Genomic DNA, 72,089 nt, shown 5'->3' with positions numbered 1-72,089 from the left:
TTCCACATTCTTAGCTCCCCAGTAATCCCAAAGAAGCTGTTTTGAGACTTAGAATTTGCTTTCTGGAAGCAATGACAGATACCTAGGTTTTTCCAAATGGAACTGGCATCTCCAGGCTCCTGTCTGCATGGCTGTATTTTACACACACACACACACACACACACACACACACACACACACACACACACGCCCTTCAGTGTTTTCTTGGTTAGGCTGGGTGCCCTTTGGCCTTGCCTGAGTTTTGCCACATTCTTTCACACAAAGAGTGATGACTAAAGACATCATGTTTTCCTAATGACTCCTGGCTGCCCAGCAGCTTTCAGCAGGTGTGGTTTCAATTTATATGTAGTCTCTTCAACACTCTGGGCGGCTCATTCTCACCACGAGGTGAATACTGCATGCTGCAATTCCCCTTCCTGAACTTGATCTCAAGGAGTTACTTTGAATGGGGGCAGGTTCATGGCTACCTGTGTTGTACTTTCTCCTAACAGGTCCAAAGCTGCTGTAGACAAAGCACCATTGCACTTGATAGGCTTTTCCTTTGGTGGAAGGTAGGGTATCCTATTTTAGGGAAGGAGAGAGAGACACAGAGGGGAAGGTACTCTGTTGAGGTCCGGGGCACTTGTACAGACAGGAACAGAAGCCTCTGGCGGGCTCTCCTCTCTTGTTCAACCTCCTGCCCTCAGCGTGGGGACACCAAGGCTGATTTTGACTTGGAGTGGGTTCCCCTGAAGGAAGGTTACCCAACAATGATAGTGAACTCTCCTATACAAGCTGCTTCCCTTGGAGTCCAGAAAGAACCATTGTGTTTTGGGCTTTTGCATAACCCAATATGGGGGTTTTAGTTCTTCCTGGTTTAGTCTTGGAAGGCTATATACATCTAGAAATGTATCTGTTTCTTTCAGAGTGTTGAATTTGTTGGCATGTAATTGTTTATAGTATTCTTGAGTGAATCTTTGCATTTCTGTGGTGTCAGTTGTAACTTCTTTCTCATTTATGATTTTATTTATATGGGCTCTCTTTATTTTCTTGATGAATTTGGCTAAAGGCTTGTCCATTTTATTTATCATTTCAAAGAATCAGTTTAGATTTATTGATCTTTTCTACTTTTTAAAATTTCTATTTTATTTATTTTCACTCTGATCCTCTTTCTTTCCTTCTGTTTACTTTGGGCTCTGTTTATTCTGATTTTTATAGTTCCTTTTGGTGTAGAGTTAGATTATGTATTTGAAATTTTACTTGTTTCTTGGGGTTTGCCTGTAAGCTTTGAACTTCCCCCTTAGAACTATTTTTGCTATACCTCATATATATTTTGTAAAGTGGTGTTTTCATTTGTTTCAAGACAGTTTGTGAGTTCTTGCTTGATTTCCTCTTTGACCTATTGGTTGTTTAGTAGCATGTTATTTAATCTCCACAAATTTGTGTTTTTTCTCTTGGTTAATTTCTAGTTTTATGCCATTGTGATCAGAAAAAAAATGCTTGATGTGGTATCAGTCTTCTTGAATTTTCTGAGGCTTGTTTTGTGACCCAAGATGTGATCTATCCTGGAGAGTGTTCCACTTGAAAATATGTGTATTATAAAGTTTATGGATGAAAAGTTCTATAAATGTTAATTAAGTCAGTCTCATCTAGTGTGATATTAAGGCCATTATTTACTTTCTGTCTGGATGATCTATCCATTGATGTGACAGGGGTATCAAAACACCCTATTATTATTGTCTTACCATGGACTTCTCCTTTTTTGTCCATTAAGAATTTATAATTTAGGTGCCCCTATGTTGGGTGGGCAGATAGCTATGGTTGTTGTATCCTCTTTTCAAAGTGCCCCCTTTGTAATTATGTAATGTCCTTCTTTGTCTTTTTAAAAATATATATATATATTTGTTTTAAAGTCTGTTTTGCTTGATATGAGTATTGCTACTCCAGCTTTCTTTTTGTTTCTACTTGCATGACCTATCTTTTTAAAAGTCCCTTCACTTTCAGTCTCTGTGTGTCTTTTTGATTTGGAGTGAGTCTCCTATTAGTAGCATATAGGTAGGTCGTGTTTTTTAATCCAGTTGTCCACCCTCTGTCTTTTTATTGGAGCATTTAATCCACTTACATTTAACATGATTATTGATAAGTATGTATGTACTCATTGCCCTTTTGTTCATTATTTTCCCGTTGTTTTTATAGTTGTCTTCTGTTCCTTTCTTCTCTCGATCTCTGCCCCTGTGGTTTGCCGGGGTTTGGTGATGTCTTGTGTAGGTTACTTTCTTTGTTCTCTGTAGATCTTCTGGTTTTTGGTTTGTGTATGTCATTCTTTATCTATACCAGTCAATTTTAAGCTGATAAGCATTTAAGTTCAAATATATTCATTTGTTTATTTTTTTACAGAGACAGAGAATGAGTCAGAGAGAGGGATAGACAGGGACAGACAGACAGGAATGGAGAGAGATGAGAAGCATCAATCATTAGTTTTTCGTTGCACATTGAGACACCTTAGTTGTTCATTGATTGCTTTCTCATATGTGCCTTGACTGCGGGCCTTCAGCAGACCGAGTAACCCCTTGCTGGAGCCAGCGACCTTGGGTCCAAGCTGCTGAGCTTTTTGCTCTAACCAGATGAGCCTGCACTCAAGCTGGTGACCTCGGGGTCTTGAACCTGGGTCCTCTGCATCCCAGTCCAATGCTCTATCCACTGCGCTACCACCTGGTCAGGCTAAGTTCAAATATATTCAGTAAAGACTACATTCTTCCTCCGCCTCCACACTTTGTGGTATCCATGTCGTCTTTTAGATCTTTGTCTCTCGTGTATCTCCTAACTACTTATTGTAGTATGAGTTGCATTTGATACTATTTTCTTTTAACCTTCATGGTAGTTTTTAAATATATGATTGGCTGTATTTACTGACGGTTTGGTTTTACCTGTAAGGTTTTTCTCTTTCTCATATTTTCTTATTTCTGGTTATGGCCTTTCCTTTTCTGCTTAAAGACCGTTTACTATTTCCTGTGAAGCTGGCTTAATGGTCATGAAGTCCTTTAGTTTTTGCTGGTCTGGGATGCTCTTTATCTCTTCTTGGATTCCTTGCTGGGTAAATTGTTCTAGGTTGTAGGGTCCTTTCCTTCAGCACTTAAAGAGATCCTGCCACTCCCTTCTGGCCTGTAAAGTTGCTGCTGAGAAGTCAGCTGACAGCCTTATAGGGTCTCCTTTGAATGTAACTTATTTTTCTCTTGGTCCCTTCAAGACTGTCTCTTTAACTTTTGACATTTCAACTGCAATATGTCCGGTGTGGGTCTCTTTGGGGGCATCTTGTTTGGAATTCTGTGCTTCTTACACCTGAACTTCCGTTTGCTCTTCCAGGTTAGGAAAGTTTTCAGCCATTTGCTTTAAATAAAGTCTTTTTTTTTTTCCGCTTTCTTCTTCTTTGGGATCCCTACAATGCAAACATTACCATGCTTGATGTTGTCCCAGCGGTCTCTTAAACTATCTTGTAGTTTTATAATTCTTTTTCTTTTTTCCTGTTGTTCTGATTGGATGATTTCCACTAGTCTGTCTCCAGGTCACTGCTCTATTCTGTGTTAGCTACTCTACTGTTGATTCCTTCTAGAATATTTATTTCAGTTAGTGTATTCTTCAGGTCTGCTTGGTGCTTTCTTACACTTTTTAACTCATTGTTGAAGTCCTCCCTAAGTTCCTCTGTTCCACTCTCAAGTTTGGTGAGCCCCTCATGACCATTTCTTTCAATTCTTTATCAGGTAAGTTACTTATTTTCTTTTCCTTAAGATTCTCCCCTTCCGTCCCCCCTCCCCCTGGGGTTCTTCTTGTTTCTTCATTTGAAGGACAGTATTCTGTCTTTTCATTTTGTTTGACATCCTATGCTTGTTTATATGAATTACACAAAATAGCCGTCTCCTCTAGTCCTGGAGACATGGCCCTGTAGGAAGTGCCAGGTGCTTTGACAGGCCAGGGGGAGCCAGGCCGGTGTGTGAGGCGTCTGGGCACCGGCCCATCCAATGAAGCAGCTTCAGGTGGGGAGGCCAGCTGCGTGACCTCCTGCTCCCTGACCCTGCCTGCTCCCTTTGCTGGGGCTGGAATGTGCTCAGGTGATGTGTATGGGATCAGGCAGCAGTGACCTCACAGGCAGCCCCAACAGCTAGACAGAGCCCCCGCCTACCCCATGGAGGTAGCAGGGACATGAGCAATGGTGCTCACCTACAGGAGAGTTCCCAGTCCTTGGGGGCTCCGCGGCTCCTCACCTTCTCTCTTGAGCCCCTCTCTGGTTTGTTGTACTGAAGGTGATCCCTGTAGCAGCAACCCCTGTGTGGGACCTGCCAGCTAGTTGTGGGCAGGTGCTGGGCTGAGCACGAGCTCAAGGCACCGGCAGAGCCCGTGGGAGGAGCAGCTCTGGTGGGGAGGCTGGTGGTGTGCTGACACCTGTTCCTGCTTGCTCCCTTGGTCCAAAGGCACCGGAGCTGTGAATGCATCCTCAGGGCGACCACAGCTCCCGGTAGCGCTCCCGCTGTCCTATGGAGGTGGGGTCCCCACTGTCCCAGAGTTCCCACTGTGCCTGGAGGGCTCCCCGGTCTCTGTCAAGTCTGGCGCCTCTCCTCTCTAGGCCCAAAGGTTCCTCCTGGCTCGACTCTTATAACTTTATGAGGAAATACTCCCATTTTACAGGTGTGTAATTCCTCCCAGGTAGACACAGCATTTGGTGTGGTGTTAGGTAACTCTTGGGAGCATGAAGACACACCTCAAGGTGAAGGGACTTCAAGGTGAAGGGTGTGGGCATGGGGGTCCTGGGCAGGAGAGCTCATGGGCAGAATGAAGGTATGTGTGATGTTGGTCATCTGAGGAACAGGTGTGCTCTCTGGTACATGTGTGGGCATGAGGAAGGAGTGCCAAGTACAAAGACGTTCTTTAAGTTCGGTGTCCAGGTAGGTGCTCCATGTCACCTGTTTTCAAGATGGCTTACCACCTGGGACAGACTAGAAGGTGAGGGTCTCAGGCAAGTGGCGTGTAGGCATGCCAGCCGCCAGTGAGCACTGTGTTCAGAGGGGAGCGTAAAGCACAGGGCCGCTAGCTGTAACAGCATCAGAGACTTGTGTTTTATTGGTCAGATTAGTTTTCTGAGCGCTCTTCCTGTGTGTCCACTTTATTCTCTTTTATGACTTAGTAAAGACTTTTATGGGGCTTGGCTTAGGTCAGTGCCGCCAGGGGACAGAGCAGACCTCCCTGGAATCAGAGCGTGGTGGTGGAGGTGGAGGTGGAGGAGGCGGAGGTGAAGGTGGTGGAGGAGGGGCACAGTGGGAAGACACTGAGTCAGAGCAGCTCCAGAGCTTGGGAGGCGGTGCAGTGGAGCACGGACCTCCTGTCCTCTCACTTCTGGCTGCATAACTGCTAGGGGACACCTTTGCCTCTCGGATTCCTTATCCATAAAAAATAATAATGACATCTACTGAATATGCTGGGAAGATTAAATACAAGGCAGGGCAAAAGCAGGTTGACAGTTGTTCGTATTGGGAATAATTAATAAATAATGATAACACAAGAATAGCTGTTTCATATACTCACAACTATAAACCTACTTTTGCCCCACCCTATATATTAATAGACATCAAGTGCATAACACAGTGCTTGATATATAACATATATTGTATACCCTTTGCCTTTCACCTGGAAACTCCACTTTCGGTACTAAAAATGGAAGGTTCTGCCTTTTACTTGGTGACAAGAAATGACAATCGTATATTCTTCATGCCCTGAAAAATTTACTAACCTCTTTGCCTTTCTGACCAAGATTTTCTAGTTTCTAAACCACATATTGCATCTTATAGCCAGCATACTTTTCCTCATGACCTTGGATTCATTCTGTCTATGGCATGTCACCTTTTTCTCATCTCTGCTTTGCTCAGGGTAGTCTCGTCTACTTTCGTTGTTCCTATCTCTTTGAGTTCATTAAGAATATTCCCTTACCTGGCCCTGGCCGGTTGGCTCAGTGGTAGAGCATCGGCCTGGTGTGCAGAAGTCCCGGGTTTGATTCCCTGCCAGGGCACACAGGAGAAGCGCCCATCTGCTTCTCCACCCCCTCCCCCTCTCCTTCCTCTCTGTCTCTCTCTTCCCCTCCCTCAGCCGAGGCTCCACTGGAGCAAAGATGGCCCGGGCGCTGAGGATGGCTCCTCAGCCTCTGCCCCAGGCGCTAGAGTGGCTCTGGTCACAACAGAGTGACGCCCCGGAGGGGCAGAGCATCGCCCCCTGGTGGGCAGAGCGTCGCCCCTGGTGGGCGTGCCGGGTGGATCCCGGTCGGGCGCATGCGGGAGTCTGTCTGACTGTCTCTCCCCGTTTCCGGCTTCAGAAAAATACAGAAAAAAAAAAAAGAAAAAAAAGAATATTCCCTTACCTGAACTGTCCTCCGTTCCCAATATTTTCCTCCATGTTTACCTCTACCTCCACCACTGCCTCCACCCCACAAGTGTTACCTGTTCTAGATGAATGCAAATGTTTCCAGGAAGTAGGCTATGACAATCACTCTCAGCTCTCAACCATTTGTGGGCATCTGTCGCCTAAGGTGTTTCACATGTGCCTTGAATTCAGCATATCTATTTCTAAGCTCTTTATCTTCTACTCCTTGAATTCATTTTCTTATATTTTCTCTCCTATTGCTCCTGGGCAGGCATGAGTTGAGGACACCCAGTCATGACCTAATAGAAATTAAGAATACACAAATACAAAATAGAAACACATCATCATTGACACTTCTCATCCCTTATCTCCGGTATCAATTGGCTACCATGTTGTCTTGGTTCTACATCCTAGATATTCTGTATCTCATCTCTCTCATTAGCTTTTGTCTTAATTATTGAAATATAATCCTATTTCCTTTCCTCTAATCTTGTTCTAGTTCAAACTATCTGCCACACAGCAATTAAAATGAGTTAACTAACACACAGATGAAATTGCCCTAGTCTCCTCTTCATATTTTAATAGCTTTCTATTGTGTAAAGCTTAAGTCCTGGTTTGTTTGCCATTTAGTCTCTGCTTCTACTGTTCTCATCTCCCATCATTGCTCAATGTCTACTTTGAGCTTTAGCCATGAGTGAACCATGCCATTTCCTGACTCTGTGCCTTAGCACACTCAGTTCCTTCTGAAAGACTCTTCACTCATGAGTCTACTTGGAAAACACCTTCAAGATGCTTGCCACTGTCCTCTACCTTTCAGTGATGTTTCTTCTACTTCTCATGCTCATTTTAAGCATTATCTATCAATCTACAAATAGTTCAGTCTTCAAAGCAATAATATATATATATCGATTCCTATATGCAGACACTACATTGAAAGCAAACAATTTGTTTACATGTCTGCATCCCCTACCAGACTGAGTTTCTTGTGGGTTGGATTGTGGGTTATTCATTTCCCTCTTCTTTCGCATGATATTCCATATGTTCTAGGTGGTCCACTAATCTTCAGTGAATACCTTAATAAACAGAATAAATCATACTTTTTACAACAAGAGTGTCAAGTCTGCAAGGGCAAGCACAGGCTTTTATATACATATACCCTTGCCATCTCACTCATATTTGGAACATAGTGATCACCAAATACTTATTGACTCTGTAAAACTCTGCCACACAGAAGTAGAGTCTGTTTTACATTAGGGTCAACAAACATTTTATGACTATATGCCATGCTCTCATAATTAGATTTGAGTTTCTTTAGGGTAAGGACAATTATTTTATACATCGCTATCCCCACAGCAACTCCCGCAGTGCCGTTTAATGAATGCTCACTGTTGAATAACCAGGTAGCAAAGCCTGGGCTATTTCCTTCCCACATTTATGGCCTTTTCTTTCCTGGAACAGATCTGGGCTCTCCTGTTAATGGTTCCTAGTGAAGATGTTGCTGAGGGCCCCGGGAGCCACCTTCTTTATGTCGGTCCTGGTATGCTCTACCAGGAATGGCATCCCTAGGTGTCTCAAATAACACACTTTTGAAAGCACCTGGCCGTTGACTTCTGCCAGGAAGTGGCAGTGCCCTGGGGCTTGTTCGCTCTCTGGCAGAGAGTCGAGTGAATTCCGGGCAGCCTGTCAAACTCAGGAGGCCGCTTTCAGTTCTGTCCCAACGGGCAGAGCGCTCCTCCGTGCTTCCTTATCTGCCAGGCAAAGATGATAATTGCCTCTGTCTGTCTTCACACGTTATGAGGAGGTGGGACGGGACTATTCAGTGGGAAGGCGGCAGCGATTGAAGGCGCTTAAACAGCCACAGTGCTGAGTAGAAGCCGGAAAACACCCTCTTACCCCGTATTTGTACCTGCTGTGACCTGTAGCTGAGTGATGAAAATGATAAATGATTAGGAAGCTGAGATGTGTTCCGTTAGGTAAGGATAATTATAGAATTATGAATATGGAATACCTTTCTTCCGTTTTCATAACACTGTGATCCAATTACAGTATTTGTCACCATCCAGGGTAGTGCATTTAATTAGTAACATAAAAGGAATGCATAGAATTTTATGTGTAAGTCTTTTATTCCTTAACACATGGAGCAGACAGGAGGGTCTTTTGTGAAAAAACAATTGGGGGGGTCGGGGGGGGGGGGAGGGAAGTCAAAAGAGTGTTATCACGTGTGATCAGACACTGCCCCCTGGTGGTCTAAAAAGATGACTATAAAGTTTTTGGCTGTGCAATTGGGAGGATAAAAACGCAGGAGAGTTAGGGGGGGAGATTGGGAGGGAATAGTGGGAGTTGGTAGTAGACGTGTTAAATTGAGGTGCCTCTTACACAAATATACAAGTGTAGATGTTGAGCAATCAGTTGGCTCTCTGAGTCTGAAGTTAGGTGATGGGTCTAGGGATAAATGTTTGGGAGCTGTCAGCATATGTTTAGGTTTGGGGCAGTTCAAACCATGTGAAGAAAGATATCACGGAGGGGAGAGTCATCAAGTGGAGACAATGCTTTAGGAGTTTTGCTGCACAGTGGAGTGGAGAAATATGTTCGTAGCTGGTGGGGAGAAATGCAATAAAAACTTTCTAAGATAGAAGAAGTAATAGCACGTTTTTATGCTGATGTAGGAAGAAACAATGGAATAGGAGGGAAAGGAGAGAATTGCTGGAGCAATGTATCTGATTTGGCGAGAGAAGATGGGCCTAGTGTAGCCATGGAAGGACTGGCTTCTGATCGCTCGTCTGGGGTGGTTGACAGGAGGTGGAAGTGGTTGCTCGGAGTCTATGCGTATCGTATCCTAATTACTTCATTTGCTCAGCGAGCCAACAGGAGGATAGGGGAGGAGATATTAGAAGTTCGAGGAGGTTTAAGAGAGTCTAAGAAGGAAACTAGAGAAATAAAACATGGTTTCCGGGAAATGGGAAGGGTTCACTTGAAGTTCAGGTTCATGAATTTAAAGGAAGACCATCAGAATAGCTGAGTGATGTCTACAGCTGAATTCGTCTGTCTGGGAACAGGCATGGACTACATGGAGAACTACTGCAGCTTGGGTTATGGGTTTGGCTAACTGAGAACAGCAGACTAAGGGAGAGAGTTATAAGGACACAGAAGAGAGAGAAGGCAGTGATATTCATGCAAAATTAACTCGCGAGGAGGGAAATGACAATTGTGGGGTAATGACAATAAAAAGGGAGTCCCAGTGTGGTTGAAAGATATGCATCCAGGTACTGAAGTTGTTTGGCTAGAAAGACAGGAGGTGAAATGGGGGTCAAAGAGGTGGGGTTCATGGCATGGAGATGGCAGGGGTATTGTGATTATTGATGATGATAAGGTCTAGGGCAGGGGTCGGGAACCTATGGCTTGCAAGCCAGATGTGGCTCTTTTGATGGCTGCATCTGGCTTACAGACAAATCTTTAATAAAAAATAATGTTAAAAATATAAAACATTCTCATGTATTATAATCCATTCATTTCCTACTGTTCATGTTCATGGTTGCGGGTGGCTGGAGCCAATCACAGCTGTCCTCCGGACAACACCAAATTTTTATTGGATAATGTGTAATGTACACGGGTTGGGTCGTTGTATGGCTCTCACAGAATTACATTTTAAAATATGTAGCGTTCATGGCTCTCTTGGCCAAAAAGGTTCCCGACCCCTGGTCTAGGGGATCACCATGAGGTAGAGTGACTTAGAGAAAGCAGAGGAACAAGATCACTGGAAGAGGGAGGTAAAGGAACCCAGAGCAGAACGGGACCACCAGCAGTGTGGATACTGAAATGGCTGTCGTTAGGACAAGAATGGAGCTGAAGAGAGTAGCAGTGGTGGGGCACTAAGGGTCACAGGGAAGAGAGGGGACATGCCCTGAGGGCTGCTTGTGAACACCAACAATGAAGAGAAGAGGTTGAATAGTCTGCCTACCTGAGATCCAGAAAGAGGAGGTAGAATGATCTGGAAATGGCCGCCAAGAGCAAGGCGGAGACTTAGGCCACCTCCCTTTGAAGCCTGCAGGGGAAGAGCTGTCCTCAGGGATTTCCACTGGGAAAGACCTTGTTCAAGGCAGGAATTGAAGGCTTAAAGCAGACGATATACACATGGTGTTCAGGACAGAAAGGCCAGGGATTTCTTTGTCGCCACCCTAGGAACTGTGCTGGTGCCATACTGTCCCATTTTTAAAGGTAGTTCAGGAGGCTTTGTGACTTGGGCCCAGCAGTGGTTTGATAGTGTGCTGCCGAAAGTGTGGTCTTACACTTCTTTCTCATGAGCGAGTTGCCCCCAAGTGACTCGATTCTGTTTTTCTTTATGGTTAGATGTGAGCAAGTTTTCCAATTTCTGATCACCTAAAATGGTTATAAAGGTGAATTTCAAGCTCAAGTAATATAAAACCAAAAGACACTATCAGACTGCAAGAAGAAAAAACTATGATAGAAACTAATATTTATTAAGTGCCTGCATATGCCAAGCATTGCACTACGTATTTTTCTCGTTTGAACTCATTAATTCGTTTTGCTCATTTATTCAAGTGTATGTGTGTGTGTGTGTGTGTGTATTGAGCACTTGCTGAATACTAGGTATTCAACAATGAAGTACAGACTGCTGTAAAAGAGGTAATGGTTCAAGGAGAGAAACAGCCTGGGGGGACAGAAATGATTGTATCTAGTGAAATATGTTAATCGTTAATCATTATTGACTTTTTCCTGTGTGCCAGGTGCCTTGTGGAGATATTTTTTATCAGCTGCTCTTGTCTCAGCAGTCTTCTCCGATGTTACTTACATTAATCATCTCATCACGATGCTGGGTCTACGCCCTTCTAAGCCTTGGTGGCGTAGACCCAGTAAATATTTACTTTTTCTGCAGGCGTCTTTCTCTGTGTCAGGCCGTCAGTCAGCCGTGCGTGGCTCCAGGCTTTTGGGTGGGCTCAGGTCACTCGCATGCCTCTCTCTGCATTCGCCTGTTCCTGCGTGACACGTCCTCGTGACACGTCCTCACGACAGAGTAGGAGTGGCAGCTGGCACACCTCTGCACATTGACAGTCTTTACTTATGTCAAATCTGTTGTTGTCCCAAGGGTCAAAGAATTGAAGGCTTAAAGCAGACGATATACACATGGTGTTCAGGACAGAAAGGCCAGGGATTTCTTTGTCGCCACCCTAGGAACTGTGCTGGTAGCCAAACCCAGCATGTAGCCAAACCCAGCATCAACTAGCTCTTCTCTTGGGAGGTACTATAGGGTCACATGGCAAAGGACAAGGGGATAAGGAAAGAGTGAGAGCTGAGAACAATGAGTCCGTCAACCACTCCTAACTTACAGGTGAGGAAATTTAAGGAGGATAAACAAGGTGCCCAGGGTCTTAGAGCCAGGACCCTTAGCGCCTGAGTCCAAGCCCTTGACCACTACAGTATTTGGGCAGGGTGCTTTGTGAGCACATCAGAGAGGTGGGTGGCTCACCAGCTTAGTGGAGCGGGGAGGGTTCAAGGAGGGCGGTTGGGGTAGGTGGGACATGGAGCTGACCTGAGGAGCATTGCCGGACTAAGGGTTTCTATTTAGCTTGGCAGCCAAGAGGCCGTTGATGGTAGGAGTAGTTTCACTGGAGATGGGCAGCAGAAGATGGACAGTGGCAGGTGAAGGGGTGCATGGGAGGGGAAGGAGGAGAAACAGCTTCCAGAAGCTTGACTGAGATGGGTAGGAAGAATGTGGCAGTAGGGTTAGAATAGGACAGAGCAGGGGTCCCCAAACTTTTACACAGGGGGCCAGTTCACTGTCCCTCAGACTGCTGGAAAGCCGGACTATAAAAAAGCTATGAACAAATCCCTATGCACACTGCACATATCTTATTTTAAAATAAAAAAACAAAACGGGAACATACAATATTAAAAATAAAGAACAAGTAAATTTAAATAAAAAAACTGACCAGTATTTCAATGGGAACTATGGGCCTGCTTTTGGCTAATGAGATGGCCAATGTCCAGTTCCATATTTGTCACTGTTAGCCGTAACAAGTGATATGATGCGCTTCCGGAGCGGTGACGCATGCATCCCACATCACCAGAAGTAGTACTGTATGTGAGCAATGCCGGGCTTTGCGCAGATACGTCCCGTGCTCCTCTCACTGACCACCAATGAAAGAGATGTCCCTTCCAGAAGTGTGGCAGGGGCTGGATAAATGGCCTCAGGGGGCCGCATGCGGCCTACCGGCCGTAGTTTGGGGACCTCTGGGATAGAGCATCGCATTTATTTTTCTCTAAAGATCTGAGTGCTTTCTGCTAACCTGGAAGTCAGTAGAGACCCCTGTGGTTGGATTTAGAGGTAGTGTCTAAAATACCCATCACATCCTTGTCCCTTGGTACAGGATGGACCCCATTGGATTGTGGGAATGAGGGATAAGGAAGAGTTGCTTATGACTCAAAAAGAGGGAGAGGGGATCATTTCAGAGACTGTGTGTACCCTTGCCCACTGAGGTGGCCTGGCTTCCTATCACACAGCTCATTGAACTGAATTGATACATTTATTTAATTGGTATGTAGGGTGTGAGGTACCAAATTTGTTGCAACTAGATTTGAAGAAACTTTTGGGAGGGGGGGTCCCCGTGGATTTAGATGAAATGTTAGTAAACCCTGCTCCTACCTTTAATTCACAAAAGGGTCTGTTGAAGCCTCCGCCACAGCGCTTGGTGTGTTAGGAATTGTTACATTCAGAGGTGGTTGACAGAGTATGCATGAGAAGCATTTGTATGCTAGTTTTGTATTTTAGCTTCTTGTTCTCTTACCTTCTAAAATAATGCCTGTGACAATAGCTACCACCAAAGTAAGCAAAATGAAGAAACGCATTTTGCCTTTTAGTATCTGAGGTAAGTAGTTCTGTTGGTAAGATCAGGCCTCCCTCCCAATATTATGGCTTTAACTGGTTTCTTTGGCATTTGGGGCTTAAATGGATTGGAAATATGTAACTACCTGAAAGCTTAAAACATTCAATTTCAGGCTGGGGATGAGGTGACTGGCAGAGAGACCTGTGTGATGGTGAAAAGAGTTTCTATTCATTAATGTTTATTAAGGAATAACAAACAACTCCTAAATTCAGGGGCTTATCTGCAAAGAGCACGTCTTACGCAGGCTACGTGTCGCTCACAGATGGGGGCTGTGCTCTATTTTATCTTTATTCCAGGTCCCAGAAGGAACAAAGCCTGGTGAACAGTGAATTTACTCTTAAACGACCACTGAAGTGGCACATGTTACATCCGCTCACAGGTCCCTGACCAAAGCCCGGGGCTGTGTCCATGGTGACTCACGCTGGACATGTGGAGCAGGAGCTGGAAACGAACCTCATGGTTTTCTTACACTGAGATTTTGTGGGTTTCCTCACTGCCTGATTGCTGCCATGGTGAGGACCATCCTAGAGAGAGGCCAGCATGTGCAGGGCGGGGGGCAGACATTTCATGTCCAAGAGAGGAGCCTGTTGTCCAAGGAGAGTGATGTGTTTGAAAGAAGACAGGGATGGTGGGGCATGTTGAAGCCATGGGGAAGAGTGAGATTTTATCCTGTTCATAAAGACAAGGGGAGACATGGTCACAGTGTAGAGGAGGCTGCAGATTGCGACAAAGGAAACTTGTTAGTTGGTTGTTGTAAGAGTCGAATAGGATCCAGATGAGGACAGTGTTTATGGGAGTAGAAAAGCAGCAAAGAATGAGGGACAGCAGGGGGGACAAAGTGATGCTACTTGATGAGCCACTGGGAATGGGTGATGGGGGTGGTGAGGACTCCCAGATGACTCTGGTCATATTTGGGGAGGAACTTGGGAATCTTGGTTTTGCTCTGGGCTCCGTGTTTGCCTTAGCAATTTTTTAGTGAATTACTTGACTAGAAAGAAATCAAGGCTTGTCTGGTCTAGGGCTGGGAATGCAATGAGTGGCTGAGGATGTGGTTGCCAAAGCCAGGGTGCCACATCTGCCCCTTCTCAGTGTCTCCCTCCGTGGGAGAGGTGGATGTGGTGGCTCCCAGTACATTTTTACCTTCATTTTCTCCTCTGAAGTGTTGTCAAGGCGGGGCCGCCTCCAGGGAAGAGAACACTGTTGACACACGACTATGCTATACATTTTCTCCAGTGTGAAAGTGATGGGAGAGGCGGGCGGATCTTCAAACCGATGGGATTATGTGAATTTTCTTTACAGAGGATTGAGAAGCCGTAGACACAATTTTAACATGGTTTTGCAGAAAGCAGTGGCTAGGTCACAGAATGGCATCGTGTCTGAAGACAGCTCTCAGCTCATCTTTTAAAGGATCAGGATCATCTTCAGATGACTTCAGCCCTACTGAAAGAATACGTTTCCCAAGAGAAGCGATGTCATTGGGTCCCTGTCCTCCCCGATCTCAGCCCCGGTGCTTTCTGTTATCCTGCCAGGTGCACTGGTAATTCTTTTCTCTTGGATTCCTCTGTATTCCACTCTCACTTTTTTGAAAAAGATTGCATCAGTTTCTTTTCATGTCCCACCACCAATGCAGCATATTCTGAGCACCATAGTGACCCTCGGGGGGGCTGTCACCAAGGACCCCCAAACCTGTGTTGATATCATGGCTTGTACTGGGCCTTCCTCAGTGAGTCTGCCAACAAGATGTACACATTCTCAGGCTCCCACGCCGACCTCAGGAATCAGACACATCGGTGCTGGTGGGGCTCAGCGACCTGTTTATAATGAGTCCTCAAATGGCTGAGACACGCTGACATTGGAGGACCTCGGGTCAAGGAAAGCTTCTTAGACATAACTCATCCCCACCAGATTGGTGAGATTTGGGGATGGTATCTCTGATGAGCTACTAACAAGGACAGAAATGGTGAAAAGTGGGTGTTGTGACCTGCAGCAAAATCTTGTGTCCCTCTCTGGACCTCAGTATCTTTACCTTCAAGATAGAAAGTTGTACTTGTTAGCAGTTCTGACTTAGGGACCCACCCACAAAGTAGTATGAGAAATACTACCCATAACATGGTGAAAAATAGTTGTTAGCTATTTCCAGTATTTGAGAAAGCTGCATGGAAACTATATGTTTCCCTTCAATATGCTGTAAGGACTGGCCATAAGATCCTGTTTGCTAGTCTGAGCCAGAGTAAGCAACTAGACTGTGAGCTTCTCATAGTCATCTATTTAACTGTTTCCAGGGCTTAATCACAGGGTGTGGCCCAGTGGAAGCCCTTTGAGTAAAGTTTTTTGAATTAAGTTCTATAAAAACCAGTGTGCAAATACAGTTTATTTTTATTTTATGCCAATCATAAGCTCTGATTGACTTTCCAAAAAAAAAAGTTATGGCGCTCATATTTTAAAGCATGTGTGTGTATCCATTATTGCATGTTAGAGTCCCACAAAGGATATTCAAGATGGAGACCAGGTGGCCTCAACCCTCAGCTTGGCTTGGTAGCACCACTGTGGACCAGAGCCCAGATTACTTATTCATAAATCCATGTGGCTTCAATTATTTATGGCTTCCTGCTAGAGCTGGACGTGGTTCCTTTGGTCCTATAGGACCATCTGGGTCGCAGACAGGACCCTGCTGTGCCCATGTGTGCACTGTGTTGATTGGCAGTATGAAATCTAGCAGGATGGCAGGAAGCTCTCACTTTAACAGGCTGGGGGAGGTGGTCTGCAGCCACAGGGGAGACCGCGAGGGGGTGCTGGGAACCTTCCAAGTGCTTTGAAAGGGGCTCTCTTCCTCCAAATGATAGTCTGAACCTGTGGTGGTGTCTCCGACCCCCCTGAAGGTTTTTAAGGGGAACAGATTGAAGACACCTCCCACCGTGTTGGCCTGACAGAGGGACAGAGCTAAAGAAAAGGCCGCCTGCTGCTCCAGAGGGAAGTGGACCAGCTGGATGCTGGTTTCCTCCAAGCTCTGAGTACTGTCTCTTTGCTTGTTTATCTGTTGGCTTGCTTATTTTAGATATTTTTTTGTGTGTGTGAGCTTGTTTGAGCGAAACTGACAATTTACACCACGGGGCAAGATCTCAAATGCTCCAGTGTCTCTTTGCTTATGAGATGGCTAATACCCTGGCCACTGAAACCTGAGCTCCGGGGTCAGACCCGTGATGGGGCCAGAGAACAGACCAAACCTTTGTTAGTTCACAGAACTCCAATTCTTTATTGATCACAGCTTGCTCACAATGACATACAGGAAAATAGCACTAATGAAGAGTAAATATGCAGGCAGCAACCTTCAGGAGTTGGGAGTTGGGGGGAGAAACAACTTCAAAACTGTGACAGGTACGGTGGGTATATCTGATGGTTTTCTCAGTTGGCACAATGCCCCGCCTACCCCCTCCACTGCATCAGCCCTCACAGGTGGAGTAATTTTGTTTGTTTGTTTCAATGGGCAGGATTGCCTCACACTGGGGAAGAAAGACCAGCTTGAGTGGAAGTCCGCAGTGTTTCTGACTGTGTGTGTGTGTGTGTGTGTGTGTGTGTGTTTCAATGCAACAACCAGCTCACAGTTTCCAAGTGGAAAATATTCAGTAGCATCATGTACTTGTACTATAGGCAAGAGCCTAACACGAACATCCTCAATCATTGCATCCACAAATAAGCCACCCGACACATTAATTCATTCCATCAAAAGAACTTAAGCTAGAGAATCAAGCTCATTTCATGAAGAGCGATTTCATGGCTGCTTGGAACCATGGAAAACGTAGCACTTTAAAGGTTCGGTCTTCTTTTTTTGCTTCTACCCAGATTGATCTCAGGTGTCTGTCTTCTCATCCACCCCTTTCTAAAACCAGAGCAATTGGCAGCGTATAATCCAGTAGAAGCCAATGTCAATGCTATGGTTGGTGGCTATTCTTAGCCTGGTTTTATCATTTCTAGGCAGTAAGTAGGTTATGAGCAAACACATGGAGAGCTTGGTGTGGAGTCATAACCCGTATGGTCTAGGGATGGCCTTAGTCAAGTTCAGAGATGACAGCTGTCTAGGTCATTAGGCAGTGGTGGATTTCTAGCACCATAGACTGTCTATTGACCTCATTTTTCTGTTAGAATGAAAAGGGCAGGGAAGGTAGTCAGATGTGGGGAGCTTCGAAAAGAACAGACCTAGCAAATTCATTTGAGTGGAAAGACACAACATCAAAAGCCTGTTACAGGACATGTAAGATTATGAAATAACTTGCATAATGCAATACTTGTATTTTTTAACAAAAATGTAAGTATTTACAAAATAAGATCCAAGGTAATTTTTTTTTTAAACATCAAGCAAAACATTCTGCAAAGAGACCGCATTAATTTTTTTATTTTGATTCTGTTTTCTGTTTTTCTTTTTATAGTGAGTTCATTTTAAACCATTTCATACATTTCCCATACTGATACCGCATGACCCATTGTGATAGAGGCAGGGGGCGTTCCGAGCGGCGGGGCGTGCCAGACCGCTGCTCGCCTCAGCCAGACAGCTCCACCTGCAGCTCTTTGTTCCTGCGCACCTCCGCGGCGTGCCTCTCCTAAACAACAAGGGAAGAGCGATGTCACCAAGCCTGCTGTCTGCCCCACACAGGACCAGGAGGACCCGCCCATTTTTTTTTTTTTTTTTTTTACAAATTTTTTTTTTTAGATTTTTTTAAAAATTTTTTTATTTATTCATTATAGAGAGGAGAGAGAGAGAGAGAGAGAGAGAGAGAGAAGGGGGGAGGAGCAGGAAGCATCAACTCCCATATGTGCCTTGACTAGGCAAGCCCAGGGTTTTGAACCGGCAACCTCAGCATTTCCAGGTTGACACTTTATCCACTGCGCCACCACAGGTCAGGCCCGCCCACTCTTTTGTATGTTTTGTGCTGGACTGGAAGTAACCCAGTGTGACTTCTACCTTTAGGACATTTTCCTCATTTCCCAAGAAAGGAAAACCTAGGACCTAAGACATGTCACATGGCAGAAGATCTGACAAGACTTAACAGCATCTTTACCAAAAACAACCGACCAAAAGATACTTTTTAATATTACGGCCACTGTAACAATCCAGAGAATATCAGTAAGACATCATATTGTTTCCCCTTGTTTTTAATGTTTCCCTAATGTTTCTTTAAAATTTATTTATTTATCCATTTTTTAGAGAGGAAAGGGAGATACAGAGGGAGAGAGAGAGAGGAGAGACAGAGAGAGAGAAGGGGGGAGGAGTTGGAAGCATCAACTACCATATGTGCCTTGACCAGGCAAGCCCAGGGTTTTGAACCGGCGACCTCAGCATTTCCAGGTTGACGCTTTATCCACTGCACTACCACAGGTCAGGCCTCCTTAATGTTTTAAGGGCTTTATAATTGCCAGTGGACACTTTGCTAGAATTAGATACAAAAAGGTCCTGGCCTACATCAAAAGATAGTAAATGAATGAACATTTAACTATTTAACCTTAAAGTTTTATGTTTAATGAATGTATGCATTAGTGTTCAAATGATTATACCTGCTTTAACTTATTTTTTCAAAGTGAACCATTCATTACAGTACCCAGTTAGGTCTGAAAAGAGAGAGGCTACTGCTCAGGGTTCCTAATGTGTCAGGTGGGGAAATTCTGCAGCCACACAGAGAATCCTGCTGCAATGAGATCAGCCTCCCCCATTCCTAGCAACACCATGTAATTTGTCTCCTAGGGCTTAGGATGTGAGATAAAGGGGGAGTCACAAATTGTCCTGAATAGAACACAGTGGTTCTCTACTCTCCATGGTACCAGCCCCTGTCCACTGGCATCTCCTTAGTCATGTGGGGAAGTGGGAGCTGAGGGCAAATGGAGTACGACTGACTGGTTCAGAGTCAGGGGTGTAAATTGTAGCCAGTGGAACTTTGCCCTCCTGCATCTCAGCCAAGTGCTTGCTGTGGTCCCGCCATATGTAACCTGCAGTAGGCTGATTTCTGGTGCCTCCACCAAATCCTGACCTGACCCATCCAGGTGAAGCCTAACCATATAGTCTGAGAGTATAAAAGGACTAGCTTATATAAATAAATTACGTCTCAACTTAAGGTTTTGACTAAGGCATCTAGTGGCCATTCTGGCTCCTGCCCGTGTTGCCCTGAACTTCACATACCCTGAGAGCCTCACGCATTCCTCCCTGGCAAAGCTTTCAAAAATTCCCTCAGAGTACCTGGGGCCCAGGAAAATCTCCATGACATTAAATGTATAAATTTTTAAGTTTTACGTCTGATCACCTTTGGTTCTGGCCTGACATTTGTAGTCAGAGAATAGGGGTGATAACAAAGAGTCAGTAGACTGTCGGGATCAGGCTGCCTGATTCTTAGATGGGATGGGCCAACTCTAACAGACGACACGAGGCTTCCCGAGAAATACTCAGAAAGCAGGAGGCTACCTTGTCTAAACTCTCAGCATTCCGATGACAGGGCAGTCCCACGTCTCCCTGTGTCTCCAGTGCCTAACATGTTATAGCACCCAGTATGGGTGGGGAGGGTGATGGCTCAGAAGGGATCCAGGCAGCCTTTCTCCAAGATTCTCTTTCTCAATGTTCAGTCCAACTTTTAGAAATGGACAGAACTAGATTCCACACAGCTACACTATCCATTTCCAAAAGCAGTTTTATTTGTGGGGAGGGGGCTGGAAAGACAGCAAAGAGGCCTACAGAAGGGCAAGCACGTTTTCTGGAGGCCCCGCAGCCCTGCTCATCCTGACCAGTGGGACTGAGGCCACGTTCAGTGTCGAGGAGAAAGGCACCAGGATACCCAAACACGAGGACACGCACATCCCTCATTACCTGCCCTGTCCCGTTGGTTCCCTGCAATGTCATTACAGCTGAGTTCTCCCTGCAGATGTTCCTGTGTGGAGAGGACGGGCTTCCCACCGCTCGTAAATACTCTGTCCTTTTCCGACAAATAGGTTTCTTCAACTTAATAGTGATATAGTTAATGCTACATATTATTAATTAAAGGTTAAACTAAAATGAAACATTATATATTATATATGCATGACGTATTTAATAGTTCTAATTTAATATTCCCAGTAGATTGGCTCTGGGGGTTTGTATAGCGGTCTCTTATCCATTTGGAAAGCATGACTCAGCCTCCCTAACTCCACTCCCTACTGGAAGGTTTGACAAAATCCCAGCTTCCCTATTGGATCCCCTTTCCTGGCTCACGTTGCAGCCCCACTAGGTCAGTCTACACTGGGAGACCCCGCACAGACAGGTTTTCACCAAGTCTCTCATGCTCAGATTTGTGCGTTCGCCTGGCTGTGTGTCACTTCTGAATGAACGCACCCTCCCAGGACTCTGTAGTGGTTACCTTTTCCTGCAGACGTTCAATAATAGCAGCTAGATTCGCCTCACGGTTTTCCTTGATCTGTTCCATTTTCAGGATGAGCTTTTCCTCTGCCATTTTGCTGAAGTTGTTGTTCTCCTCCAGCGCCTTCTGCAGGACTTCCCGCTCATGCTCTCGCTTCTCCGCCAGCTGTCTGAGCACCTGCGCCTCCTGAGACTGGGGGAGAAAAACATGTGTGTCTGAATCATCCGCACGCAGGCCCAAGTGCTGTGCACCAGCCACCGGGTACTGCTGGCCATTCTGTTCCTGTCCCCATGGGGCCTGGCACCTTCTACAGAGTGTGATTAGCTGGATCTTCAGCTGTGAGCGTTTCGGATAGGCTGTCATAATAGAAGAAATATTTAACCCTGACTGTGGAGTTTTTGTTTCTGTTTTTTATAAGTTGCGGCTAAGCATCTGTGTGACAGGGGATGCTGTAGTTAATCACTGGGAGGTAAACGGTGGGAAGCTTGAGGGCAGTAGGAGGGATTGGGGCAGTACCCATGTTTTCTTTTTTTTTTTTTTTTTTTTCATTTTTCTGAAGCTGGAAACAGGGAGAGACAGTCAGACAGACTCCCGCATGCGCCCGACCGGGATCCACCCGGCACGCCCACCATGGGGCGACGATCTGCCCACCAGGGGGCGATGCTCTGCCCATCCTGGGCGTCGCCATGTTGCGACCAGAGCCACTCTAGCGCTGAGGCAGAGGCCACAGAGCCATCCCCAGCGCCCGGGCCATCTTTGCTCCAATGGAGCCTTGGCTGCGGGAGGGGAAGAGAGAGACAGAGAGGAAAGCGCGGCGGAGGGGTGGAGAAGCAAATGGGCACTTCTCCTGTGTGCCCTGGCCGGGAATCGAACCTGGGTCCTCCGCTCGCCAGGCCAACGCTCTACTGCTGAGCCAACCGGCCAGGGCAGTACCCATGTTTTCTGCCTCACAGTTTTCCATTGGCTGTTGGCTGGGTCCTGTACCCAACATGCTAGCTCTCGCCAATCTAATCGCCAAATCCACTTTCCTGTTCTAGTCCAAGCCCCCTCACCCTCCCCAAGCCATTTTCTTCCTGTGCCAAGTTATCTTTGGAGATATTGTGCAAGTTGATGTCCACGTGGCTGCTGACCACAGGAAGCCCTTGTTCTGACCTCTCTGTCCCTTTCTGTGGTCACCTGGGTCATCTTTGAAGCCCTGTGGTTGCTCAGTGGTCAGAGCAGAAACATCAAAGGCAGACCCCCCTCTCCCCTGCATTTTCTTCCCACTCTGTGGGCTGCACCTCTCCTGCTGCAGCAGTGGGAGGGATGAAGAAATGGTTCTGTATGGTGATGTTAACAATTACCAGGGAGCTTGACGAAAGGGCAGAGGCCTGGCATCCAACTCCAGGGAGTCTGACTCTGTGGCTCTTTGGGGAGACCCAGGAATCTATATATTTTGGTAAGCATCCCTCGTGGTTACAATGCAGGTGCTTCTCAGTCTACTTTTTTGAAAACCACACAGGCATGGGTGTCGTTATCAGGCCCGTGTTCCAGTTTTAACTGTTGGGTGACCCTGGCTGTGCTCAACTTCTTTCCACATTCATTTTCTCCTCCACGATGCATAGCTAATTAATACTGAACTATCCGGGTTTAAGACTAAATTATTACCCACTGATTGTTTTTCGGTAATTCCCTGGGGACAGCAGGTCCTTCTAGATGGCCTTCGCAGGATTAAATGTCTGTAAACAATAGTAGATCAAAAGTATATTTCATCAGTTGTGAAGTATTAATACCACTGAAAGCATTCATAGGAAACCATTTTAGTTGATAGTAGTGGTGTGAGCTCTTACTGGAGAAATATTGCTATATAAACAATATGCAGTGTGACAAGGGACAAACACTTATCTTCAGATAAGATTCTCCAGGCATGATACAATCAGAAAGCCTTAGTGTCCCTGTTGATGTGTTTATTTAGACATTTATCAGAAACATGCTGAGTGGCTCACTGGAGATTAGACAGAAAATCCTAGGAACTAGCCCCAGTTCAGCCTTTAATCCCATCATGGCTTCCCTGACATCTTAGGCCTGCCACATTCTTGCTCTGTTGTAGCTTGCTATAAAACCAAGGTTTTCAATGGGACACTTGAATCTATGTAAACACAATAAATTTAAATTAAATAAAAAAAACCCAACCTGAAAAACTAGAGGAAATGTTAATACTGTATAAAATAAGTTGCAAATCAAGTGCAGCCTCTCTCTGGAAGAAACATGAGAACTACTTCCTAGCTGGTTCATGCTCCTGCCTCTAGGTGGGACTGTTGGTAAAGCGTTGATCTTGTTTATTTTCTGCTCCCAGGACTCCTGAATTGTTTCGGAGAGAGAGACTGACTGTATGTGTATCTGTGTTTGAAGTTTCTCTCAGAAAAGTCTTCATGCAACTATTGTTTTTTTCAGCATATGAATAAAGATATTGCCTATCTCATAGGATTGTTTATGAGTATCAAGTGAGATAATGTTTGCAAGGTATGGACTCAACACAATGTCTAATAAAGAGTTAGTACCCAACAAGTGGTAGCCATTATTACTTAAAGTAAAACTCCACACCCTGTGAGTGGGAAATGATGGCATTGAGACCTACTGGTACAGCTCTGCCTCAGGTGTGTGAGATCTTTTCTCAAACTTCCTTGGTTATTGACATTAGTGGGTTCAGGAGTCCTTATGTCGATGATGGTCAACATTGTCTTGCCTCCCTCCTTGGCACCCTTACTCATCCACTGACTGGACTGTCGGGGCAGAAAACTTCACAGTGAAGCGAGCACCTCAGAGAAAAGGGAGGAAACAACTTATCCTTCATCTCAGAAAATGCAGCTCTATCTATGTGACCTCCAGGCCAGAAAACTCTCTGGGGAGAGAGAAGTCTGGGTTATCACAAAACAAGAGTGCCATGTGTCCAAGGACGAGAGGTAAAATCGGAACCTGTGGGGTGGTTTTGGCAAAGAAAACCCAACAGATCAAAATCACGCAGGACAGAATGTAACTTCTCACAGTCCTCTGTGTCAAGCAGTGCTCCTGGGTGGCTTTCTCTCTGCTAAAGGCTGGACTTTCTGGGCAGAGTGGACTTTCTGGGCAGAGTGTTAGTCTGCTCTTCTCCCTTCTGCTTCTTCGTCCTCAGTGCATCAACAAGGAGCTACCTGGCTTTTATGGCTACTTTTTATTTCCCCGTGGAGAGAGTAACCATGGATAGTTATCAAGGGGCAACTGCATAATTTTTAATTTTCAGATGCTCAAGTTAACTTTGGCACTTTGTATTCTTACTTTTCTCTTGCAAAAGAGTCAGTGATGACCCGGGAACTGTACGGAGAAAGGCCTGAGAAAGGAAGCCCTTGGAATTAAAGGCTAAAGAGCAACACACACTCTTTCGAGCTTCTGGCCTCAGTGGGAGACACTTGGTCTGTGTGGACCCCATCAGTGAGGGAGAGCGGCCATGGCATTGGCCTTCGCTGGGGCTGTGCTAGCTCAGTTGAAATGCTCCAATTGGGGTGTTAGTGCTTTTGCAGCCACTGGGGCTCCATGAGGTTCTGCAGCCTAGGTATCAAGTGCATTTCATTAGCACAATTAACAGGGCGAAGAGAAACAGAAGGTGCAGAGCATTCTCAAGTGAGGCCACCCTACAGTGGCAGAGACCTGGTGCCCTGAGGCCTGCTTCCCCCTGGGTGCCTGTCCTCACACCTGGGAAGGCACTGTTACTGCCACTGCTGTCTCAGCCAATGCGCTGGTAGGACCTAATAATTACCTATGTTTCTAATAGTCAAAGCTCCCCGTGGGAAAAAATTGCAGGATGAGGCATTGATTATGAAATGAATTCCTCACTGAGAAAATGTGTGTGACTCCCTACCTCAGTCTTTCCTTCCTCTGTGTGATCAGCTCTTAAACCAAGTCTGCAAGGAGCTAACAATCTTGAGGGCCTCTCCTCGCTTCCTAGGCCTCCACCTACCCCGCTGCAGAGGACCATGTTTCTGCTCCTCTGCACTCGGAGCCCAGCTCCTAGATCCCACTGCCTGTGCCTCCTGTCCCCTCCTTCCTGGGAGAAGTCGGTTCTCTCAAGCATCTTGATGACGGTTCCAATCACAGCCTCAAGGAAGAAAACTGGCTCTCAATGAGCAAAGAGGCATTTAGTCCAGAAGAGTGCATGGAAACATGGCAGGTAATGAGTATGAGGATGTGGAATAAAAATGTGATCTACTAAAGCAGGGGAGCGTTTGCCTTCATTTTCTTAGAAGTCACGTTCTCACTCCCTGGTCGAATAGGTCCCCTTACTATGTCCCTTTCTGGGAGTAGATTAGCAGAAAGCAATCTTGATTGCACTGACTGACAGGGAGTCTGGACAGGTGGGATTTGCTGGAAGCTGTTAAAAATAAATTGTTCAAGGGAGAAGGATCTGGTCATGGAGGGACATTTCTGAATAGCCTGTACCCAACGTAGAAGGTCACTGAAATGCTGAAGTAGAAAATTAGGGCATGAGAAGATCAGCTGATATAATGCAAATGTCAAGGCAAAGTATTTATAGAACCAAGGCATCAGCATGACATTCTGGGAGACTAAATACCCTTCTCCATCCCACCACTGTGATTGCAGGGGCACAGCATTGTCAAATGCCTTCTCTTGGTGTAGACACCCTCATGCTGAACTCACCATCACTGGCGTAAGTATGTGAGAGGCATAGGGAGGGAAAAATAATGAGTTTGAGAGAAGAGTTATTGTACATTTAGGAACACTTTAACATTTTCGGAAGAGGTTCATTACCATTTCTTATATTGCTGAGTATAAGAGTTTAATTATGGTGCAAATGAAATGGAAGATAAATTTGAGTTAAGTGGTATATAAAACTCACTTTATGTTAGGTACACCTAAGAGATTTAAAACTTCATTTAGGTCGGGCTAGTTTTTCATTTACTTCAGAAGTAAACACATTTTTCTGTCCCATTATTGGCTTGTCCCTTCTCACTGTTTAGATATATTACTTGCCATCTAGAGCCATTTATCAGACATTAGATGTCCTTATAATAGGTTAGATGATACCTCTGATTATTGATTTACTATTTACAATGAAAAAAAAACACACATGAACTCAATTAAAGTTACAAATAATGTCTTGTTAAAATATGACAACTGAATACAATTGTATGAAACAAAAGGGTGCAACCTTCACTTTGTGTCTAAGGATCAGAAGCATAATAAGAAATTTTAAAATGATTAAAATCTAAAGGCCTTTACAATGAGCATCTGCTAAAGCCTGTAGTGCATTTACTGTGGTGAGCTCCTCAGCACAGAGCCACAGGGGAGGGAGTGACTCACGGGAGGAGCGTGTGGCCAATGGGCACAATCTCTGAAGAGCAGAGTGCTTCCTAAATGTTGACTTGTGAGTAAGCCAGCGCTCTAATTCAGAATCCATTGCTATGCACGACCCCCTGTCTTTTTCTGGGTTCAACTTTAATTGCCATCTACAATGTGAGGTGCCAACCAATGGAAAAGATAAGTCTACCAAGGTTGCTGACTAATGATCCCCTTTATGCCATTTTATTAAAAAATAAGCAACACATCAGGCCCTGGCCGGTTGGCTGAGCAGTAGAGCGTCGGCCCGCCATGTGGAAGTCCGGGGTTCGATTTTGATTCCCGGTCAGGCACACAGGAGAAGCACTGATCTGCTTCTCCACCCTTCCCCCTCTCCTTCCTCTCTGTCTCTCTCTTCCCCTCCCACAGCCAAGGCTCCATTGGCACAGAATTGGCCCGGGCACTGAGGATGGCTCCATGGCCTCTGTTTCAGGCGATAGAATGGCTCCAGCCACAACAGAGCAACACCCCAGATGGGCAGAGCATCGCTCTTTGATGGGCATGCTGAGTGGATCCCGGTCGGTTGTATGTGGGAGTCTGTCTGACTGCCTTCCCGCTTCTAAATTCAGAAAAATATCAAAAAAAAAAAAAAAAAAGCAACACATCTTTCTTTCATAGGTTTAGTGACTCTGAACTGAGGTGATTGTGCCAATATCATCATTATGGCAATTATATGTCACTGGACTTATTTGAATAGCACTCTTTTTTTTAATCTTTATTTTCTGACAGAGACAGACAGAGACAGAGAGAGGGATAGACAGGGACAGACAGACAGAAAGGGAATGAGATGAGAAGCATTAATTCTTCATTGCAGTACCTTAGTAGTTCATTAATTGCCTTTTCATATATGCCTTGACTGGGTGGCTACAGCAGAGCGAGTGACCCTTTGCTCAAGCCAGCAACCTTGGGCTTCAAGCCAGTGACCTTTGGGCTCAAGCTAGCAACCATGGGGTCATGTCTATGATCCCACGCTCAAGCCAGTGCCCTGTGCTCAAGCTGGTGACCTTGGAGTTTTGAACCTGGGTCCTCTGTGTCCCAGTCTGACACTCTATTCATGGTGCCACTACCTGATCAGGCGTGAATAGCATTCTTTTTAATTTAATTTATTTTAGCAGGAGATTTTTATCCATGCCACTTAAATCTTTAAGTTTTCATCATTTTTTTAGAACATCAATTTTTTCAAGCCACTTTTATATGTTATCTAGCAAACTATCTTTCTTTATAATGTGAAAAGTATTCTCAATATTTCAAAGTATGTATGAAAGACATTGTACAGTAACATTTCAGCATCTACATTAATGAGAGACTTCTTTATAAAATTATGAATTTGTTAGACCATCATATCTGTGAGGTCAGGAACTGGACATGTTTTTACACAATCACAGCTCACCGTACTTCACAGTGCTTGTGATGTGTCTTTATGTAGAGTAAGTAATTCCTCTCATTCTCACAATGACTTCACAGTGTAGGTCCTATTGTTTGTCCCATTTTACAGATGGGTAAAATAAGACAAATGGAGTTTAGTGTCTTGCTCAAAGTCACACAGTGATCAAGTGATGGAAACTGACTTTAAGTCATAGGTATTCCCTTAACCACGTGATCTTAACCACTATACTTTAAAAAACACTTTTAAATACTGTGCTTGGCTTAGGCTATTCATATAATTTACTGTCCAAATGGGAACACTAATAAGATTGAAATAAATAATAATAATGATATCAAAACAGCAGGAATAAACTGGAATTGTCTTGGGTTAGCTGGGATGTATGGTTTAGATTAGTTCTTTTTCCTCTCGCTAAATAAATGTTTGTTGAATGAATAAATGGATAGATGAAAGGATGGATAAATAGACGGATTAATGGATGATTAAAGTGTTTCTATTATTTCACCCATGTGGGTCAGTTGTAGTATGAAACTTTGATTTCAAAATATGCGCTTCAAGCTAACCTCAGGAGATAAGGTGGTTTCATGGAGGTGAACACTGATTCCCAGAGATAATAAAAAATGGAGAAAAAGCAGGGAAAAGTCTGATTTTTTTAAAAAAAATAATAAACTCCCACGAACTCATCAATGGAACACTAATTCTGGTTTAAAGGAATGGTCCAATATAGACACCAGATGGTCAGAGCAGCAATGGGATCAGCAGGTGAAGTGAGGACCTGGGGAACCATCAAACACTTGACACAAAGTGGATTCAGGCCCATGTGGGCCATCTCTATGGAAACCTGGCAGTGGTAAATCTGGAAACTCCAGCACAGTGGTCGGCAAACCCCGGCTCACGAGCCACATGTGGCTCTTTGGCCCCTTGAGTGCGGGTGCAAAGGCCAGCTTAGGAGTACCCTAATTAAGTTAATAACAATGTACCTACCTATATAGTTTAAGTTTAAAAAATCTGGCTCTCAAAGGAAATTTCAATCATTGTACTGTTGATACTTGGCTCTGTTGACTGATGAGTTTGCCCACCACTGCCCCAGCAGCACAGCCTCGGCCACTGTTTCCCTGACGGGCCCCCTGAACGCTCAGAAGCAGGCTGTTCAAGGGTACTAATGGAGGGGGAGGAGGACTCATACGCTGTCTTATGTCTTAAAAGCATATCAAGAAATCATATTTCATACTATGCCTACGTCTATCTTTATTCTACTTTGAGTTAGAATTATATCAATTTAGTGAAAAGTGCTTATTATTTTATGAAAATTGTAGTTACTGGCAGTTACTTATTCCTTTGATTATAACCATGACAAAAAGAATTTATAAGTATCCGTTTAATTGTAGTGTGTTTGGTAGGCAGAATATTTAAAAATTTATAGCATGTGGGGGAGGGGATGGGCCCAGGGCAATGAGTAGGTAGCTGACCACTGGGCCTGTTAGAGAGCTGTGTGTTTTTGAAAGCTTTCAGTGACTCCTTGTTTGTCATGTGATAGAGTTTGAGTACCTAAATTGGCATTCAAAGCCCTCCACAATCTCACCTCTCTATTTCCCTACTCCCCACACCCATCTATCAGTTCAGACAGCTGGTCTACCCACCACCCTAAAAACATACTTCCTGTGTTTCCTTTTTGGGCATCTCAGTTCTGGAATCACTTCCTTAGTCTAGAGCACTGTCTCTACTTATCTAACTCTAGTTAGTTTTCTAGGCACCTGGCTTTTAAAGCAGGCATTTCTCTGAACAAAAGCTGCCATTCCCATCAAGTAGGGTAAGAGTTCTTTCGTTTTCTGTTTGTTTGTTTGTTTTTTTGTGATAGAGACAGAGAGAGGGACAGATAGGGACAGGGACAAACAGACTGGAAGGGAGAGAGATGAGAAGCATCCATTCTTCATTGCAGCACCTTAGTTGTTCATCTATTGCTTTCTTATATGTGCCTTGACTGGAAGGCTATAGTAGACAGAGTAACCCCTTTCTCAAGCCAGCAACCTTGGGCTCAAGCTGGTGAGCCCTGCTCAAACCAGCTGAGCCCGTGCTCAAGCTGGCGACCTCAGAGTTTCAAACCTGGGTCCTCCGCGTCCCAGTCTGACACTCTGTTCACTGTGCCACACACTGCCTGGTCAGGCAGGAAAATGTTTTATATTCCTCAGTGACCAAAGGGGGATTAAGGTCGGTTGAGGCCCCTGGCATAGAAGAAAATATTGGGCTCCTTGAAAAAAAGAGGGAAAATAAAAATACATATTAACCATATTTTTAAATAAATAAAAAATATTATGTATTATTAATGTTAAAATTATACATGTGAAACCAAACTTGGTGTTGTTAGAAAAAAGTGTGAAGTTGGGGTTTTGCGGGGCCCTTCTGAAGTCGGGGCCCAGGGTGCGTGCCCGGTGCGCCCTTCATTAAATCTGCCTCTGTCAGTGACCTCCCATTTCACTTGAAAGTCAAAGTCTTTAAAATGCTTCTTCCTGACCTCAGTTCCTACGGGTCTCCCCTCACCCCTGCTGCTTTGGCCACACTGCCCTCTGCGGTTTCTCAGACAGTCCTCACGTGCTGCTGACAGGTTCTCTGCATTTGTCATTCTCCTCATTGCACGTGTTCTGCCCGGGCAGTTGGATGGCTCACGCCCACCTCATGCTTCTCTTCAGATGTTCCCCTTTTCAAGAGGCCTTTTCTGACCACCCATACGAATAGAGTCTTTCACTCTAGTACTAACAGTTTCCTTTGTCCTCCTTTAGTTACTATGAAATGACATATATATATTTATATTTGCTATTTCTCCCCCATTGAAATGTAAGATTGATGAGAGTCTCCCTAATGCCTGGAACAGTGCCTATCAAATAAGAATGCTCAATAAATACCTGTTGATTGAGTGATTTTCCCCAGACTAAGAATTCTTTGGATTGTAGAGTTTATTTAATGCAATATCAGAAGATGTCGGAGGCTTATTGATCATTATTTTGTTTTAGAATGAGAGAAAGAAATAAAAAGTCAAGACAAGTTACACATTGCCACGTTAACATTTTGCTCTGCGAATGATCACCTAAAAATATTCACAGTACTAACTATGGCCAAGCACTATTAAGCAGAAGATATAATCCTTACCTTCATGGAGTTTATAATCTAATAGGGGGGGATATAGGGTTAAATAAATATGCAGATAAACATGTTTATCAATTGTGCCAAGGGTGACAAAGGGAAAAGAGACCTGAGAACCATGAGAGAGAATGACAAGTAAAAACTGGGCTTGGAGAAGCCCCCTCCCCACAACAAGGAATTGACATAAAAACTGAGACCTCGTCAGGCAAGGAAGAAAGTGTGAGATTTAGAAGATCCTTTTCACTTACAAAGGGTCCTCAACTCCACCCGGGTTGGTTCTGATAATGTAAAGATTGCAATCATCACATGGAAGTTTCATTTTGACTTTATAAATTTATGTCAATGGAATTCTTAGAGAATATGCAAGAAAAAAGAACAAAGTTGAATCTGAATAATTACCTGGCACCAATTTGAAAAAGTTAGGCCTGACATTCCCCATGGCTCACTACAAGTGCTCTGGTCTAATCTTGTGCCATCCTGCTTGGTAGCCACGTGTGGCTAGTTTCAAGACTGCTAGAAAAATTTAGAATACATTTACTGCTCGCAGTATATTTCTGGTGGACAGTGCTGGTCTAGATACCCACATCGATCACTTTTTTTGTTCTTATTATATCAAAATAGCCACATGGGCTGTCAGTGGGGCTAAAGAAGAGAATTACAAATTGAATAGTGCATGAGCTAAAAAATTATTCTAATGATCATCTACATGTTTGATAAAAACTGGATGCTTGCAATTTTTCTTGTCTAAGATCCATTTCCCTTTCTTCAGGTAAGAACACCTCAGTTTCCTTTTGGATATCACTTCTCCTCACTTCTAACCTCAGAAATCTTAACTTCTCTGTGGGTCATTGGTGATCCTGTGATCCAGGGTAGCCAAATGAAATGCTGGCTCCCCTTGGCCACAGGGATTGCTAAACTCTCTTGCTGTTGAAACCAACTAGAAGCAGATAAGAAGAAAGTTTCTTGACAATATTGTTTGATCTCCTGAAGCTGCAACCTGTCCTAGACTTTTTTAGTCATAGACTCTGTTCTTGTTTTAGCTAGTTGAGCTGGGTTTTGGTTATATGCATGTCCTCACTTTGATAATTACTGAGTTATGTTCACTTGCTGAAGGCTTTTTGAGAGAATGAGCAGTTCTTCAAATGAGCGATAAGTCAGTACGACCCAATGGAATAAAATCAATGAATGATATTTTTAGGTTGGTACTTGCTGTTAATTAGTTGTATTTTCTTCTAACTAAAGACCTACTACGAACATATATTCTATATAATGATTTTTTGCTTTGAAAAATTTAAAAACAAGCTATACCAAAGATGCGATGGAATACTGATTTCAAAAGGTTCAAAGAACATTTTTCCTGGGAGTAAATACTGGATGATCACATGTGCAGATGTCTTTTAGCCATGCGGCCAATTTCTTGTTCAATTCAATTGCATTAATATATAATTGTTGATAAGTTATTGGTGTTATGGGGCAGGAATTTTACTAGAATCAGTGAGTAGCTAATTAGTAAAGCTCTGAGTTAATTTTGATTATCTTTGTGTTGTTTTTCTTTTTCCTTGAATAATTTTCTTTAAATTAAATGCATAACCTAGAATCACCAGCAACATCCTGAACCACGATGTTGAATTTTAAGCTCTAAGCTCCCATTTTAGCTCAGTCACTGAGTTTGGATTCTAATCAAGTCATAGCACTGCACATGTCAACCCATGACTGATACGTGTGACCTGTAAGATCCCACGGCTCAGGCGAGGGCTTACACTGTCCTGAGTGCAGCATGCTCCCTACTGTCATAGTTATTTGTTTAAAGTCTTGATGGACTGTCACTCAACAAGTTAACTCAGCTTTACTATGATAGGAAAGCTATAAATAACAACCAAAAAAGCTAATAAATATTTATATTTTTAAAGCAACTTTCTGGACCTATACTCGATTAGTAGCTAGTTTTCTCCTTTTAAAATTCTTCCCTATAACAACAGTAATTGGGGAAATACAATGAACATATATGTAAAGAAATAAATGCTCAACAGACATTTGGAGACCTTCACTCTTTAGTGAAAATTGAAATCATGATTGGTGTGTTGCATGATACAGGAAGATTTTTTTCAACCACAAAGGTTAAAACAAAAAGTATTTTCTAGTTCAGAAAATGTAACCTGAGAATTTCTAATTTTTGATCCTTGTTATTTGAGACTACATAGGTGTGTATTTATCTGTATGTATGTATGTGTGTGTGTATAGGCACACACACACATGCATTTGGGGTTTTCCTGCACTCCCTGTTAGAAAATTCAGTCTTTAGGAGAAAGACTATCTTCATTCTTGTTGTAACTATCCCATAGTGGTGTTTACTAGGTTGGCTTTTAAAGATAACATCTTAATAAAATTAAAATTTTTATAAATGCAAAATTTCCATTCAAATCATAAGACTATGCATGGAGGATATTCTTAGTGACTAAACAGTTCTAAAAATACATGATGATAAAGCCAGTGTAAAAGATAACATAGGTATGAATTACCTAAACCAGTGGTAGTCAACCTGGTCCCTACCGCCCACTAGTGGGTGTTTCAGCTTTCATGGTGGGCAGTAGCGGAGCAACCAAAGTATAAATAAAAAGATAGATTTAACTATAATAAGTTGTTTTATAAATATTTATTCTGCCAAACTTGGCGAAAATTCGACATAAAGTACTTGGTAAGTAATTATTATTATATGCTTTAACTTGCTGTAACTCTGCTTTATAAATTTTACAAAGTAACTTCCCTACTTTATAAATCACCTTTACTGTGGAACCGTTGGGCAGTTAGAAAATTTTACTACTAAGAGAGATACAAAAGTGGGCGGTAGGTATAAAAAGGTTGATTACCCCTAAACCAATTCCATTTGGGCTGATTAAAGGTGTCCCGATGGATGGCCTCTCACAATCACGTGTTGGTACGGATGTATTCAGACATAACTTCTGTGTATAAAGTCCTCAGGGCTTCTGAGTGCCCTCCACTTTTAACACCCTTGGCTTTTCTTAGTCGTCAGATTGTCGAAAATTAAAATTTGGCAAAAAGAAAAAAATATATAATACAAACAGGGACCAATGAAAAAAAAGAAAAAAAGAACCATCAAGGCTTAGAAGTGAGTACAGGAAGACACGCATAGATCCCAGAGAGGGTCTTGATCGTGGGAGGAGCAACTTTAAGGGCAGATAGCAAAGACTTGAGGAGGGCAGGCAAGCTCCTGGTGCCCATCCTGGGGGACAGCAACTTCTATAACAAGGGACTTCAAATGGGGGAGGGTCACCAGGGCACTGAAACTCTGTTAGTTTCTGAGACTTCTGGCTTTAGCTGGTCTAAAAGCAGCAAACTTTACTTGACGTCTGCTGATTCTAGGTCTATTGAAGACATGCATGTGCTCAGGTGTCACTGTCCTCTGGAACCTCTCCTAGGTGTGTGTGTGTGTGTGTGTGTGTGTGTCTGTGTGTGTGTGTGTGTGAGAGAGAGAGGCAGAGAGAGAGAGAGAGGGAGTATATAAGTGTCTACTCACTATGTTATACACCTGAAACTATTCCAATGTATGTCAACCATAATAAAATAAAAATTTTAAAAAATGCGGCCCTGGCCGGTTGGCTCAGCGGTAGAGCGTCGGCCTAGCGTGCGGAGGACCCGGGTTCGATTCCCGGCCAGGGCACATGGGAGAAGCGCCCATTTGTTTCTCCACCCCTCCGCCGCGCTTTCCTCTCTGTCTCTCTCTTCCCCTCCCGCAGCCAAGGCTCCATTGGAGCAGAGATGGCCCGGGCGCTGGGCATGGCTCTGTGGCCTCTGCCTCAGGCGCTAGAGTGGCTCTGGTCCCAATATGGCGACGCCCAGGATGGGCAGAGCATCGCCCCCTGGGGGGCAGAGCGTCGCCCCTGGTGGGCGTGCCGGGTGGATCCCGGTCGGGCGCATGCGGGAGTCTGTCTGACTGTCTCTCCCTGTTTCCAGCTTCAGAAAAATGAAAAAAAAAAAAATAATAAAAATAAAAAATAATAAAAAAAATTTTTTTTAAAAAAATGCACGGAAAAGTTACCTTCCTTCTTTCCTCGGCGGCCTCCAGTTTTTTCTGGATCTCCTCCAGGGACAGGTCTTTCTTTTTGGGGGAAGCTAAGGTTCGAGGGGCTTCGGAGATGGGAGATGGTGGCTTCAAGATCAGCTCAAAAGCCTGGCCGGAGGCACGTTTGTTGATTTGCTTCACTTCCATGTCTGAGAAATGAATATTTGAGAGTGTTAAACACACAGAGCATGAAACATGGTCTTATTTTAATAACCTGAATCCTGGAATTGAAAATGGCATTGCTGTTCTGTTAAACAGGAATAAAACGCTTCACAAGACCATTTGCTCTACCTTGTTTTGAAAATATAAGACTTCTTTCTTCAGGATACTTACGGATATATTTTAAAAGAATAAATATATACGGTGTTGGGGAATTCAACAATGTCCATAGGAAATTGAGTCATGACAGGCATACTTAGGAAAAAAATAGCCTGAATTTATTTTAATCTAAACTTTATTTTCCTTTTGAATAAAATATGAGTGTCACGCGAAAATCAAGTAGCACAGAGTTAGATATTCTTGTGTGTGGAAATTACCATGGCTGGAGGCATTTTCAGGCTAAAGGATGAAGAGAGCAACAAAGTTCTCCAGTTCCCATATGTAGTCCAGTGGCTGGGAATCACAGGAGCCACTAGGACGAACGTGGCTCCCTGCGAGGTCGGAAATACTGGGCCTGGCAGTGCTCATGTGCAAAGCATCCTGTCATTTCCTGGTGTGTACCCTTCAGTGTGTTTGTCGACCAGAGTCATCAGCAAGCATGTGTAGCGTCCACAGTGGGGAGGACTCGGTGAGGGGGTCCCTGTCTTCAAGGCGCTTACAGTCTAATAGGGACAAGAAGACGAGATCCCACTGCAGTATCATTGCTCCTAGTCTGTTGCTTCTTAGAGCATCTTCCTTCAGGATGTCTCAGCTATAAACAGGAGCCTAGAGAGAGTCATCCTGTTGGAGGAGGGAGGGGCCACATCTGCCTAGCTGAGTCACACACTGTGTACATTTAAGAAATGTCTAGGAACTGAAGAAGGCTAGCCGTTTTTTTCACCAGCAGTTTAGGTGTGAGAGATAAGCAGATTAACAGACCCTCAGGTTTGAATGCTGTGTAATTGATTTACAACATAATCTAATTTATACATAAATAGAATGATGGCACCTGCCAGGGCATTTTTGATTATACAACTTAGCACTTAGGAAAAGATAATTTCTTAAAAGCTCACCAGACAACTCTCACTTTTGGGTGAGTCATTTTACTTTGAGCCCAGACGATCCCTCTCATTTCAGGCCCAGGACCTTACTCTCCGAACCTGCCCGGAGCCGGGCTATGTGCCGTTCGCTGCTGTGCCTCCCCTCCCAGGGGTTGGAAAACAGCGGTGATTTTGTTCATGTCAAGTTCTGTGCGCACGGGTTTAACCACCTTCAGTGGCCTAGAATGACATCTGGATCTTTACCCCACACTGCTTCCTAACACTCAGGTGCTCTCTAATTCTTAATGTCCTTTTAAAGTTGTGGCAACCAAGCTGGCCAGGTGTCCAGGTGAGTTCCGACTAGAGCGGAGCAGAGAAAAAGGGTTACTTCTCTTGACACGAATACTATGCTTCCTTCAAGTTCTTTTGCCTGGTTAGCGCACTTGCAAGTTCTCAGGTGAGATCCGTGTGGAGAGGAGCTGCCAGCAGACCCTCAAAGGCCAACAGGAGATGTACACAGAACCAGTTCAGTATGTGCATTGGATAGGAGATGGGATTTTGTTTTATAACTGTAAAAATATTTAAAATTTTCCTGAAGGCATCCAAGTTTGTACTTGTGTTATAAATAAAATTCAATAAAAATTATAGGACCTTATGAAAAAAGGTTTCAGGCAAAAGAACACAGGCAAATAAAAATGGCTTGTTTGATAAGGTGATGGGATTCTAAATGGCTTAGGTTAGAGGCTCAGGAATCAGAACTGCGCTGTTTGCACCCCAGTGGTGAGCACGGCTTCCTGGCTGTGTGACACGGAGCTGGGCAGCTTCTTTAAGCTTTTTACTTCCTCACCTAAAAGATGGAGCTCCAAAGAGCCCTTTCGTTATAAGATTGTTGTGAACATTAAAAAATAAGACTTACCAGTCCAAATTAATCAATTATATTCATTAAGTTTGTGCAGTGTTTTCTATGTCAATTATAGCTCAACAAAGAAAGCTGTTTTAAACAATTAAATTGTCAAGATGTTGAAAAAAAGAAAAGATAAAAGATACTAAATGTAAAGCCCAGGCCACAACACTTATTGTGTATAAATGTAAACTATAATAATAATGATGATGATGATAAATGTTACATAATTGTTATCATCATCACCATCATAATAATAATAATTAGATACCATTATTATTATTATGTAATAATAATTATTAGATACCATGCCTGCAATAAATACTTCAAGTTACGCAAGGCAAGGCTGAAGACTCTGAACATTGGAAGTTCTCTACCAATGCTTTTAGGAAGCAGACCATGAGATGCTGTGCTGTTTGTTCAAATTCTAAGACTGACTTTAACATAACCTCTGACTCTTCTTGCCCCTTAATCCCTGAGTCAGCTGAAATCGCTGGGTCGTCTCTGCTCGGCCGGCACACCTTGCACATCCTCTGTCTCAGTGCATAGCCATACTCGCTCTCTTCACTGACCTGTTTAGTGTGACATTCTTCTAGGCCCTGAGTTCCTGGGGGGGCGGGTGCTGCTTGAGCTGGGTCCACCTCAGAGCCTTAGTGACAACACATAGTGAGATAACAGAATCTCAGGAGAGACAAAGGGATTACGAGTCACAGCTGAATCTAGCGAATCAAGGATCTGTGTCGTTTATTTGTTGACTGGATGAACTTGCACGTGGGCAGTGGTCCTGCATTCTAATGAGAATGGCCAAAACTGAAACCTGTTCACACAGGGGACATTTCCTTATGAAACAGTGAATTAGCCTTTATGATGCTGTGTCATGGTAGAAACATTCTCACAAGAAAACACCTTGGAGTTCTTGCTTTAGAGGCACAGAGGGGTTAACTAAGCAGGATCCGTCACCTGACCTTGAATGCCTTTCTTCACCCATGCAGAAAAGAAAAATAATTGTGAGCCAGACAGCCAGCAGAATAGGCTTCAGTGACATGAACCTGTGCCAGACATTTGGAGTATACTGACTGAATTAAGTGAGGGTGAGGATGGTATTTTTGGTAATAGCTACAATTTCAGGATACTTACAAGAGGCCAGGCTCAGCGCTAAGTGTTTAACTTGTATGAAGCCTTTTATACCCCACAACACCCCTGGGAGGAAGGTACTCCCATTAAACGAGGCTGCAGAACCTGTATGACTTGCCAGAGGTCACGTGGCTAGTGGCAGAGCCAGGAAGAAGCAGAATGAACCAGGATGAGCTGGACTGAATGGATCACTCTGTGGAAAAGGTTCATAGCCAGACAGCTCTGGAGGCCTTTCCTTTTCAATTCTCTTTATCTGGGGCCTCTGTTGTAAGTCGCTTCTGTTATTGGAAGCTAGGAGGTTGTTGACATGCATATATCACCTATTGGGGACTGTATAAAGATTATACTAAGGCAATCACTGTGATGGCTGTCAATCCTCTCTCCTGAGTTTTCTAAGTAGAAAGCATTTTTTTTCCCCCTCGAAAATATGATCTTCTCTGATTAACGCTTAGCATATGACATTATTTGCAAAAGAAAGCCTCGGACATATTGCGGATGTTGATACGTTAGAGATGGCTGCAGTAGCAACTCAGCTGTGTTTCTTCAGAGATGTCAATATGCTGTGATTAGCACCAAACTCAAACCGTTTCAGCAACAGGCCACCAATGAGGCATAATAGCTAGGCAGAGCAAGTCAGCAGTGAGGTCCACCAAACGCTGATTGAAGTACGGTATACCGGGAGTTGTGAGGGAGAAACAAATGGATTCAGGCTTTCCCAAATGATCTAGCTGCCAGAGAGGCATGTTAATTGTAAAACTCACCATCGTAAGTGTAGATGTTGATGTTGCGAGGTTCCGGGTAGAAGCAGGAGCAGATCAAGGAGAGCATGGACAGCTCCTTCATTTTTTCCTTGTAGGCTGAAACAAAGGGCTCACGGTTAGAATCTTTCTTTTTCTCAATTTCCTCTTAATGCTTTGGTTAAGTTGAATAGCAACCACCTTCTCCCAAATGCATATGACCACAGATCCCACTTTGCTCTCTTTCATAGACTATAAATGGATGAAAGATTAAAACAGAACCCCAAAGTGCATATTCCTCATTACAGAGGGCATAAAGCACGTTAAAGCAGGTTAGGCAAGAAGCGGGGGAAGAGGAGTGAGAGAACGGCATGTGAGAGGGATTGGGATCCAGTAGGACAGGAGGGAGAGAAAGGAAAGTCCTGGAGGAGCAGAGGCAGAAAATCAGCAGAGAGACAGGCCCATTCCAGTTCATGTGCAGGTCTGTCATATGCAAGTGAGATTCAGGAGGTGTCCTTGCTGGCTCAGCCTGAATGGCCACATTTCATTTGGCGATAGCCAGAGAACTCATCAGGGTAGATAGAAAGCAGACCTATCCCCCACCCCAGGGACCTATGTTGCTGCTTTTTCTTCATCCCTAGTTTACTTTCTTTAGTCTTATTTATTTATTTATTTTTGTGACAGAGACAGAGAGAGACACAAAGAGAGGGACATATAGGGACAGACAGACAGGAAGAAAGAGATGAGAAGCATCAATTCTTTGCCACAGCTCCTTAGTTGTTCACTGATTGCTTTCTCATATGCCTCAATCAGAGGGCTACAGCAGAATGAGTGACCCCTTACTCAAGCCAGTGACCTTGGGCTTCAAGCCAGAGACCTTTGGGCTCAAGCCAGTGACTTTTGGGCTCAAGCCAGCAACCTTTGGGCTTGAGCCAGCGACCATGGGGTCATATCTATGATCCTACGCTCAATCCAGTAACCCCGCACTCAAACTGGATGAGCCCATGCTCAAGTTGGTGACCCAGGGGTTTTGAACGTGGGTCCGCTCTGTCCCAGTCCAACGCTCCTATCCACTGCGCCACCACCTGATCAGGCCCTAGTTCACTTTCTTAGATCTCCCTCTTTCAATGTCTCTCTCTTTCAACCTGGTCTGAGACCTAGAAGGAGCTCCTTTGCTGGGTCCACTCTGTCCCAGTCCAACGCTCCTATCCACTGTGCCACCACCTGATCAGGCCCTAGTTCACTTTCTTAGGTCTCCCTCTTTCAATGTCTCTCTCTTTCAACCTGGTCTGAGACCTAGAAGGAGCTCCTTTGCTCTCTGCATAGCCTAGTTTGAGTGCCCACTTGCCCGGCAGCTGCAGCTCTGAGGGGCATCTCCTTCCTTCTTATCTCTTCCTCCCCATTTCAGCTCCCCCTTTCTCTTTAAAGAGGTGTCCTTCCCAGGTGACTTTGGAGGGCATTTTATCACTGTTGTTGTCACCAGGACAAGTGAGGACCAGATAGGGATAAGAAGGTGGTGAGACCCTCTCTCAACTTTTGTTAATTCTTTAATTAGTGAAATGAATAAATTAAAAAAAATGGGAGGAAAATGATAGGTATATTGTGCCCTAACTTGTGAACAAGTATAAACAGATGGTGATGGAATAACATATTGAATCTCACAGGCGACATCTGCCCCTTGGCAGGGTCTTCTGATTATCTGTGACCCAGGGGAGATTGAGCACCTTGGGGAGATGGAAACTCAGAAGGCTAGTTTGGGCGCTAGTGACAGGGACATCTTTTGTAGGCCAGCAGAAACAGACTCAACACCTGGATGCTTTAGAGCCGCAGAATATTAGACTGGGAAGGTCTCCAGAGAACATTTAATCAACTATCCACCCACCTGTCCAGCAATTTTACAAATGAAACTGGCCACAGAGGGCAAAGTCACATGTGTCCAATGACAGAACTGGGTCTCTGGTTAAAATGCAGTAAATTAATCTCAAGGTTGCCAACAATCCTCCTTCTATTTTGCCTTTCAGGTGAGGTTCAATGTGCCAAGAGGGCTGGACATGCCTGGTTAGATAAAGGTGGGGAAGGTGGTCAGGAATGGCTTCCCACTCAAGGTTGCTAGAGTCAGCAGATATATATAGGACTCTAGTTAAATTTAATCCAAATATTGCATGGGACATGCTAAAACTCATTCTTAGCTTCTCTGAAATTCAAACTTAACTGGGTGTCTTGTATTTTAGCTGGCAACGAGAGCAAACAGACCTGGATTATGAAGACTGAGTTGAGGAAAACGAAGGAGAGAGAAAGTATACTTATTGTTGACATTAACTTGGAGTTCTAAAGAGTCCATATGGAAGATTTTATGGACTCTGAGTTCACAGAGGATTGATAACTCCAGAAAATATCATTTGCTTCCTGATTTTTGTAAATGGCCATCTCTGAACTCCCAAAGACAGCGTTGTCCTATTCTATGCTGGATTGTCATAGACCGTGCTACAATGATAGCAGGTCTTTCTGGGGCTCAATTCTGCTCCAAGATTTTGGGTAAGATATTTGGAAATTTTGCTCATGAAAAAGGATTGTGACTTAAAACATTATACAGTAGTTACATGAAAACAATCATGGGTATATTTTATCCAAGAATGTTAGAATACCATGAATTTTTAATGTGAACTTAAAAAGAAATTTAAGCTTGGTAGTTTAGTTGTGGGTCAACCCTCAGGAATATTGTTGTGAAAGAGTTTGAGAAGTACAGAGGTGGCGATGGGCTGGTGAGATCTAAGTCCTGGTTTGCTGGCACAGTTCTGGTGTAAGCCCATCAATAATATCCTTTTTGCTGTCAGTCTGGCCATTACATGCATTTTAGGAATAGGGAGCTACTGAACATTTCCACATTTCCAAGAATGGGGTTACCTGACAAAAGATTCTTCTTACATTTATTTGGCCACTTTATGCAAGAAAGACCTGTCACTAGGAGACACACTTAAACAACTGAGTAAAACCTGACCAAGTGGTAGTGCATTGGATAGAGCATCAGACTGGGACTCAGAGGATCCAGGTTCGAAACCCCAAGATCACTGGCTTGAGCGTGGGCTCACTAGCTTGAGTGCAGGGTCATGGGCTTGATCATGGGATCATAGACATGACCCCATCGTTGCTGGCTTGAGCCCAAAGGTTGCTGGCTTGAAGCCCAAGGTCGCTGGCTTGAGCCCAAGCTCGCTGGCTTGGGCAAGGAGTCACTTGCTCTGCTGTAGCCCTCTGGTCAAAGCACATATGAGAAAGCAATCAGTGAACAACTAAGGTGCCACAATGAAGAATTGATGCTTCTCATCTCTCTGCTTTCTTGTCTGTCTATCCCTATCTGTACCTCTCTCTGTCTCTGTCAAAAAAACAAAAAAAAAACTGAGTAAAGTTTAGTGGATAATGTGGTATGGCTTTGGAAAATGGTAGTGCAAAGGAGAAAGAAAGGGAAATGCAAGAGACTGTATGAAAGACACATCAATAGGAAATAATCTCTGAGTGTGGGGCCTGGGCAGGTGGGGGGATGGTCATGGGACGCTCTCCAGAAAGAGTCACTACTACTGGGTCCAGTAGGTGAGAAAAAAGGGCATGGGGTGAGGTGCTGAAATATATATAATTTGTATAAATGGGTTTTTTTTTATATTACAGAGACAGAGAGATGGACAGATAGGGACAGACAGACAGGAAGGGAGAGAGATGAAAAGCATCAATTCTTTGTTGTGACACCTTAGTTGTTCATTGATTACTTTCTCATATGTGCCTTGACTGGGGGTGGAGGATGAGGGGTGAGGGGGCTGCAGCAGACTGAGTGACCCCTTGCTCAAGCCAACGACCTTGGGCTCAAGCTGGTGAGCCTTGCTCAAAGCAGAGGAGTCTGCACTAAGCTGGAAACCTCAAGGTTTTGAACCTGGGTCCTCTGCACCCCAGTCTGACACTCTATCCACTGTGCCACTGCCTGGTCAGGCTAAACTTTTGTATTAATAAGAACAGCAAGAAATCCCAAGCAAATGCAAAGGCTATTAGAAACATGCTAATAATATCTTACTATTGATATTTCATACTTTGAATTGGCAATCATTTTTAAATTGGTTTTTGGAAACAGCCTATATTAATCTTTTCACAACACCCCAGCACCAAGCAGAGTAGTATGCATGTTTGCAAGGATGTGGGAGGTGAGAGGTAATTCCAAATAATCTTTGTCATAGTTGGTTGCATTTGCTGCTAACTATAATGAAAGCAGAATGTGTATTTCTATGGTGAATTCATTTAAAATTCAACCCACATGATGTATATTGATTCTATAGCAATATCCACTCAACCTAATGATGTATGAATGGTAATAGAGTTTCCACTCTTCCAAATGGCTACAATGAACTCTGAAGCATGGTAACAGCTGCTATTTGTTGAGCACAAACAATATAGCAGGCATGGTGCTAAGCTCTTTACATGTGTTTTCTCATTTAACCATCTCAACAATGCCAAGAGAGAGGTACTATAGTTAGTCCAGACTGACAGATGAAATAAATACTCAGAGATGTGGATTAACTTGCCCAACACGCCATAGAAGTGGACTTTCGTTTGAGCATAACCGTTCACTTCCTCCAATGATTTCCTCAGATTTGTTACACACCGCCACTGTCTGCATAGTGTTTCTCACAAGAAAATAATAAGATTACTGTACATGTTCTTCACTAGTATATTAGGATTACTGATTTTTAAAATAAAGAGTCCAAAACTTTTTGCTCTTCCCATTTTTCTTTGGCATTTGTTGTTTAATGTGCAGATGTGAGTTACTGACTTCATGGCTATAAATATAGAGGTTTATAGAAAGAAAAGAACTTTCTGGGGGGGACTTGTGGATTTATGTGGTACAGATAGCTAGACATCAGAAAGAGTTTCTCAACAGGAACTCTGAGTATATATATTCTTATTATTTGAGTACGTAAGATAGAGAAAAATAGTTATTATCTAGGTATTTTAGGAAAAATGCTTTTACATCAGTTATTTGGGTATTTTAAGAATCATATATTTTGGCAGGTGGTTTCCTAAAATTTTTCTTTATTTATTTCTATTTTTCCTCTGTGTGTGTATGTGTGTGTGTGTGTAAATCTGGGGAGTGTTTTTTTTTTCTTTGAGGAATAAAGAGTGGTGAAGGATAACAATCTAATTGAATATTTTATAATCAGATTAGATGTTGGGACAGATTAAAACAAGAGGTATTTTGCTTACTTGGTAAAATATGAATTAGACACACATATTTATAATTGTTTCCCCATTCTTCTAAACATATATCATAAAATCTAGGCCCTTTATCCAGCTTTCAAATATATCTTAATTTTATACATGTTATGTTTCAACAATAATATGATTCATGACCATATACCCCATTATTTTTGAACGGCCAAATAAGTTTAAAAAATTCCATTTTCTACTTCATTTGGCTTGTGTGAGAATGATCACCCAAATGAGCACTCCTACTTACCATTTTGTTGTTAATTTGATTTGAAATCAATAGAGTTGTAAAATGCCTTCTGGACAAAATTTTATTTGATTTCCTCAGTTTCGGCTAATGCTGAGTGTAAAGTAACATGTTAGATTTCCTGTTAACATGGGAAAGATAGAAATGCTTTGGAAATGTTATTAATGGACTACTTTGGGAGAATACCTCATACTCTCAGAATGGACCACACTCGTCTGTACATGACGGTGAGAACAGTCGCTTGGAGGATTGGACGGGACAGTGGACCTGTGCTGTGGATGGCTCCGCTGAAGGCACCCAGGGTCTGATGGCACGTTCATTCTCTCTCCTTTCCTTTCCCATGTTTTCATGTCAGTCTAGTGGGAGATGGGGAGTTCTTGGCTTTAATACTCAATTTGGATTCAACCTGAACTTCTCCCTGTGAAAGCTTCCGGGCAGAAAGTACAGGAGGGAATCAGAGGACATGTGGAGTGTGGGCTATCCATGTCCTGTGCTGGGTTTTACAGCAGGCAGACTTGCGTCGGTTTTTGAGGGATTTCAGTAAAAACGATTTCTTTATTTGAAGCATACCAATTTTCATCAACATTGGCTAGCGGCACCTCTTTTCTTAGGGAAAAAAGTCTGTCACTTCCAGGGAGAGATGTCTTTAGGACCTTGCTGGCAGTGTTCCCCAACTGCACAGTGGACAGCTGGAGAGACAGGGCTCTCTGTTAATGGCTTCTGAAGACCTGAGGCTTCTAGCTGAGGGTACTAAACCCTGAACCCATGCTTTACCCCTGCTCGTTCTTGTACCCTCCGCTCTCTTTGCTCCCATTGTCTGAGTCTTAACATCGATGGGAATCAATGACTTCTTAGCTCTTTTGTGGTGCCTTCATTTTCTATCTTAAAAATTAAACTCCAGATGCTCATTTTTAACTTGTTTTTGATCATATGATGTACATGTGCATGTGATATGTTTGGTAGTTTGACTCCTATGGGGTCCTAGAGTCAGAGATCAGATTATTTTCTAAAAGTCCAATTTGTCACCTCGTTTAGTAATACATTGGGGACCTCCAGCACTGTGATTTTCTTCTTGAAAGATGACATAGACTCAAATGATTTTATGTAAAACACTTGCATACTAGATTGGCTTGAACTTGGGACTTAAAAAAACTTGGGTTGATGAATATGTAATTGAGGATTTAACATTTAAATAAAAAATAAATCCCAGATTTTAAAAAATCTATTTTAACATTTCAGCAGATCACTGATATGAGGTAATGCTCTAGCTATTTCCGCTACGATGATGTCATGCTAATTGAGTTAGTATAAATAGGGACCCCGTTTGCATTCTTCTAGTCACTTCTCCCCAAGAGAATTATGGTCTCCTAAGCTATAATGACCAGGGAGGCCTGGGAAGATTGATATTTTATTTGAAGCAGCATACTTTTTCTGCAGGGTACCAAATCAAATAAAGTGACCCTCAAGAAGGTCAAAGCTATACAGCCCATCAATGAGTTTTACAGAAACATATGAGGCTCTTAAATTTCAATAAGATTGATTTTTGGCAAAGCAGTTGTGGTAAGAAAGAGAAATTGGGTGACATGAATCTGTCCTTCTGATCAGAATTGTAATAGGATGGCAAATTGTGGCAACCTGGAACCTCACCTTACTTTTGGTGCCAGTTAAGCTTCTAGAAGCCGAGTTTAAAGAGAATGCAACCACATTGTGCTGGGTCTTGTCCATTGTGATGGAATAAATTCTTATACTCCTCTGTGGAGACCAGACTACCCAGTGATTTACAGGTGTCATAGAATACTTTATTCTGTCTAGGTTTCAAGATTTGATCACCAAGCCTGATTCTGGAGACTGAAGGATAATTTTTTTTCTTAAGTCACCAATACTACCAGGTCATGGTAGCAAGTCTCAGATGATAGCCAATTTGGTTGGGACTTAAGTGAGACAAAGCCACAGTCTTTGTCTGTCCACCTGCATAAGTGGAGCTGTCATGAAAGAATGACTCTCCCCTTCCCTTCCCTGTCATCTTCTGAGCTGGATGTACCTGCCCTTTGAGATGGTCATGACATTCTCTGAATTGTGTCTCCAAAATGGTTGAATGTGGCTCCTAAGTGATTCAAATCTTTCCCCATTACTTTTTTTTTCTTTGTTTCCAAATGAGGGGAGATAGAGACAGACTCCTGCATGCGCCCTGATCAGGATCCACTCGGCAACCCAGTCTTAGGGCTGATGCTCTTCCCATCTGGGGCCATGATCTCAACAGAGCTATTTTTAGCACCTAAGGTGGAGGCTCTGCAGAGCCATCCTCAGCTTCTGGGGACAATGCATGTGAACAAATTGAGCCATAGCTGTGGGAAGAGAAAAGAGAGGGAGAGAGAAGAAGGAAGGGGAAGGATGGAGAAGCAGATGGTCACTTTTTCTGTGTGCCCTGACTGGGAATCAAACCTGGGACATCTACACGCCGGGCCAACACTCTACCACTGAGCCAACTGGCCAGGGCCTCCCCATACCTTTTAATGTTTTGGCTGAAGAGCAGAAAAATACTTTGCATCTATTCTTAATTCAGCAGAACTCATACTTCCTATGCAGCCTAATCATTGGCACTAATGTTTACTCAATAGAGCCCTAAAAATGAAATTTTCAAATCACATTCATTAGAGGTCTATTTTAGTCATCCATTCAACAATGGTGCAATCAATGCTTATGTAACTGGTGCAGTGGGAAAAATTGAACAGTCAGGTAATAATTTTTTTTTCCCCTGAATGAAAACAAGCTTCAGGTCTTTGCCAGTCCTATTTAAGTAACATGTCCTACAGTCACTTTGGGTCAAGGAGAATAGAATGAACAAATATATATTTTAAAAAATAAAGCCTTGACAATATTTATTATTGTCAAGGCTTAGAACTACTCAATATTAAAAATATGATTGCAGTGATATTATTTCTGAATACCTCTGGGACCATGTGAGAGTGACAGAGACTTTGAGATGTCAAGTGTTGTAGTGTACAAGTAGTGTACAGTCCCGTGGGTCATTATCCTCAGCATCCATTTTCAAGACAGTCAATAGCATGAGAGTGATTCTTCAAGTTAGTCTAGACATGCCATGAAACTTGCTTTTTTGTTTTGAAAATCAAGGGTGACTTCCTTAAGCTTTAGTATGTAAAGACTCATTGACTAAAATAGGACTCATCAGATCATATACTGAAATCTTTTAATTTGTATAATATTCTGTGAGGAACAAAAAGCAATATACAAAGCGTTTGCTTTGCTACTTTTATGAAACCTGGTTGACTTGGATTGGTAAGCACTATTTAGAAGAATAATTGTTGGTGATTAACTATTTATCAGAGTTACTTCAAGTTCATCAAGATAGATGTTTAGCTTATTTTAATAAGTTTTTGGTTATTTGTTATTTGTTGAGAATGTCATCTTCCTTTCAATTAGTTTATTCTTTTTAGCCAGGCAAGCAGGACAAGAAATCTGGTGTTCTCTCCTAGGTTACATTTCCCTGCTCCCCTTGTCTTTGGTAGGTTGTACTATAGCTTGCCACAATGCATGATGGATATAGACTGTGACTGTTCTTTTCAAATTTTATTAAAATTTTTTTCAACTAAAGGAATCCAATTCTTTCGAAGCTGCATAATTCAATATTTCTTCAATGTGTCTTACACTGAAAATGTTCATCCTCAAGTCTGAATTTCAGATACTTTTTTTTTTTGTATTTTTCTGAAGCTAGAAACGGGGAGAGTCAGACAGACTCCCGCATGCACCCCACCGGGATCCACGGATCCACCGGGCACGCCCATCAGGGGGCGACGCTCTGCCGCGACCAGAGCCACTCTAGCGTCTGGGGCAGAGGCCGAGGAGCCATCCCCAGCGCCTGGGCCATCTTTGCTCCAATGGAGCCTCCACTGCGGGAGGGGAAGAGAGAGACAGAGAGGAAGGAGAGAGGGAGGGGTGGAGAAGGAGATGGGCGCTTCTCCTGTGTGCCCTGGCCGGGAATCGAACCCGGGACTTCTGCATGCCAGGCCGACGCTCTACCACTGAGCCAACCGGCCAGGGCCTTGAATTTCAGATACTTTTATTTGCTCTACTACTTTTTTTTTTTAATCAAGTTTTTTGATTGATAGATGTTGTTGTTCTTCCCTCTCTTCCTTTGTGTTTTGCCGAGGCATTTCTGATCCTTGTTAGGTTTTTTTTTTGAATGAGGAAATGTCTCCATTTTCTTTAAAGTGGCTGTGCATCTTATCTGTATTTTATGGCTAAGGTGAAATAATATAGAGTATTTTTATATGTAGATTGTTATAATTAACAGTTTCTAATTTGAGAAAGGGCTCTACTTTAAGCACACATTTCTATTAATATGTCTGCATTTATGTCATAAATATAATTCCTAGTTTATATACTATACATATATATGAATTAATATTTTGAAGGTAAAACAAAATAGTTAAAATGCTATTTTATATTGGTTAGTCAGGTGCCAGATGAATGAATGCTAATTTGATTTCTCAAGTTATCTTTCTTATTCTAATAATTAGATTCATCTAACACAGGGGTAATCAACCTTTATATACCTACCACCCACTTTTGTATCTCTGTTAGTAGTAAAATTTTATAACCGCCCACAGGTTCTACAGTAATGGTGATTTATAAAGTAGGGAAGTAACTTTACTTTATAAAATTTATAAAGCAGAGTTACAGCAAGTTAAAGCATATAATAAAATAAGTTTTATTTATTTATTTTTTATTTATTCATTTTAGAAAGGAGAGGGAGAGACAGAGAGAGAGAAGGGGGGGAGGAGCTGGAAGCATCAACTCCCATGTGCCTTGACCAGGCAAGCCCAGGGTTTCGAACCGGCGACCTCAGCATTTCCAGGTTGACGCTTTATCCACTGCGCCACCACAGGTCAGGCTAAAGCATATAATAATAATTACTTACCAAGTACTTTATGTCGGATTTTCACTGTTTGGCAGAATAAATCTTTATAAAACAATTTACTATAGTTAAATCTACCTTTTTATTTATACTTTGGTTGCTCTGCAACCACCCACCATGAAAGCTGGTGCGCCCACTAGTGGGCGGTAGGGACCAGGTTGACTACCACTGATCTAACGTCTTATAGATTTTTTTGATTGGTACCAGAAATACTATTGACTGAAAAGGTGTCACTTTCCTGAAAGACTGAGAAGATACCACTAAACTCTAAGGGCCCACATCCTTTCCCCATGACAGTCATCTCAGGGACATTCTGCTGTAGTGTATGATTCTAGCATTGTCCTTGTACTTGACTACTAATGGGTGGAGGGGAGGAAGGCTAGATGTAGGCAAGAAAATACCCGGAGGCCTGACCTGTGGTGTGCTGAGGGGCCAGTTCAAAACCCCAGACTTGTCTGGTCATGGCACATATGGAAGTTGATGCTTCCTGCTTCTCCCCCTTCTCTCTCTCTCTCTCTCTCTCTCTCTCTCTCTCTCTCTCTCCTCTCTAAAAAAATGAATAAATAAAATCTTAAAAAAAGAAAAGAAAAGAAAATACCCAGAGTTACCTTTACCTGAGAAGGAAAGATAGAGCTGAAGGAAGGATGTTGAAATGGAAGTAGGAGGCAGGAGAGAGCCAGGCAGATAGGAGGATGGAGAAGCAGGAATGAGAGATTGGTAACAGCCAAGGGGTATGAGGTTTGAATGAAACAGATGTTTTAATACGATTTTAAGAAAGAGAGACCTGTGCGTGTTTAGGGGTGCAGATGATATAATTCCCCCTTTCCTGCTGCTATTCATGAGACCTCATCATAGACTTCTATATTATAATGCTTTTGGAATCAGTTTTTATTTCTATTGAATGTGATATTAAATGACATCCCCCCCCCACTGATTTGAGGTGGGGGAGGAGAAAGAGAGAGAGAGAGAGAGAGAGAGAGAGAGAGAAGGAGAGGGAGGGAGACATTAACTCGTTGCTCTACTTGGTTGTTCCATTTAATTGTACACTCATTGATTGATTCTCGTTTGTGCCCCCATTGGGGTTTGAACCTGTGACCACATGTGCTGGGATGATGCTCTATCTTCTGAGTCACCCAGCCAGGGCCCTGAATGTGACATTTCATGTTGATGAGCCTTACTGGATAGGCAAAAGGGTTAGTTTTATTGAAGCTGTCATTTTTATTTATATATACAGTTGAAGTGGGATGAGATATGAAATATGACAGAGAAACATAAGATGAAAATAAAGGCAAGATAAATATACTTTTAATTCTGGCATTACCCCAAATGGATTTGTCTTGGAGATACACTGGATTGGCAGCTGCGTTGTAAATATAATGTCAATTTTCCTTCTACTACAAGGAGTTATTAACTAGTGATCATCTCCTAAATTCTAAGTAATTTCTAATAGATTTGTTATTACATGTGGGAATTCACAAAGTACAAGAATTTATTAAAACATATACCAATATCAAATCATCATTCTTAAAAATAATGTTATATGTCAATGATATCTCAAAATATTGAGATTTTTACTCTAAATTAATGTTTTTAATGGTTTCACCCTTCATCCAGGGGGTTTGGAAAGGGGATTAATATATATATATATATAATATATTTTTATTACAAAGTGCTTAACATTCATACTTAATCCTCTGAACAACTGTGCGATTTAGGTGGTATTGTCTTCCCCCTTTCGTAACTGAGGAACTTGTGGTCTGGAACTGATGATTTGCTCAGGGATTATCAGGGTGGTTCTCTTTTATACAGAACATGAAGTAATGTTTCCTGACTGCACCATTTTTTGCAGAACTCAATAGTACTGCTTTTAATTCTCGTAGGATTTTTCATCCCTTTGAGCTCTGTGACAAGTTGCTTTTTCTTGTCACACAGAGCTTTTCCTTTTTGTAAAAGTTTTAACTTCTGGAGGCAGCTATAAACCAAACTTTCAGCACACTTGGACACCTGGTCCTGGATTGCTTTGTGTGAGGTGAGCTTATTTATAACAGTTGATGGCCCTGGCCGGTTGGCTCAGTGGTAGAGCGTCGGCCTGGCGTGCGGAAGTTCTGGGTTCGATTCCCAGCCAGGGCACACAGGAGAGGCGCCCATCTACTTCTCCACCTCTTCCCCTCTCCTTCCTCTCTGTCTCTCTCTTCCCCTCCCTCAGCCAAGGCTCCATTGGAGCAAAAGATGGCCCGGGCGCTGGGGATGGCTCCTTGGCCTCTGCCCCAGGCGCTAGAGTGGCTCTGGTTGCGACAGAGCAACGCCCCGGATGGGCAGAGCATCGCCCCCTGGTGGGCGTGCCGGGTGGATCCCGGTTGGGCGCATGCAGGAGTCTGTCTGACTGCCTCCCCGTTTCCAGCTTAAGAAAAATACAAAAATAAATAAATAAATAAAAAATATATGTATATAACAGTTGCGGGGGGGGGGGACTCAGAAAGCAGGGAATGTCAAGGTGATGTGGGTGAGGGGCAAACAGGGAACCAGGAGAAAACTCTGTACTGAGTTGTACCTCTGCCTTGTCAACCTTCTCCTGTTTTCTGTGTTTGTTTACCAGGGCAGCCTGCTTTGCCCAGCAAGCCTCTCTGGCCGCTGCCATCTTGGGCCACCTTCCCTTAAAGAAGGTTGGGCTGGGGGTAAGGTGGTGGGGACCGACTTTAACACAACTTTGGAGGAGTTAATTGCTTCTTCTCAGCCAATGTGTATTTAAGAAAAAGAAGAATTTAAAAAATGAATCTTAAGTTGGACCCTAAGTACAAGCCCTTCAGAATATCAGACACTCTTGTTTGAGCAAGTCACTGAATATCTATTTCAATTTTTATTATTTAGAAAATATTTTTCAAAAAGGAAACAGTCAGACTCAGTTCCTGACTATGCTGCTTGCTCCCTACTACTCCCTCTGAATGTGCATTGCTTTCCTGAATAAAATACCCAGTCATCCCATCTAATTGACAATTAAAAATGCAGCTGCTTGCATTTATTTTTATGGTTCTTTTTTTTTTTTTTTTGTATTTTTCTGAAGCTGGAAACGGGGAGAGACAGTCAGACAGACTCCTGCATGCGCCGGACCGGGATCCACCTGGCACGCCCACCAGGGGCGAAGCTTTGCCCACCAGGGGGCTATTATGCTCTGCCCCTCTGGGGGGTCGCTCTGCCGAGACCAGAGCCACTCTAGCGCCTGGGGCAGAGGCCAAGGAGCCATCCCCAGCGTCCGGGCCATCTTTGCTCCAATGGAGCCTTTGCTGCGGGAGGGGAAGAGAGAGACAGAGAGGAAGGGGGGGGTTGGAGAAGCAAATGGGCGCTTTTCCTATGTGCCCTGGCCGGGAATTGAACCCGGGTCCCCCGCACGCCAGGGCGACGCTCTACCGCTGAGCCAACAGGCCAGGGCCTATTTTTATGGTTCTTGACAGATACAAATCACTTTCACAGTGATTTCATTTTAAGACATAGTAAGGTGTATACCAGGGGTCCCCAAACTACGGCCTGCGGGCCACATGTGGGCCCCTGAGGCCATTTATCTGGCCCCCGCTGCACTTCTGGAAGGGGCACCTCTTTCAAAGGTCATCAGTGAGAGGAGCATAGTTCCCATTGAAATACTGGTCAGTTTGTTGATTTAAATTTATTTGTTTGTTATTTTAAATATTGTATTTGTTCCTGTTTTGTTTTTTTACTTTAAAATAAGATATGTGCAGTGTGTATAGGGATTTGTTCATGGTTTTTTTATAGTCCGGCCCTCCAACAGTCTGAGGGACGGTGAACTGGCCCCCTGTGTAAAAAGTTTGGGGACCCCTGGTGTATACTCTGCCCCTGTCATAGACATTATATGGAGATTTAAAAAGGATGGGCCAGGGGATTATTTTCTAAGGAGTGCAGAATTGAATATAGGTAGATCATGCTACCTAATTGTTCCTTTTGAACATTTCCCAGTCTTCTATGTTTGCCTGCTCTCTCTCTCTCTTTTTTTTTAGTTATAAGAGAAAAAGTAGCTTGAAGTTGAATGAAAAGATGATTTTTAAAGTGACAGGAATCTTCACTCATGTAATCTGTACATCAGAAGACTAGAATGGACTCTGGTAATTTTGTGTGTTGAACAATGATAATGAGGAGGACGCTCACTGGCGCTTCTCAGGTAAAGCTATATGACTTAAAAAAACAGCAATAAATATCAGTGTTGGGAATAAAAAGCACTAGGCAGTAGTAAAGACAATTATGGCCTGAAGGAGGGTCCCCAGGGAGATGACAGTCATTCCCTCAGTTCCATAGCCTGAGATGGGAAGGATGTCCCTCCTGTTAGCATCAGGATGTGGTAACAGTGGCATCCCCATAAGATTCTCTGGTCTCTGCTCTGCACCAGCCAGTGTACTCTAAGCCAATCTTTACAACGGAAGTTTGGAATTTATCTTCTACGAAGCCCACATTGGAAGATTATTATTTAGGTTTACTCTGAGCAGTTTTGCTGAGTGAAATTAAACTGTGTGGCTGCAGTTTATAGGGGAAGAATCTTCCTAAAGAGGGAATAGTGAGCTAAAATTTAAACTTTAAAATGCTCTCTTGTACAAGTATTTGTGGGACTAAATTTAGATAAGTTTCCTCCATTTCTTTTAGTCCAGATACAAGGATGCACAGCTAGGAGACGAACAGGTTCCCACTCCTGGTGGTGCATCGCTAAACTGAGTACTTGCAGCATCGGGGAGGGGGGCATGCAGACTCTGACATGAAGGCCATAACAGCTCCATAGTAAGCACCAAACAAGTCTCTTACACGTACTGTTTTTGCAATGATTTTACTTAAAAAAAAATCGCTCCCAGGTAGCATTCTTCTTCATGTACTGTATGAGAACTGCAATGATTTATTCTGATCACAGAACAACTTTTTGGAATCTTGTGATTTTTCAAAGTACTATTTCAACCTGGAGGTCAACAAAATTACTAATGGGAAAGAATTTAAAGTTTCAGTTAATGGTTTTATAGTATCACATGTAACTTCTTCTCTTAGTACAATTCCTGGAGAAGCTATGCTCCCAGATGACAAGCAAAATGATGGCTGAGATGGCATTAATTAACCTTTACATTCACATAAAAGTGTTTTGTGAGAACCAATGTACACAGAATGTTACCTTTAATCATGGCTAATAAAAATGGGTTATATAAACACAGGTTTCACTGCTGCAAATGTCTCCTTGACAAATGACAGGCCTTGACGCCTCTATTAAAAGATAATTAAAAATGTTTTGCAAGGGTGGTGAAGCCTTCCCACGGAGCTCTCCTGCCTGCCTGCTTTTTAGGCAACAAGGTGAGGATGAGCTTGATTACATTAAGTGTGGACGCCTGGGCTGTATATTTCTTTCAGTCCTAGATTTAGTTCATAGGACTCGGTATTAGAATTGACTACCTAGAGTCCATGGAAGGAGTTAAGGATCCATTTTGAAATGCGTTAACCATGCTGATAATGATTAGATTAAATCGAGATTTATTTTTCCCCCTGAACCTGGTCATCGTATGGTGTCCACGTCAGAAACCTCTGATCTTCTTAACCACGTGCTCCATGCATTACCACTCCTAGGATCTCTTAGCTCTCTTTCCCCAGAAGCCCAAGTCATGGCAATTATTTTAATAAACCCTAGGTTAGCTATTAAAACTGGTCATCAGTGTGAAGGTATTTCCTCTTTAATATGAATCTGTGCTCAGAAAAGGTAAGATCACCTCAGGGCTTACACTAAAGGGTGGCATCACAGATTTGCCCTCCACGGTGGCAACACCCTGACGGGGAACAAATACCACAGTCCCTGGTACTGGTTAAAGGTGTAGCTTCTGGAGCTAGATGGCCTAGGCCCAAATTCTAGGTCTGATAAACTATGTGATCTTGGGCAAGTCACTTCACCTCTCTGTGCCTCAGTTTCCCCCACCCGTGACAGTACCTATCTTTTAGGATTATTGGATGGTTAGCATAGCTAATATGGGTAAAGTGCCTACCAGATTATATAAGGGTTAAATCAATACATAAAAGTCACTTCTTACATTTTGAAATCTTTGTGCCAGAAAAATGATTCTTAAAAGAAAGCAATGTCACAATAAAATTGATGATTAAAGGGCCAGTCAAAAAAATTTTTTGGCTCCTTCCTAAAGGCCCTCAAGATTGGATTTTTGTAATCTCCAAGTGAGGCATACATACAGCCACCGAAGACTGCTAGGCTTGAATTTCTAAAAACACATATTACTTTTGTAATGCTGTCTTAAGCAGTTGTCTTCTTCTTTTTTAAAAAAATGTACCAGGAGTTGCAAAATTGAAAGTTCCTAGCTTTTGAGAGACCCTGAAATGAACAGTTAACAACAACGGCAAAAGAACGGATAATGAGTTTTAATCCAGCTTCATGTTGAATAAGAGTATATATCCTACCAACTCTGTGGCCAGTTTTATTTGGGATGGTATTTTTAGTACTCTATTTGGGAAACACTATATTTCTAATTTGAGATATTTTATGTGCAGTGTCATTTTTGCAGGATGGCATTTTCAGGAATGAGGTAATGTTTGCGTGGCCAGTCACCCACTGCACAGGGGGACTGACATGTGGTGTCTTTGCTGAAAGTTCTCCAAGAGCCATTTTCCTCGTTGGGGTTGACATTTTTAGAAAGTATCAAAAAAAAAAAAAAAGTCCTTTACTGACTTAGGTAAGCAAAAACACACAGATAATCTTTTTTCAGATCTATAGCCATACTCAGTTATTGATTTTCTCATGTATTGTCCAGGAAAATATTCTGTTAAAAAAATATGGTCAGTAGTGGGTATGGGACATATTGAAAGGAAGTTGCAGAACAGTTCACTCTGTTTTCATCGCTTTAGTATGTGGAGGATTTGTAGTGAATTAGCTGTGCAGCAAATGGAGTTACAGACTTCTGCATATTACTCTATGACTAAAAATTCTGAGTTGAACTTACTGTTTTATAAATAACAGTAAGCTAGTGATATTTGATATTGGTTTATTAATCCTTCTCAACTGTGGCATAAGCCACATTCATTTTTTTCTTAGACACACACACACACACACACACACACACATCACACACACACAGAGCCAAATTCTCATTTTTGACATTTCTCTTGAAGGTCTTCTGCTCACTCCTATATTCTGCAATAAGAACATATAGTTTTAAATCCAATTAAGAGAGAGTGATGGCACAAAGCATATAACTTCAGAGGAGTGAAGTTCCTGAGTGTATGATTTTGGAAGTGAAGTATTTTATAAAGTTTGCCACAGATTTGAAAATGTTAAGGCATGATACTAGAGCTGATTATGAAAGAAATGTATTTATCACAAACTTTATATTTCTAAAACTGATGTGTCTGGTGGTTAGGATCAGCAGGCAGTTAGATCCTCTTGTTAAGAATGCAGACTGTTTAGTCTCAAACAGACCAAAATTCATATTTTAACAAAAATCACAGGTGATTCATGTACACATTGAACTTTGAGGATTAATAGTCATATGAAACTATTAAATACTTTACAAATGGGTTATAGTTAATGCAATATAAGAGAAAAAAATGCCTTACCAATGCAAACGTTAAAAAAACCTACTTTTGATGATCTTATAAATGAGTTATGTTAGTTTTCAGTACTTCCCCTCAGTGTCACGTTGCACCTGTTACCTACTCCCTCACAAACTCCTAAAGGTGGCCCCCATAAACTCCTGAAGGTGGCCCTGACACTCAGGTATGTCCCCAACATCAAGCACATTTTAAATAAAGGAATAGGTAAATGATACCTTTGATTACTTATTCATTTATTTAAACATTAATATATTCTGTTTCTAAGTAATTTTACTATTACTATGGACCATTTTCTACTATTCATCCACTACCTTCCCAAATTAACATAAATATTACACTAACAATGTAATGAAACTAGAAAGTAAAACCAGGTTCATATCCCTTTTTATCCACTAAGGTTAAGCATTGCATTAACTTATCAAAGAAGCAACTGAATAAACCAATAAAAAAAATTTCATGATAAACCAGTACAGTACAGGTATTTGAAAGTGGGTTTAAATTAATCTACCTCTTTAGAGAACTGAATTGCCCTCTAGTGGGGGAAAAAGTTAATGCAGTCTCTAAGGTTTCCAATTGAGAGAACCAGCAAAAGGAACCACCCTCCACCCTGGAAACATCTGGGTCACTGGCTGATTTGGTTTTGTCTCCTTGTCTGGCAAATTTCTTGTATTTTTCATATAAAGTCATACAACCTGTGACCACGGACTAACGTGTGTTTTTCCAAAACCAAAAAAGGAATTGGTGTGAGCTGGAGTTAGCTAGCGGCAGCTTTGGTGTGGCCACGCCCAGAGCAGGCAGCCACCTGCTGGGAAGGCAGCTGTATCCAGCAGAGCGGAGGAACCGGCTACCCAGTCGGAGTGGGGACATAGTCAGTCCTGTTCCACTGGAGTGAAAAACAGGGATGATTGATAAATCATGAATTTTCTTTCCTGAAGATGGTCTGGATTTATCAATGAGAAATATCCTCAATTAAATATGTAATTGTTTCATCTTCCATTTAATTTTTGATTGTACAGATTTAACTTAAAATTACGATTGATAGCAACTACTAAACATGCACGGACTCAAATAAATATTTTGATTCAAATAGTAGAGGGTGGAAAAGTGTTTAATTGTGCGACTCGGCTTGCTGGCTCTCTGAGAGGACATTTCCGGGATCTGAGTGAAATGCTGCCTGCTGCGTGTTCATCACTGCGGGAGAAAACATATCGGGCCAAGTGATCAAAGACTGATTCCACAAGCTATCTATTAATAATGGGGAAAACCCCCCAAGTAAGTAAATGTGTCTCTAATGCAGCAAATAAAACCCTGCTTAGAAAATGTTAGTGACTAAAGGCAGAAGCAATTTCTCTAACAATAAAATTCTCCCCTCCCCCTTAGACTAAAATAAGTCACTACAGACTTGTACATCACATCACATCACAAAACCCTTGTGAATTTCAGCTAAACAAAATTCTAGATTTCAGTATTACAAACCACCCAATCTTAACTTATTATTTTAAAATATACTGTACTTTCCAAAGAATTCTAACACGCACAGACAAATACCACCTGTGCATTAATTTATATCATCACAGGACTGAACTGCATGGGGCTACATGGAATCACATAATGCTGGCTGCAGGCTCAACTTACTCATGTGGTATGACATTATATACACATGTATTAAGCTACTGCTACTTCTTTCACTTTTATCCTGAAATGCTGACCAAACCCTGATCTTCTCACTTCTATTATTTATATATTTATTCAGGAGGTGCCCACTTCATTAGAGGAGGTATGGGGAATATTCAGTTATCCAATGCACTTAGTGCAACCATGCTGAATACAATAATTGTTTAATGAATCAGGGAAAAAACACCTGCCCTGGTGATAATTGATTATGCTTTGCAACTGGAATGATTTCAAAATCCGTTATTTTAACATTGTAGAGAGGTTATGCTTCCCTTCGCGATTTGCAAGCGCAGCTTACTCATGGCAGAAAGGACCCTTGCATCCGTCAGATTTGGGGTGGGGTTTTTATTAATGGCACACTGGCTGCCATTTCATGAACCATGTTTCTAAGTAGAATTGAGACCATATCAAGAATCAGCAACGGGAAGAACAGTTTTTTTTTGGGGGGGGGAGTTAAAATTTTGTGCATAGCCTATATTTATGGATTTATGGATATAACTTTATGGAATGCATGCTGGAAATCCTAGTATCTCAGTTATATGTGCATATTTTCATTCATCTGCAGCCACAATTCTCTGCGGAGAATTTTTCAGTAATCTTTACTTAGCACATCAGCCCTGCCCTTAGCAAGCACCTGCACGTATATCAGACTCATAAACACATATATAAACTCGACAAAACCTGAAAGTACGTTTGCTTTATAACGTGACATTAGCAATCAGAGACAGAATTCCTTTTGGGGGGGAACAGTGGGGGAGGGAGGGAGGAGTAGGAGAAAGAGGAGTGAGCTCAACAAGGGTTAATTCTTAACTAATGCTATAATTCCAACCCTTTGAACAAATAAGGCTACTGAGTCACTGAATAATAATAATGATGGTTTGAGACAATAACAGCACTGAGAGTGGTGAGTTTTTAGCCGCACCCCCCCCCCCCCAGCCCCCTACAGCGAGCGGAAACCTCTCGGCGTTGAAGCAGAGTGCAGAGCCAGATCACTCCCATCCCCCATCCTCATAACTATCCTGGATTTAGGAGTGAACCTTGGATTGTGAGAAACGGGGGTAGCTCGGGACACTGCGCAGAAACTAGTTTCCCTGGCTGCACCCGCGGGGGCGAGCAGAGCACCCAGCTGCAGGGCAGGAAGCTCTCGGCTCGGTGGTGGCTCCAGAGTGGAGCGCGGGCGCCTCGAGGGGCTGGCGGCTCCAGGCGCCCGCTCTCCACGTGCGCCCCTATCGGCCACGGCTGTCAGTCCAGCCCTACTTAAGGTGGGGTGGGGCCGAGCCACACCCGTTTCTAAGAGCGAGGGTCCCTCCAACGGAGACTGCCCAAGGGGTCCCCATTCCGGGAAATCTGGGATAACAGAGCGGGAGCTGTGGGAAAATAGTCCCCAGCTCAGCGGGCTGAGGGGCCCAAGGAGAGAAAACCCTCCCGCATCCCTGGGTAAGGGTCACCTCTGTGGTATCCCACCGATTGGGGTGGGGCTGCGCCTTTGTGTGGCCGGGCGGGGCTCCAGCCAGCCTTTCTGCAGAGCTAAGCGGGGTAGCTGAGCACTTTGGGGGGTTTCCAGGCTGCGAGGCTGGAAAAAGGGGTTCTGGGACTGCCGAGCTTCAGTCGTCTCCCCCTACCGCCACACAGCCCCCACCCACCTATGCAGTCCAGACTCAGAGCCCAAGGTCTTCCCAGCGGAGGGTGGGGCAAGGGCGGAGCTGGCCGGGGCACACCCGCGGCTTCTCCCAGCTCCCTACCGTACTAAGTCCCTGGGGAGGGTGGCTCCCAGCCACGGACCTTGGGCCCCTCACTGCTTGTCCACCCGGGAGCCACTAAGCCCTGGAACCAGGGGGCATTCCAAGTACAGGCAGGTTGGAGACGGAGGCCTTGGATACAGGCTCCTTCGGGCTCCGTGTCCACTGTCTGCCTCCCTGATCTGGTTTGAGCCCGTGAAAATTACCAATATTTGGCCCCATCTGACCTACAAAACGGATTATTTCACGTAGCTCAATTTAAGACCTTGACCTCTTTTGTATCTGCATTATATATATACACACATCTGTAGGTTCCAGAAGCTTTTCCTCAAATGATCAAAGGAGTTTAAAAGAATCCTTTATCTGCGTCTATGCTTAATCACCCTATGCAACGTGGTTTTGAAAAGACACACGTTAACCCACTTTGCCCTCTCTCTGTAAAAACAGAACAATGAGGCCAGGGCGGGGAAGGGGGCGGACAATGGTCAGGTCGCACTCCCCAGCCAAGGCTGAGAGTCAGGAGTCTCCATTCCGAGCGCGGGGCTGGGTCCCCCCGGGTTGGAATTCTGTGGGCGGTGCTGGCACTGCCCACCAGGCCCCCTTTGGGCTGAAGACATTGCACCGGGTTTGGTGGGTGGGGCGCCGCCCAGGGTGGGGCCGTCCGCATTGTGCGCCCAGCCCAGTGAGGCAGGTGCCTCCCTCGGGGACCCTGCGTCCTCACACAAAGAAACTCCACCCCAGCTCCCGGGAAACCACTGTCCCTGCACCCCTCCCCACTGTGCGTCCCCGCCCCTGCAGCTGCCCACTTGCGCCCTCCGTGCCCTCAGCGACTTCCTCCCTCCTTCCCCTCCCGTCCCCTAAAACAAAGGAGCCTCCCCCCCCCCCCCCGCCGCCCTTCCCATCCCGCTCCGAGCCCCAGGACTAGAGCCCCCGGACTAGTGGTTTCTCCAACCCCTGAGACAATACCATAAAATCTGCCCATCTCCACCCCTCCACCCCGTCTCCACCCATCTTTCAAACAGCCTAGATGGGACCGTTTTGACTTTGCATTTTTCTTTTCTCCCTCGCCCCCTTTCTCTTCCTCATTTTCTTTTCTTTCTTTCTTTTTCTTTTCTTTTTTAAAAACTAGATAAGAAATCAAGGTCGTTAGAAAGCACTCTCCAAAATTTTCCTTAACCCCACTTAAGGCAAATAGTAAAGGGAGCCCCCTCCCCCCATGAATGAGCCTTAATTTAAATACAACAACATAACAATCCCTACTCATGGGAAGGCAACTTACCTGCTTCTACTTTTAAAAAGAAATTCTTAGCTTTAGATTACCAAGGACCCTCCCTTTCTCTTGGCCCTCCCCAAATCCCCAGAGCCTCACCGACCTTCCTGGTGCTGTTACCCTTAGTGTCTTTTTCTCTATAAAATATCTTCGGGTGCCTTCAAAGCGCTCAGAGGGAAGGTGAGGGTGGGCGTCAGGGCAGGCTAAGGGAGAGGGAGGCGCTACCTTACCCATTGCTGTTTTAGCCATTGTAGGGATGTGCAGATGCTGAGCGGTGGCGAAGGCGAGGGGTCCAGCTACAGCAGCGCGAGCGAGAGAGAAGACTGAATAAGGCACTGAGTCTGCAGAGTGGGACCGTGCGAGAGAAAGAGCAAGAGGCAGGAGCCCATGAATAATTATCACCCAGAAGCTCAAGCAGATTGGCTCCCAAGGTCCCCTGACATGACTCGCACAGAGTCAGAATCTCTGAGCATTAAATATTGATTGGCCAGTGGTGCTGGAGTACAAAGTACCAGAATGCAGTTTGAAATGGAAATCAGTCCTTCCCCTGCGGCTCCCCCTGTTTTGAGGGCCTGGTAGTACAGTCCAAGTAGAGGGGAGCCTTAGCCCAGAAGGCTCTTTGGAGCTAAGAACTGGGCTGTGCCTACCTGGGAGCCGGAGGCTCGACTGAATTCACAAATGTTTCATTGCACAAATAGTCATACACAAGGGGAAAGGATTCAGAGACCTGAGAAGTCTTCACAACATTCTGACTGTTGGAAACATCTGTTTCCACACTGTTTTACTTGTTCATCTTTTCTTTTTCCTCTGCCCACGTTTTGGTAGATTCTTGTCTCCCAGGGTGACCCCATGTCCTCTGTGTGGAGACTCAGAGCAGAACTGCAACTTTGTCATTTGTAGCACAGCTGGACTCAGATGTCTGGACTCTTGAGGATCCCTCAGCAGAGCAGGGTCTGATGTTTTCTGTTCTTGGTACAGAAGGAAGGGGTTGCCTGGGAATAGGGATAGGTAGTTATGGTTCACCTGCAACTCATGGAAGAGGATGAGAGTTAGCCTCCTGAGCCTGTGTTCTGTCCATCTGGCAACAGGATAGAAACTGGTGGTCTGGTCTACCCCCCCCCCCATATTGTGGCAGAGCCACAGGTGGGCAATGCCATGCTTGCCTGGAAATGAGGTTGCTGAAACGTGAGGTTGCTTTCCGGGTCTCAGAGGAGAACCTTTCCCATTGAAAGCTGAGTACAAATAAAAGGCCTGGTCTGGAGCAGGATTTTTTTTGATATGCAGAGACTCTATTTATCTAGGCCAAGGATAGATGTGTTCAAATTTCTGGTTGAGCAGTATGATATGTGAGGGTCTCTGAGATAAATTGCAAAAAAGTTACTTCTCATGTCATGTGAGGCATTCATTAATTCATTCATCAAATGATACTTATCATTTGATAATTCACTCATTTTCACCCGACTCACATAAATATTCACTGAGTACTTACTATGTGCCCAGAGCTAAGGATACAACAGTGAGAAAGATGTTAGGCTTGCTCTCATGGAGCTTTTAATCACTGTTAGTTTAACACTCTTGTGGCTTTGCTGAAACTCCCTCCAGTCTAGATTCATCCTGAAACTGTGGTTTTGACATCTGACAAGGGGCAAAGGTAGTTCTATTGCATTTGAAGTTAAAACTACAGTGTAACACATTTTCGAAATCTTGAAAGTGTACAAGAACCCGGCAACTTAATTTTTTTTGCAGAAATGATTAGAGTTTTTCTCATGAGTTAAATAATTTCTTAGCAGCTTCTGCCAAACCATGTTTCAAAAATTTCTTCTAGCCTCATGATTATAATTTGCAGTTTTAAATGCCTAAAACTGTTTGAAAATTACAGGGCACTCTCCTTGGTGCTGAAATAAATTTCTTCACCTCCTATTAACTTGTAAGACATTTTTAATCCCAAGGACATTTTGCAGCTGAGGCTGTTCTGGCCTGCTGAGTCACAGGAAAAACAAAAGATAAAGTGGAGATCAATACAATTATTTCTTGAACAGGAAGATTAGAAGTACTTTTTTTTCTGTCATTGTATAGTTCTGTGACTATGACACAGCAAGAGAACAGTATGGAAGTTGGCAGGGTCTGGGAATAATCATTTTCTGCATCTCTGTGGTCATTCCCTACTTTAAATGTGAGCTGATTCCCTCTAGTGAGAACAGTGACCAGTCAGGCCATGAGGGATCTTCAGCTGGTCTGGGTGACTAATGTCTTCAAAGTACCTATTCTTCTTCTCCCCGCCACACCCTTTACTCTCAGGCTATGTGTCATCTCTACACATTTTGTAGCTTCTTCAGGGGAAAAAAGTCCCTAAGTCATGGCACTAATGTCTTTAAACAACTATCATTGGCAGTTGAACAAGATGTATTCCACATTTGATTGCCACGAGTAGAACAAAACAAAAGAAAACATGCATTCCACTCTCCAGTCTCTCGTTCTCCAGTGAACGTTACTTACTGCTGGATAGAACTGTGAGAGGGAGGTTGATACAGGCAGAGGCAGTGTCTGCTGTGGGACTCTTCTGTTTTTGACTTTCTGGGTTCTAGATACCTGAACTCAGATCTGTGTGATCTTCAAATAATGTCAAGCAGGAGAGAAGGTAGATTAGTATGATTTACTATAGACTATAAAGGCAGTAGGTCAAGTTTAATGGGCTAAGAAAAACTAAATAAACTCAAAGATATGAGTTTTAATCAATTATTAGTTTTTTTTTTGTCTTTTCATTGTCCATCATGTATTTCAGCCTAAGAGAGCTGAGGCAGAACATGAAGAAAGAAATGATCTCATATTTAAGTATTTATTTATTAATCATATAGTTGTTCATGTAATTCACTCATTGAGCAAATACTTATTTAATAAAACTTTAGACTTTAGTATGAAATCAATGATCTTTTCCTGAATGTCTAAAAAATATAACATAAAGGAAAATAGAAGGCATATTTCCTCAAGAAAATTTTATTACTTTTGGGATGAATGTTATCTCTTGTTTGTCAGTTAGAGTCCTTTTGTTTGCAAAGGATAGAAAAAAGTAAACCACCCAAACTGACTTCTTTAACTCCAGAGGCATTAACTATCAGAGTGAATCCCAAAGGTCTGGAGATGAGAGTCAGCTTTCCCCGAAGCAAATGGTCTTCATGGGGACAGGTAGATCCGAAATAAAAGGAAAGGTACTAAGCCTATACATTGTAAAATAAGAATAATGATACCCGGCTTGCAGGATTCCGGTACACCGAAGGGTTAGGTGACCATATATAAATTGCCTAAGGTATCAGAGATATTTAATAAATGGTGACTATTCTGTTTATGGCTTCCAGTATATTTGAACTTTGTAAGGGTAGGGACTGGGTAGTGTTTATATTTACATTCTTTTTAGTGCTTGGCTTCCTGATTCACATGGTAGATGAATACTTGTGAAACAACAACAACAAAGCATCATTGAAAATAATTCAAGACAACTCTACCTAGTGAAGTCACAGAAATGCTCCAACCACCCTTCTCTGCTTCAAGCATGTTGGGAGTGGGCACTAGGTTGTTTAATGTTGTTTATTTATTTATATTCTGCCCCATTCGCAAAAGCACATAGGTGGATGGATAGAGCTGATGTCCATAGAAGATCCCTGTGAATTTTTTATTTTATTTATTTTTTAAATTTTTATTTATTCATTTTTAGAGAGGGGGGAGAGGGAGAGAGGGAGACATTAATTTGTTGTTGTTCCACTTATTTCTTCATTCACTGGTTGATTCTTGTCTGTGCCCTGACCAGAGATTCAACCTGCAACCTTGTAATGTCAGGACAACACTCTAACCCTTGCAGATTTTTGAAAACTTTAACAGCAGTAAGAGGAGGTTGTGGAATCAGACACATGCTTAACAGGTTTTAATTCCCGTGGGTTATAGCGCATTGTGTATTCTCTCTGGGTGGAGGCCTGAGGTGTTGGTTTCTGTACAAATTGGAGAGGAGCAGTTGCTTTGGAGGGTTAGCTGATGTCATTGAATGTGGTCATCTGATTTTTGGCTAATAGTAATCAAATATCTGGATTCCTTGATTATTCAAGAATCCTAAAGTAACTATTAAAAGTTAGTAAGATATAAAAACTACTGTTAGAGTTGAATGAATTATTTCAATCTGATCTCAGCTGATTACAAAGGAAGTTTGTGAAAAATAAAACACTATAGACATTTCTTTAGGTGGTTGGAAAGGCAGTGATAGTTAAAGCTATCTGGAGTTCCAGCTGAAGTAACACACGTGAAAGATAGTTAATTCACTGACAGTTTGATTATTTTGCCATATTTAAACCCCTATAGATTAATGAAAAATAAAAAGGGCTAGCCAGCCTTGGCCGGTTGGCTCAGTGGTAGAGCGTCGGCCTGGCGTGCAGGAGTCCTGGGTTCGATTCCCGGCCAGGGCACACAGGAGAAGCGCCCATCTGCTTCTCCACCCCTCCCCCTCTCCTTCCTCTCTGTCTCTCTCTTCCCCTCCCACAGCCAAGGTTCCATTGGAGCAAAGTTGGCCCGGGCTCTGGGGATGGCTCCATGTCCTCTGCCTCAGGCGCTAGAATGGCCCTGGCTGCAACAGAGTGATGCCCCAGATGGGCAGAGCATCGCCCCCTGGTGGGCATGCCAGATGGATCCCGGTCGGGTGCATGCGGGAATCTGTCTGGCTGCCTCCCCATTTCCAACTTCAGAAAAATACAAAAAAAAAAAAAAAAAAGGCTAGCCATTCCTTAATAGAATCACCCAATATGGTTTATTTAAAAGGAAGGTCATTCCAAGAAGAGGAGTTAGTGTCCTTATTAACAATGAAACCCATGTGGTGCAGAGGCTTCCTAATGTGTTTAAGTTGTTTCTGCAATGAGTGAAGATATCTTATGATTTTCCTTTTGATCAGTTATTTAAAAATGAAGAATGCCTAATTAATTATTACATCCTCTTTTTTTTTGTTTTACCTAGGGTTTTCTTTATGGCCAAATGGAACTTGGACATATTCGTAATTAGTATAATTTACCCTGACGCAAAATGGCTTATTTGAAATGGGTAAGTCTTATTGATGGTTTCATAACTGAACTTCTATGAAAATGAACTTGCTCTAATCATAAGCAGGACTTGATAGAAATTTGGTAAGTTGAATGTTTACATTAAATGACTAATGTTGAATAAGTATTTTCTTTCTTGACAGCAACTCTTTCCTTCTCCCCATGAGTTGATTCACAGTTGAGTTCCAGGAGAACATTAGTTGGACACCAGTGGGGCCGGAAGGTTGCTTTCCCTCAGGATTTCACTGAGCATTTCAGTTCACAAAGCTCAAGTGAGAAAATGCTAAAGGAATCTAGGAGAAGTATGACTCATATTTTATATTTTAAACAGAAGCCCCTCTATGACACTGCCATTAACATTAGTTGCCTTAGAACATTGTTTATTTTAAATCACTGCTGGAAGGAAGGGGAATTAGGGAAGAGAGAAGCCAAAGCATTTTTATTATACTGCCTTCCCAGGACATATTCCTATTAATCATGTATTCATTCATTCTCTGACCCCTTGAACTTCCCCCACCCCCATCCCACTTTATTATCAAATAGAATTGAATTAATACATCATGTAGGTAGTATTTCTAAAAAGCTATTTCATCAAAAATTCAATTTGATGGTAACATTAGCCTTGAGTTCAACTATAGACAATAGAATCTCATTCTACTTTTTCTCCTCTTGATAAACTCTTCCTTTTGTTTTTTTTTAAAAAATAAATTGCTTCTTGAATCACAGGGTAATTACACCTAACTTTTCAGGAATTTATTTTAGCAACAGCAACAAAGGAGCAATGTGCAGATTAGGTAGGAAATGCTGCCTATTGTGGCAGAAGAGAAATTGCCCACAGATCTGCTATTTGAGTTTATTTAGAATGTGTGCCTGACCTGTGGTGGCGCAGTGGATAACGCATCGACCTGGAAATGCTGAGGTCACCGGTTCGAAACCCTGGGCTTGCCTGGTCAAGGCACATATGGGAGTTGATGCTTCCAGCTCCTCCCCCCTTCTCTCTCTCTGTCTGTCTGTCTCTCCCTCTCTCTCTCCTTTCTAAAAATGAATAAAGAAAAAAAGAAAAAAAAAGATTTAGAATGTGCAGGAAATGTTCTCTTTTGGAAAGAGGATTCCAAAAACAAATCCATACTTATACATTAAATATTTACATCCAAATAAAAGAAAATTATATAGGGAAATCTTTGTGATGAACTTTTTCCAGTGGACACAAAAGAAGAGAGAGCAAATAGTGAACTTGTAAATTTATCAAGATTTTCTTCTATTTTCTTCTTTTTCTCCATCTTTGCTGAATTCTTTAAAAGGAAATCTCAGACATCATTTAAATCCTCTCTTACTTATGCATCTTTAAAAATATGAACCTTTTCCAAGATAAGTACAATTATATTATTACACTTAGGTTTAATAATAATTTATTAGGATTATCTAATACCTGATCCATAATTATATTTTTATGCTTAAAACTGTCTTTTTACAGTTTCTTTGTTTGCAGTGGAACCCAAATATGGTCCACACATTCTGTTCAGTTTAATGTCTCTCAAATAAATCTCTTTTGATCTGGATTAGACCTCTCTCTTTTTTTTTTAAACTCCTGCCACTCAGTTACTGCAGAAACTGTGTCAATTTCTTGGATTCTGACGTTATTGCTTCTATGTGGTCATTTGTTTCTGTGTTCCCTGTAAATAGAGGGCAAGTTCTTTGATTAGATTCAGGATCATCACCTCAAAGAATAATCCAGATGTATATTCAATTCAGTGAAGAAAGCACAGCTGATATTTACTCATGTGGTACAGATCAGTTCAGAAACCTAGGGAAAGGAGAATTTATAAAAGCAGCAGCAATCAATGGGCAAGCTGATTAGTTAAAACTTATCAGGGGACCCTTTCCTTGAAGCAAACAAGCATTTATCAAGGAGGGACTGGCTATTATCAGGCAAGGCAACCTTACTTATTTACAGGTTTTCTGAGAAATACTGTGCCTGAAAGTGCTGTGTTTTATTGTGAGTGTAGCTACTGCTGAACTCTCAGCTGGTTTGTAAGATGGCACCATTTCTCTATTATGGTAACTTTGCCCTCCTTTAGGTCAAAGTCAGCTGAGTGGTCCATGATGGCTTCGATTGCTTTGATGCTGAAGCATCCGTGGGGGGTCAGCCTGGCATAATGGCAGTGTGGGGCTTTTTAAGCTTATCATTTATTAGAAAAGGCAAGAGGTCTGAGGAAAATCATAAATACTAAAAGAAGTATTTAGAATCTCACTTGACCTTTCGTTTTAAAAAAATTTTCCACTGATGTGTGTGTGTGTGTGAGAAAGAGAGAGAGAGAGAGAGAGAGAGAAAAGGTAGAAAGAGAGAGAGAGAGAGAGAAAAAGTAGAAAGAGAGAGAGAGAGAGAAGATTAAAGAGAGATAAAAGCACCAACTCGCTGTTCCCCTTAGTTGTTTCATTTAGTTGTGCACTCATTGACTGCTTCTCATAAGTGCCCTGACCAGGGATCAAACCTGTAACCTCAGCATGTTGGGACGATGATCCAACCAACTGAGTCACCCAGCCAGGGCCTGCCCTTAGTTTTTCATTGGTCTAAAACCAACAGGAATATAAGTCCCATGGATCAGTTTGGCCAGCCTTAAAAACTATGTGCTCCCACCCCCAATTAACAAGTCCCCCTTTCCTGAAGTGTTTACACAGGTGTTAGTGATTGTATTGACTCAGTCTTTGGTTGGCCTGTAAATAGCCAGGGACAATTTTATTAGCTGGGACTATTGTAGGAAACAAATTTTTGTGGGTTGAGTGGACTTCGAAAGCTTACGCTCTTTTATCTGTCATTGGGTTACAGTCAGTTATAAATTGTGGATAGCGCATCTCAGTCAGAGGAAGAAGTCCTGTGATATCTGGTGTTGAGATGCGAAAGGACTTGTTTTTTTGTTTTTTTTTTTCCTCTGCCCTAATGACAGTTTTTTTTTTTAATAATTTTATTTTTTTAATGGGGTGACATCAATAAATCAGGATACATATATTCAAAGATAACAAGTCCAGGTTATCTTTTCGTTCAATTATGTTGCATACCCACCACCCAAAGTCAGATTGTCCTCTGTCACCTTCTATCTTGTTTTCTTTGTGCCCCTCCCCACCCCCTATCCCTCTCCCATTCCCCCTTCCCCCCCGTAACCACCACACTCTTATCAATGTCTCTTAGTTTCACTATTATAGGACTTGTTTTAAAGTCCGCAGAAAGGCAGTATTATCTTGTTAAAGTGTAGGTCATATTTTGAAATCATTAGCATGACATTAGTCCCTCTAATTATATAGGAAAAAAGTCATTCCTTCAGGACATATTGACAGGACATAAAGCTCATCGGTTGTTGCCTGTTGCTGCCTGACTGTAATTGGTCTAGTTGAGAAAAAATATACGCTTTGTAGATTTAACAAATCATGTAGTGGTTCTCAATTGATTTATGACAAAATAGTTGAATCACAACTTTCATTATTAGTCACCTGTCCTTTTCTGTCCTTGACATGCCATGGAGGACCTTGAGGCCCTGGATATATATATATATCCAACATCAGTGATTGTGGGAGCCCAAGAGTTCAGTTGAGGCATGTGTTAGTTAATTCTTTTTAGAAGAGTCTGGGCCAGATAAGAAATTCCACAACTGACACTGTGGATAGCTGTTGTTCGTTGCAATTGTTTGCATATTTCTATAAATTTCATGCTTCTGGAGGCTTTTAGGGGGCCTGGGATTAAATAACCAATGAGAATAGATATTCAGAACATAAGATCCTTAGTACATTTGCATTGGGAAGTATAAACCCATATCCTGGAGTTGAAGAGCAGAATTAGTGGTTAGAAATACTTGAAGTGGTCTTTTTTAATATAATTCTGAGACTAACCTTCACTGGTGTCTTTATATACCGGTGTGTATTGTACAGGGGTACATTCCCTGGCCTCTCTTTAGGAAACATACTTTCTTGGGCATGAATCAACATGTGACACTAAACTTTGCAAACACCTAACAAGATCAAAATTCCTCTGTAAATATTAACTGTCTTAATTTTAAATACCATTAGTACATAACTTCTAAACACAATGCTTTGATTATATAACCTCAGTTTAAAGACAATAAAACTGCAAAAAAAAAAAACCCCAAAAAAACCCACCCCCAAATCTTCAGAAAACAAAACCTTGAGCCTTGAGCACTTCTCAGTTCCTTCCTATTTGTAGAGTATGGGTGTGGCATTTCTGGGACCATGTTGTATATACAGTAAGATCGAGAAACTGAGTCAATATAAAATCTTACTGTTGGGAGCTAAGCTTGTCTCAGTGGGAGAAGAAAGATACAAATAGGTATTAGAGAATGTAAGAAAGATTGATCAGTTGATATAAGATTGGAATTATCAATATAAGAATTCATACTATAAAAGTATACACACATTCCAAATTCATGATTTACCATATGCCATATTTATAATAAAAGTCTGTATTTCTTAGCTCTATCCACTGAATAGAAGTGATTACACCCTAATACAGTAAGGTCAGCTAGCACCCAGATTTGGGTTTTCAAATACCATTTTCCATCAAATCCTAGAGCATGATAATCTTGTCAAAGTACAGGTCATGTTTTTTAAAATTTCTTTTTTCAATTTTTTAATTTTTTTAGTGACAGAGAGACAAAGACAGAGAGAGATAGGCAGGGACAGACAGACAGGAAGAGAGAGATGAGAAGCATCAATTCTTTGTTGTGGCACATTAGTTGTTCTTTGATTCTCATATGTGCTTTGACTGGGGGACTTCAGCAGAGCCAGTGACCTCTTGCTGAAACCAGTGACCTCGGGCTTTAAGCCAGCGACCTTTCAGCTAAAGCTAGTGACCATGGGATCATGTCTATGACCCCACACTCAAGCCGGTGAACCTGCACTCAAGCTGATGAGTCTGTACTCAAGCCAATGACCTCAGAATTTTGAACCTGGGTTCTCAGCATCTCAGGTCAACGCTCCCACCATCTTGTCAGGCACAGGTCATACATATATTCATTCTATATATCTAATGCATGCATTCTATATATCTAATGCATGCATTCTAGATATCTAATTATATAGAAAATAATTTCCCTAAGATTTTATACTGTGGGGACAAAAATTTATTGATATTAGAGAACAAACACTCTGGATGGTTTTAAGAAAACCATGCCATGGTGTCTGAATAGCTTACAGATGTGGTTGACTCTAAGGCTGGGACAGGGAGAAGTCAAGATGAATCTGAAGAACTTCATTATGTCAAAAACTAAAGACGTTCTGAAACACAAAGGACATTGTAAAAAGGACACAGTAGCCAGCTTGAAGGGACCTAATGGCCAAATCTGGAACACTCTAACCATCAATACACATACAGAACTCATTAAATAAAAGTAAGAATCCATGGGTCTCTAGTGATGCTATATAAATAAATGGGAGAAAAAGAAAAACTCTTCTTTCTCACAAAATATTGTATAATAAATGTAGAAAGAGAGAGAAGGTTGGAAAAAAATTACTATTCTGCAACTACCATAGTGATAATTGACTTAGGTGAGAATCATTAATAAATGTTAAAACTATTAGGTGAAAGTTTGATGGGAAGCAGATAATTAACTGTCTCAGAGTTTTCCCCCATAGATCACTTATTAATTATAAAGGCAATGTTAATGATTTTACATGGAGAAGCCTGGTAGAAGCCATCTGAGCAAGTGATCAAAGTTAAAGTCACCAGAAATGAGATAAAC

General features: G+C 42.7%; 1 protein-coding gene across 1 annotated transcript; it reads right to left on the bottom strand.

The window, feature by feature from the left end:
* Positions 1 to 17,101: 17,101 nt before the first annotated feature.
* STMN2 (stathmin 2) lies at positions 17,102 to 61,665 on the bottom strand. The gene is made up of 5 exons (XM_066266366.1): positions 61,501 to 61,665; positions 38,601 to 38,696; positions 34,603 to 34,775; positions 20,654 to 20,845; positions 17,102 to 17,878 (listed from the first exon to the last, which is right to left on the bottom strand). Exons 1-5 carry the CDS (start codon positions 61,517 to 61,519, stop codon positions 17,819 to 17,821), a joined length of 540 nt encoding a protein of 179 aa, XP_066122463.1. The 5' UTR covers positions 61,520 to 61,665; the 3' UTR covers positions 17,102 to 17,818.
* Between the last annotated feature and the right edge of the window lie 10,424 nt (positions 61,666 to 72,089).

Source organism: Saccopteryx bilineata, chromosome 3 (genome assembly GCF_036850765.1).
Source record: "Saccopteryx bilineata isolate mSacBil1 chromosome 3, mSacBil1_pri_phased_curated, whole genome shotgun sequence".
Lineage (NCBI taxonomy): Eukaryota > Metazoa > Chordata > Mammalia > Chiroptera > Emballonuridae > Saccopteryx > Saccopteryx bilineata.
The sequence above is the reverse complement of the archived record's forward strand: the minus strand, read 5'-3'. Positions and strand labels throughout refer to the sequence as shown.

Bases quoted from the DNA above. Each gene is read 5' to 3' on its own strand.
- STMN2 (XM_066266366.1), bottom strand. The intron at 20,846-34,602 runs GTAACTTTTCCG...TTTCTCCCCCAG, and splicing joins CCGCCGAGGAAAGAAGGAAG to TCTCAGGAGGCGCAGGTGCT. The intron at 17,879-20,653 runs GTAACCACTACA...CTTGTTGTTTAG, and splicing joins TTGAACGTCTGCAGGAAAAG to GAGAGGCACGCCGCGGAGGT.